The sequence below is a fragment of the Panicum virgatum genome, chromosome 9N, assembly GCF_016808335.1.
Source record: "Panicum virgatum strain AP13 chromosome 9N, P.virgatum_v5, whole genome shotgun sequence".
Taxonomy (NCBI): Eukaryota; Viridiplantae; Streptophyta; class Magnoliopsida; order Poales; family Poaceae; genus Panicum; species Panicum virgatum.
In genome coordinates this window covers 59,277,291-59,338,238 of record NC_053153.1, presented here as the reverse complement: position 1 = coordinate 59,338,238, position 60,948 = coordinate 59,277,291, and the positions used below count along the sequence as shown (strand labels likewise).

Here is a 60,948-nt window from a genome sequence, read left to right as displayed (position 1 = left end):
GAGGGATTTATCAAGTGAAGAAAAGAATTTCTAAAGTGGCCCCTCTCTACAAATCAAGACCTGCCTTGGGCCGTATTTGCAGCTAGGCTGAAACGACTTGTTGGACTGGACCGTGTTTAGTATTTTAGTTTTGGGCTAGAGCTTGAATTATTATTAGCTAGGATTCTTAACGTTTTTTTAGGCCCGTGATCGATGATGAAGCTATTTTAAAAATACCCAACTGGGCCTCGAACTTAGGGTGTGTCATCCCGATCCATAAATTTTGAAACTAGGAATCCGAATCCTTGAACTTGCATGTGTCATCCCAGTCCATCAACTTAGAAAATCAGGAATCTCAGTCTATGCAATGATTAAAAGTGATTTCGGACCATGTTTTTAGTTTAAATCAAAACCGACAAATAATATATATAGTTTTAAAACCATAAAAATATCTAAGCCCCCAAAATTCTTCAAAAATTCTAAAATAGATACTCGAGATACATCAGAGCCTAAATAAAATAATTGGAGTTCATAAAAATATCTTGTGAAAATATACTTTCACATTCTTCTAGAGTTAAATCTAATTATTTGTTGCAATTCAAATACTGATGAAATGTTGCTATAGGAAGTGATAGCTACCTCCACACAAAAGCACCTCTCAATGTGATATGCTGCTATAGGAAGTGATTCCTACAGCTAGATTTTCAGTGTTGATAACAAAATTGACATGGAACACTTAACCATCGTCTCTCTACCCTCTTCTCTTCTAGTGTGCTATATGGGCGCATGCCCCCTCCCCCCCCCCCCCCCTCCTCATTCTCATGAATAAAAGCTTACTTTGTATATTCTCTTATTTGTGTTAAGTATATGAGGTAGATAGTGTTAACAAATATGAGATAGTAACATAGATTTTTACTGAACATAGATTTGCAGTTAAGAAATTCTGCACAACTTTTTAGCAGACGCTGGATGGAGAGAGAAAATTATTAGCTACCTCTTTTTCTATTTTTCTTCCAAATAGTGTGAGATTTTTTCGATGTTTACCGGTGTCAATGTGACACGTTAAAGTGGGTAGAAGATAATGGACGGAATTATGGTAGAAGGATTTTTTTATTAATTTACATGATAATATACGGTTAGCTAATGTATTCATTTTCATATTATCTATAGAGCATAATTTATAGTTTGGCAAAATTAGCCCCCTCGACATGTTAAAGTGTGGCTTTTTCCACAGGCCACTACAAAAACTGTCTTTGCGGGTTCACACTGTAAATGTGTGATAATTAGCTATAGACACCACACGCATTATTTTACTCATTTTAATAGAAAGCCACATAAATAACAATTATACCCCTTATCCCTATCCTTTCCCTGGAACTGAATCGAATCACATCCTCCTCGGTGACGCCCTGCTCCTGCTCCTGATTGCGGCCGGGGGCGGCTCCACGCTCGGGATTGTGCCCAGACCTGTGGGCCATGCCGTACGAGGCGCTACGGGCCGGCGCTCAGCGGTTCCCAGGAATGCAATGAGCGGGGCGCAAGTGGCTCCTGGGGTTGTGGCGAGCGGGACGAGTTTTCTGTAGCGATGCAAATGGAGCCTCCATGATTCTTGAGCGAGATTTTTCCCGAGGACCACACTGATCTTTCACGGTTCCCGATGGGTAAGTTTTCTATAGACCTGATCATCCGTCAGGTCGGGTCGGGTTCAGGTCGGGTCACTTCGGATTTCGGGTCAAAAAATGTTAGCCCGGACCGAACCCATGACATGGTCGTGTTCGGGTTGGCTTGGGTTGGCCCACATTTTTGTGTGTAATTTTCGGGTTGAATTGGGTTTTTCTGAGTTTTGGGTTAAATATTTCAGCTGTACCCGACCCGTCACTTGGTCAAGCTGGTTTTTTTTCCAAGCAGATTGGGTCGGGTTTATCGGGTTGGGTGGCCCGTGATCAAGTTTAGTTCCTACCATTTTTTCCTAGGGTTAGAGCTAAAAGTAGGCTTGGTTATACTCGTGTTTGTAGATTGATATCTTTTTTTCATTGGCAAAATTGGTTGCTATTTGTGTAGGATGGCTCATAGTTCTTCCTATAGGCTGGCTGCCCGAGTAGGTGCTTATGTGAAATTTAATGATGATGATGGTCGTGAATACTGTAAAGCATGTAACATTAATTCCTAAAGATTTTAGACAAAGATAGTACAAATTGGAATGATTTGCTGCTTGAGAGTGTAGAGATTAAGCTTGGCTCTAAACACAAATTACGTGTCATATATTGGAATAAAATGAGTCGTACTTACCAAGCAATCACTTCTGACCAGAAATTGCTTCATGCAATTGACATATATTTGGAGTCATGGAGGCTCTCAGTACAATTCCGTGTTATGAGAAAGGATGATTCAAAAGTCATGCATGATGTTGGACAGCTAGAAAGCATGTCTTGCATGTTGCAAGGAAGCACTGATAGCCGAGCCCAACCAAATTATTGCACAACCCCCACTCAAAATAGCCTCATCCCTTGTAGAGCCTTCTATCCAGAACAACAATGAAGTGCCATGGGTGGATGATGAGGTAGAGTATGTTGGTCTGGATGATGAGGACCCGATTTCTGATTCATCCGACTCTAAACTAGATGATGATGTAGAGTATGTTGGTCTGGATGATGAGGACCCGGTTTCTGGTTCATCTGACTCTGAACTAGATGATGATGTAGAGTATATTGGCTTGGAAGATGAATTAGTTTTGGACGATGCATGGGGCTGTGATAATATTGTCCATGCATCTGACTTAGAGAATCTAAGAATAAAAGTTGGTATAACTTTTGGGGATGACGGTACTTTCAAAAAGGCTATAGGACAATATGCAATAAAAGGGAAATATGAAATTGCAGCTCCCTATCCTGAGGCAACACGATATAGAGCCTATTCCAAGGCTAAAAGGGTGCAAACTGGCAGATACATGCATCACAATTGCATCACGAGAGGACGTGGAAGGTAATATATTCTTTTTCTTTGGCTATTTTAACAGAATTTTTACTGAAATTTTGTAGCAGATTTGTTGGAATGATTATTTTTATTTTTGGTGCATATAAAGGAGATGCCTTAAGCTCACACCACCTATCCCTCCAAAGCCAAAGAGAAAGAGAGGCAAGAAAATATTAAAATAGTGCTATCTAGTGCTTTTTCTATACCATCTAGAGCCATCACTAGTGCTTCTACACCAACTGAGCCATCACTTGTTTTTCTACAGCGAGCCCTGTTACACGAAGGTGCAACTAAAATTTACATGTTTAAAATATGCAATTGTATCTTTCTTAAAATCTGCAATTTCACATTGTTCTTTTTACATGCAGCATGCCAAGGAGATTGAGGGAAAGGCAATAAAGTTGAAGGTTGTCATGTCCAAACAAAAAACAGGCTATGCGTTGTGTGTCATGTTCTTCAATAAAATCCATTCAGTTATGGACCTGTAATATATGGATTTGGAGTAAAACATATCATTTTGTGTTGCTGTACTTGATAGCCAAGGCCTTGTTTAGTTGCAAAATTCAAAATTCCAAAACTATTACATCGAAAGAGAATCTTGCATACATGGAGTATTAAATCTAGATGAAATAAAAAACGAATTGCATAGTTTGCTTGTAAATTGCGAGACAAATCTAATGAGCCTAATTAGGCTATGATTGCACACTAAATTGCTACAATAATTGCTACAATACACATGTGCTAATGATGGATTAATTAGTTTTAATAAATTCATCTCGTAGTTTACAGACGAGTTCTATAATTAGTTTTGTAATTAGTCCATGTTTAATACTTCAAATTTGCAAAGATTATATTTCAAAAACTTTATAGGCGCAACTAAACGAGGCCCAAATATGGCTGAAATCATGTTATTTTGTGTTGCTGCACTTGATAGCCAAATAGGGCTGAACCATGTGTTTTTATGTTGCTAGACGTGCTTTTCTAAGTGCAATATGACTTGTTTAATGGTCAGGGGTATTACTGTCCATATATAGGCATTCCGTGACTTGTTTGAGGTGGAAATGATATTATATGAGCTACTTCTAGCAAATGTCCATAGAATTGTAATGGTTCACAACAAAGATATAGTTTTTTAGTGACTTATGGCAAAAGTCACATTTTTACGTTGTCCAGGGGCTAATTTTGGCTTCTAGTTTCTTTCTTGAGAAAGGAGAGCTTACAGAGTCTGCCTCCACCTGACCTCCGCCTACACCTTGATAGAATTAGGGGTAGACGGAGCTGACTAAGCATTAGCGAATTCTATTCTATTCACAAAACTTAGAGTAAATGAATAAATGTTATGGACGCATAACAGAGGAAAGTGAACTTTTTAAATTTCATTTCACAAAATTTAAAATGGAAAATAGTAGGACACCTTTTGTGAGGCTTCTTTTCGTTTACCCTCTCTAAGACCGATCAAGGGTTTGTTTGGATCCAGGGCTAAAAACTAGCCTCTCCCTTTTAGCCCTAACAAATCCAAACATGTGGGGGCTATTTGGGACTAAAGTGAATTAGAGCATCTCCAAGAGTTTGGCAAATCGAGTTGCCATCTTTGATTTTTGGCAAAAACGTTAAAAATACTCCTCCAACAGTTTGGCAAAAGACTTGGCAATTTTTGGCAACTTGGGAAAAACCAGCCTCCAGCGCGTAAATATACGCGCGCGGCGCGCGGTTGGCATCGTGGTTTCTAGTCAGGTGGGAGGGTGAAAAAAGAAATAAATAACAGAGAAGGATTCCTGATTTAATTTTTTAAGAGGTGGAAGTGCATAAATATAATTTTATTTCTCTCTCAGGGTTCCTGATGTAAGTTAGATCTGGATTTGGCAAGTGAATTTATGCCAAACTGTTGGAGATAAGCTTTTTTTTACTTGGCATATCTTTTTAGAAGTTGGCAAAACACAAGATATGCCAAGTAAAATATGGCAAACTCTTGGAGATGCTCTTAGAGCAACTCCAATCGTTTGGCAAAAGGACTTGGCATCCTAGAATTTTGCCAAAAACTCTAAAAAGTAGTCTCCAATCGTTTGGCATCCCGGTTGGCAAATTTGGTAGAGTTGGCAAATTCTTCCCCTGCGAGCGTATATATGCGCTCGCCGCCGCTGCGCGCATCCGCTAACGCATCGAGGCAGAAAGGGTGGAAAAACAATTTTGTTTCTGTCTCAGGGTTCCTGATACAAGTTTTCTTTAGTTTGCCAAGTGAATTTTGCCAAACGATTGGAGATGACTGGTTTTTTCACTTGGCAAAACTTTTGGAGAGTTAGCAAAATCCTGTTTTTGCCAAGTGAATTTTGCTAAAAAATTGGAGTTGCTCTAGCCCCTCAAAAAATTAGCCCCTCCGAGGGGTACTTTTTGGGACTAATTCTAAGGTTGTGTTTAGTTTGTGAAATTTTTTGGATTTGGGTACTGTGGCATTTTCGTTGTTATTTGACAATTAATATCTAATTATAGACTAATTAGGCTTAAAATATTCATCTCATCATTTACAGTTGAGCTGTATAATTAATTATTTTTCTAACTGCATTTAATGCTCCATACATGTGTCCGAAGATTCGATGTGACGGGTACTGTAGGAAAAATTTTGGGAACTAAACAGGCCTAAGTGGGTTCCACCAAAAAGTCATTTTTCTCCTCACCCCCTATGCATGAAAAGTAAAACTAATGATTGGAATATATATTTTTAGTTCTCAAATTAGCCCATGAATTCAAACAACTCTAAGGGCTAAACTTTAGAGAGCTAATTTAATGGCTAAATTTTAGTCCTCAAATTAGTCAAGGACTAAAGATCCAAACATGACCAAAATTAATTGGTGACCATCAGGTAGATTTCCAAATATGGAGCCGTCGATGACGAAATCGGGGCCGAAGTAGCTGGGCGGGGCCGCGGGGAGACGGGGAGTCGCCCCTCTGGCTCTGGTGGTGCGGTACAGCCGTACAGGCACTGCGGAGCACGTGATGACCTTTGAGCAGCCACGCGAGACGAAACCACCCTTCGGCGTCGTCGTCGCTTCGCTCGCGTATATCTCCACCTCGGCTCCCGCTGTGCGAGCAGAGCAGAGGAGTACAGCTGGGGCGCGTGTGGGTTGGGTTCAGGAACAGGTTGGGGCGCGTGTGCGTTTCCCCGTTCGAGAAAAAGGGCAGAATCCTAGCCGCCTGGCCTTGGCCGCTACGGCGTCCGGCTGCTGCTGCTGCCCGTTGCCATTCCTGTGAAACCGTGGTGAGAGAGCGAAGGAGCGAGCCTGCTTCCCCTGCTGGGGGTTCTTGATTCTTTACAAGATTGGCTGCAATCATCGCCGCTATCATCAATCACCAAGCAAGCAAGCCATGGGTATGTGGAAACTTGGAACCAAAAGCCATCATCTTCTGTCGCCCACTCCGCGCTGCTCAAGTCGGCTGGGTGAGGCCGGCGGCGCGGGGGAGGGATTGATTTCTTCCCCTTCTTGGCCCGTGGCGCCCTTGCTTTCTTGCCTTGCCATCTGGTTTTGGCCCGCGGATTGTGCTCCCTATCCGGAATCCTTGCGGGCTCCAGACTTTTTGTTCCATCCATTGGGGTTATTGCCTTCTTGGAAACATCGATAAGCTCGATTGCCTCCCCTTTTGATGTCTTTCTTTTTGTTTATTGATTCAGTGAGTGTAGTTGTTTGATTGTCCGCATGAGGCACCTGACGCGTCAAACAGAATTCATGAATTTGACGCCCGGTTTCGGAAAATTTTCCTTTTCTTGTACTGTACCACAATCGTCGTGTGGATGCGGCCGGCCGTAGGTTTCTTGAATTTCTGGTCTTCAGTTGTAGTTCGATTGCAATTCTGAGCGCGTGTTTTTCATGTTGTGGCAGCATTCGCAGATGGGGACCCATCCTCTTCTTCGTCCTGCTCTTCGTGGGATAGCGACGATGAGTACCAGAAGTTCATCCAAAAGATGAACCCTCCAAGGTGCTAACCAGTTCCTCGCAATTTTTGATGAAAAGGAAATTCTATCTGCAGTATTGATCTTATTATCACCGTGAAAAGTTGTTTGCTGAGTTTTATTAACCAGACAATTCATATTCCCCCCCCCCCCCCAAATTCAGGGTCACGATTGACAACACCTCATGTGCAAATGCTACCACCATTCATGTAAGTCATGGAAAATGAAGGGATTTTTACTAAATGTAATTCTTATGTGTTGCTGAATATAAGGCGGTCTTTGTTTGAATGGCTCAGGTGGACAGCGCCAACAAGTATGGGATACTGCTGGAGGTTGTGCAGGTCCTCACTGACCTCAAGCTCATTGTCAAGAAAGCGTACATATCCTCTGACGGGGGGTGGTTCATGGATGGTACGACAAGAACTGCACAATGGTTCCTTTGAATTCCTTGCATCAAAATGGCACTGGAATTTCTAACTTGTTCAGTGTCTGCTGTCAGTGTTCAATGTGACGAATCAAAGTGGGCAGAAGATAATGGACGAATTTGTGCTGGAAGGGATAAAAGATTACATTTACAAGGTAATGGTTGCTTGCCCATTGCTTGGCTATATACCTGTTCTCTTCGGTTTGCTTAATCAACCAATCTTTCATGCAGTCTATCGCGACTAGTTCTTGCTTTCTTCCTTCACGGAGGGCCATTGGAGTCGAGCCTTCCTCTGACTACACCTTGATAGAGCTAACTGGAACTGACAGACCCGGTCTTCTCTCTGAAGTGAGCGCCGTGCTCACAAATCTGGACTGTAACGTGATGAATGCTGAGGTGTGGACACATAACAAAAGAGCAGCAGCAGTCATCCAGGTCACTGATAGGAAGTCTGGGTTGGCAATTTCGGATGTAGAAAGGCTTGGCAGAATCAAGGAGCGGCTTCGTAATGTGTTCAAGGGAAGGAGTAGAGATGCCAAGACAACAGTTGCAATGGGGATAACCCACACAGAGCGGCGCCTGCACCAAATGATGCTTGAGGATCGAGATTATGAAAGGTATGACAAGGATAGGGCGAATGCCAACCCCATGCCCATGGTCTCGGTTGTTAATTGGCTTCAGAAAGATTATTCTGTGGTGACAATGCGGTGCAAGGATCGACCAAAGCTTCTCTTCGACACAGTTTGCACTCTAACAGATATGCAATATGTGGTTTACCATGGGAGTGTGGATACTGAGGGACCTCAAGCTTACCAGGTACCTCACCACGATGACATTTCAACTTCTAATTCCTATTGCTAAAAATAGATGTGTAAACTTTTGTTTCCTATAACACCATGGTTCAACAACAGGAGTATTATATTAGGCACATTGATGGATCACCTGTCAACTCAGAGGCAGAGAGAAAACGAATCATCCAATGTCTTGAAGCAGCTATAGAACGGAGAGTATCCGAGGTAATTGGGAATATCGGCACCTGTGTGATTATTTTCCTTCTGTTTGATTTTCATAAGGACACTGATGCTACTTCTGCATTAAGTTGTTCAGATAGGGACTTGAATGGTGTGATGCATTGCTGGCTTACTGTAGGAAGTAAAATCGTGGTTGGAGACTGGAGTGGTGGTGTTTTGTATTGCCTGGTGCACTTTATTGTTGCGTTACTTTCAATGTTGGTCCTTTTCTTCTTGATGGAGCACATGCTGTTTTTCTCCAATGTACGAGTGTGTTGTTCACAATTAACGCGTCCAGCTTACATTTGTTTTGCTACTGTAATAGACTTTAATTTAAGTACAGTAATATTAAATTTTGCATCAGATCACATGATGAAATACTGATAGAAGTTTTTTTAGTACAAAAATTTCACCCGCAACTGTGTATCCCTTGCAGGGCCTGGAGTTAGAGTTGTCAACAGTCGACAGAGTGGGTCTGTTATCAGATGTAACGCGCATTTTCCGTGAGAACGGCTTGACAGTCACAAGAGCAGAAGTTTCAACTAAGGGTAACAAGGCGATCAACACTTTCTATGTCCGTGACACAGCAGGGAGCACGGTCGATTTGAAGACGCTAGAAGCCATAAGGCAGGAGATAGGGCAGACCGTGCTTCAAGTAAAAGGGCACCCTGATCACCTGAAATCTCCAGCACAAGAATCACCGACTAGGTTTCTCTTCAGCAGTCTCTTCAGACCAAGATCACTCTGAAACCTTGGATTGAAGCCTGAGCAGCCCCACAGTTGGTAAATACAGTAGCTTCTGTAGCACCATCCACCATTGTGTACAAATTTCCCTATCTCTAGTGTAGAGCTGTAATTATCTTTTTTTTTTAGATAGAGCTGTAAATATCAAACAGTCATGTCGGCATGGTTGCACCCGATTGCAAGTACCTAGCATGATTCATACTGCTGTAAATATTGTCCTTTGCCATCTCTAGCAGTTGTCTAAATCTCTTCCAGCTGCTTCTGATCTTCAAGCTGTGGGTGCTAATCAATCATGGTTGAATGTTGATTCATAGGGGACGAAGCCGGGTTACACCACGCTGCCATCACATCAGAATGGACAGTGAAGGCAGAATGGGCATTGCTCCCTTGGGGATATTCAGAGGGTGTGGTGAAGCGTGATACGGCGGCGGCGACATACTTGTCCAAGGAATCGGGCCGACGGCGACCCGGATGTCATTTGTGCCGGGCGCACATGTCAAAATGGCCGCCAGCTCGGCAGGGGCCTACCATGGCTGCAACTTGGCGTTGGGGCTTGGACTTCGCGAGGGGAATGGATGAATCCTGGCCTCAGAGGCAGGCAGTGAGGCAGAGGCGTCTAGGTATCTCCTCTCGTGGCACCAACTAGCTAAAGGCTAGCCGGGCATTTTTGGTAGGCTTGCAGCCTTTTGTTCTCAACCATGTTTCCTCATTTTCGGTTGTGCTGTCTCTTTGCCTACTAGTAGTACTATACTATCAAGTTACCATCCGGTTTGCTATAGTTTCAAGATCATCAGCATTTCAGTCCCTAGGCATCGTGTCAATTTTCTTCGCTACAGTTTGGGTAATTGGGTTTCGCCTACTTGGCTACTTCATCCTGCTCTTTGTAGTAGCCCACAAAAGATGCTGTTCTCCTGATGTAGTAAGCACACAAAGTTTGGTGATTTTGGAATAGAAAGCACAGATTTTGTGTGCTCAGAAATAAGGGAAATACACCGTGTCTCATGGTCTGTCAAGTCTTATGGAATACTATACCTTTTTTACTGATCCTTTTTCTGAATGTTTCCAATAGGTGATTTTAAGACCCTGTGCCGTAGTACCACTGTACCACCAGAATCTTTCATAACACCTAGAGGGCCCTACAGGCAGGGCCACAGTGCCCAGCTAAGTTCCTGCCTGCAGATATTTCTGGCGTCAGGTAAATAAGTTGTGGAATTCATCTTGCTGCCTGGTCTATTGGTTTTACAGTACTTTGAGCATGGTTTCACAATCACGTCACATGCATGTCAGTGTTTACTCATCCCTGTTAAAGTACATCTGAAGCAACTAATTGCCATCACCCACAGCACCAATCATCTCTGAAAGTGTGAGCTGTGATCATCTGCAGACTTGCAGCAACTTCTCAGTGAGACCTTATCTCTTGCACTGCTAGGGGCACAGAGGACTGCCAATCATCCCTGGGTATGAGCTGGGACAGATCTGGTGCTGCTACATGTTGGAGCTGGAGGAGGATCTCAACTCTTCAAGATCTGTGTGCATCATGCATCAACAATCGGTCATCAGGTAGTTGAAAGATTTCAATAATCTTCTATGCGCATTTCAATTAGTTGAAAGTTAAGCAGGCTTCACCATGTGACATTTTTTTTCTGTCATGCAAGTGAAGAGCTGGTCTTTTCATATGGTGGGTGGCTGCAAAACTTAACCAGAAAGGATTGGTGAGCATACATCTATCTTTAGGGACTTCAGCAGCTGCTGCTGAAACCAAGTGGATTCCAACAAACAAGTTGGAGCCTATCAGGTTCCGAGGGGCAGCAATGTGTTGTATCCCACACCTCCTGTACTATGTAGGGCAATCACAGCTTCACAATGCCCACCTATGCTGTCCAGAAAGCCCTCTTATGACACAATGGTTGCTAGGACCACTTCTGGTGGGCACTACCAGGCACATGTGGCATAGTCTTAGAACGTGTGTTTCTGTACAACTACAATCACTGCTCTTTTTTTTATTTGATACTTGTGTTTCACTGCTTCTAGATATGGAGTACTGAAATCCAAATCTTTACTCTATAGTATCTCCTCATCTCCTACACTAGGCGATTGTGCGTTGAGAATGGCACCATTGTGACCACCTTTTTCCAAAAAAAAAAACTTGCTCCACTCATCGGTTATGTTTGGAGCTTACGTTGCCAACACACTACAAGGAGCATAAACGGAAAACTGCCTTTTGGACAGCAAGTAGTGGTGATGATAATTGATCGTCGTGGAAGAAGCATTTTGTGAATCTATTTAAGACAATCCGTTAGTTACTATTGGTGGAGAGAAATAAAGCTAAAGAAGAGTTGTAACCAACTCTAGTATGTCCTGGGCGCCTCTTACATTTCCTAGTAAAGGCAAGTTATTCTAGAACATTATTACAGTGAGGGTTACGCAATCCAAACATATGACGCCGCACAAGAGGATTTTTTATATTTAACAGTAGATGATTCACAAACTAAATATTCCGTGTCATACGATCAATTGCGAGTATAGTTATTTACTGAGGAATCGTCGGAACATTTCGTAAAGGATTAAAAAAAAACATGGTGCTCCAAAACTTGATGGGATTTGATTAACTGTGCCTAAATGTTAACTGAGGGAATGCCTGAACAACTTTTAGATGAAAAAGAACGAATGGAGCTTGGTGGGAATCAATTGTGACTAACTGTTTTACTGAGAATTGCATTGCTCAACAGTCAACACCAAATGATCCATCCCAATCCCATCAAGATCGGAAAAGGATTATAGTTTCCAGAGCTAGTTTTCTAGCTAGCGTGGTCAATGAAACATTAGTATACTGAAATTTCATCTCTAGTTGACAGCATTTGGCAGATACATCCGATTGCTAGTGATTTAGGATGTTGAAACCCCCTCAAAAAGCAAAATAGGATGTTGAAATGATGGCGTGTATCAGATAAAAAAAACAGATCTCCTGTCAAATATGGTTGCCTGAATCCCATGGACACAACCAACTAACACGAGGCTGCTATTGTTATCAGATCCGAGTAGATCTCACAGTCCACGTGGGGATATATATTATAAAAAAGAAAAGGGGAAGACTGCTATCCTTGGAGCTGTTACAGGAGAACGACATCTTAGCGTTCGAGAGAAAAAAGGAGAACGACATCTTAACAAAACGCCGTTGGAAAAAAAATGGATTTAATGGAATATATTCTCCACAAAATAGTGTAGAAGCACACAAAAATAATCTAAATAATGATAGTAGTCGAAAAGCGATATGAGATTTGTTATTGTGTAAAGGAAACTGAACCAAAATTGTCCCGGGCATCTGAATACTTGATCGGTTACAGTTTTTTCTACCAACTAGTTACCACCTTGGTCGATCCCTATGTTCCATCCCACGTGATCATTGGATTTTTCATGCTCCTTAACCTTGATCTGGTCTTGACTCTGGACAGGCCGGCATGGCCCCCTCTTTCCTTTAGGACAGGTATATGGTCTGATGAAATAGTCCCGACTCCTGAGCAACATCTTTGTTGGCATTTGGCAATAGTAACAAGCCGCTGATGCGCTTGTCGAGCATCCTTGAGACGTGAAGCCGTCCCCTGGTGCAGAGCTGAGGCCATCCCCAGGCGCAGAGCTGTCCTCAGTGTCGCATGAGCAATCAGTAGTATGCAAGTAAGATAGCAACTTGCCACTCACATCATGGTCTCAGTTAACACGGAGACACCTGAAGGCGTCCCCAGGTGCAGAGCTGTCCTCGGTGTCGCATGAGACGTCTTGCCACTAACATCATGATGCCCGCATGAATTGCATTGCAGACAGCACATGAAAAGGGAGCTCTTTGCCCACTTCTTCTCTCTTCATTTCTTTAAGCTGCCCCACCGGTGTGCCCTCTTTTGAACTGGAGGAGGTCTGGGTCCACATCACCGGTGTGCCGCATACCTACAGACACTACCTCGTTTTCTGGGCGCTCGGGACAGTGATTGGCGCAACTATAGAGGTGGACATGCTCACTTATCGCAAGAAAGGCGTCATCAGGGTTAAGGTGGGGATGCTGGATAAAAGCCAACTGCCCCACACAACTGTTCTGGTTTTTGGCACACAAGGATATCCTGTTACTTTTACTCAGGAGGCTGAGCTCTTTCTACCAGCCACAATCCCACCATCGGATGATGACCCCATGGATCATGATGATCTAGGGGATGCGGATCATAGAGCAGAGAAAAGAGAAAGGGATGCACCTGCCAAGAAATTGAGAAGCACTGGACAGTCAGAGAGCAGCTTTCCTCACACTAGTAATGGGGGATCCGGCCAGGCTCCAATGCAACATTCATTTGTAGTCACACCTTTGGGGAATCGGCGACCATGTCCGCCGATTAAGCCGATTGTGTTAGATGGTACTAAGAAGCCGCCTTTGATTGCGGTCACACCTCCCAAAGGGGGCTTTAGACCGCATACCACAAATGCGTTAAGTAAGTATCATCCCTTTTTTGATTCAGTTTCCGGTGGTACGGCTGTGACTAACCATTCTGCTATGGCATCTGAAACAGGTAATCAGCAGGTTTTGGAGGGTGGTGCACTAGATGAAGTCACATCCACGAGCTCAAAAGATTGTGATTCAACACCTGGTCTGGACTCGGAGGAGGCAGGAGCTGAGGGCAGGCCGGCTGCGGTCGGCGAGAAACCACTTTGCCCGTCGCTCAGTCTGCCACCGGTAACATTACAGACCTGTACAACGCGGCTTGGAGAGGCCTCCACGCCTCTGCGCGAAGACAGGCAGCACAGCCCGCTGATGCGTGAGGAGCAACAGCGGTCGCCTCTGGCTGACAGTGCTGGGGCTGCGCTACTAGCGAGCCATTCGGACGGAGTCAGAAGTAAGTCGTCTATTCCTCTGCTATTTTCAGAACGATGTGATGATGAACACTCACCTGACACTCGTTTGGCAGAATATCAGGGGAAATTTACAACAAATATGGTACCTGCTCAATCAGGAAACTCGGGGTCTGGACAGCTGGAGAACACTTCGTCAGCTGGTTTTTCGACACCAAATATTTATGACGCAGGTACCGATCTGGTTTTTGATGTTGAGGTGGGATCGGTTTTTGTCAATGGCAAGCGCAGAAGCGCTCGCGCTAATCACGTATTATCTGCTGACGGTACATCTGCAGCAGATGAATTGGTGATGGACAAGGCTATGCGACGGGCGGCTTCCAGGAACTTGGATAGTCCCCTGGCTAGTTGCATCCCTACAGATACACCATTCGCATCGCATCAGGTATGGTCGCTCAGAGCGCTCCTGCTAAATTACCAATGGAATCCTGTGTTGCAAATTTAAATTCGATTGGTATATTTTTGGGTACCTGTTCAAACTCTATAAAAGTTTCCTATAATGCTCTAAAACATATTCAAATAGATAGAGAGAAGGTACAACCAAAAGCTGGGAGTGCTGTCTGTGAGCTTAATCCGTTCGATGTAAGTGATGAGGAAGACCCAGAAATTGAGAACGGGCTTCTTTCTCACTTAGTCAGAGACTTAACTGACGTTGACTTGGATGATCTGGACCTGGACACAAGGATCTGTGACCTTAAGGTATCCGGACGGAAATCTAAGTCGTCGTCTAGGAAACACAAGGCACGGAGAAAATCCCAAAAAAACAGTAGCGTTTCTCCATGAAAGGTTTCTTCTAGAATAGCAGTCTTTCAGACTTGGCTAAATACCGTTACATTTCAGAAGCAATCAGTGAAAATAAACTTGATTTCATTGCCGTCATGGTCATGGAAACTGGGAAGAAAGACATGTCTAGAGCGAATCTTAATCGCCTATCAGGAGGTGCGGACTTCATCTGGCATTGTCTTCCTCCAAAGGGACGGTCCGGGGGAATCTTTTTGGGCATCAACAACACAATCATGGATTTATCTTTTATTGTGGAAGGGGAATTCTTTTTTTAAATTCCATCTTCGCAATAAATCGGATGACTTTAAATGGATTCTAATGGCAATTTATGGCCTGGCACAAGATGAGTTTAAAACGGCCTTCTTGTCTGAAATGGTTCGAACTTGCCAACAAAATCCATTGCCAAACTTAATCGGGGGTGATTTTAACATTATGAGGCATAGCGGAGAAAAAATAAAGACAACTTCAACCACCGATGGCCTTTCCTATTCAATGCTGTCATTGATAGTTTTGATCTTCGGGAAATTGATTTGACAGGGAGACAATTTACCTGGGCAAATTCTTTACCGGATCCAACTTATGAGAAACTCGATAGAGTTTTAATGACAACTGAATGGGAATTCAAGTATCCAATGGTGACGGTGCACGCGCTGGACAGAGGTGTTTCAGACCACACTCCACTACTATTGGACACTGGAGATCCAGCCTACACGGGGCATACCAAACAGTTCAAAATGGAACTAAGCTGGCTTGCCCACGAGGACTTCAAGGATCGTGTGACGGAAATTTGGAACAAACCAGTTGGTGGCCAAAACTCAGTACAGCGCTGGAATAGGAAAATGGGGGCTCTAAGAAAACACCTACGGGGGTGGGCTCGCCATCACCATGGGGTGTATAAATCGCAGAAACAGAGACTCCAATCAGTAGTATCATTGTTAGACACCACGGCCGAAACAAGAAGACTTACTGAGGAGGAACGAGAGCAGCTTGAAGCGGCCAAGGATGACCTGATAAAAATCCTTCGTGAGGAAGAACTCAGGTATTATCAAAGGGCTAAAACTTCAAATGTTCTCTTGGGAGACAACAATACTAGGTATTTTCAGATGATTGCCAATGGCAAACATAGGAAAAAAAAAGGATCTTCTCTCTTGAACAAGACGGGATAAAAATAGAAGGGCAGGATAACCTTAAGAGTTATATCACCCAATTCTACAAAGATTTATTTGGTCCCCCGGAGGATAATCACTTTTCGCTAAGCGACATGATTGATGATATTCCTCAAGTCAGCTAGGAAGAAAACGAATTCCTTACGGCTCCTTTTAATGAAAAGGAAGTTCGGGATGCAGTTTTTGACATGGAACATAATAAAGCACCAGGACCTGATGGTTTCCCAGCTGAATTCTATCAACAGTTTTGGGATGTGATCAAGGGTGACTTGATGTGCATGTTTCAAGACCTACACAAAGGCGACATTCCTCTCTTCAGTCTGAACTTTGGTGTCATAACGCTACTACCAAAAATAAACGATGCCACTAGAATTCAGCAATTTAGACCCATCTGTCTACTGAATGTGAGCTTCAAGATCTTTACGAAAGTAGCAACACTACGCATAAACTCAGTAGCAGATCACATAATTAGCCCAACCCAGACAGCCTTCATGAGAGGTCGCAATATTTTAGAAGGTGTTGTGATTCTACATGAAACAATTCATGAGCTACATCGAAAAAATCAGAGTGGGATTATCCTTAAGATAGACTTTGAAAAAGCCTATGACAAGGTCAATTGGAATTTCTTATTGCAGTCGCTTCGGATGAAAGGCTTCTCATCCAAATGGATAGAGTGGATCAAGTCTTTCATCTCAGGTGGCAGTGTAGCAGTAAACATTAATGATGAAGTGGGACCTTATTTCCAGACTAAAAAGGGAGTGAGGCAAGGAGATCCCCTTTCACCTATCCTCTTCAACATTGTGGCCGATATGCTCACACTTTTTATAAATAGAGCGAAAGCAGAAGACCAGCTAAGTGATGTGGTGCCGCATCTCATTGAGGGCGGGTTATCTATACTACAATACGTTGATGACACAATCTTATTCTTAGACCATAATTTGGAACAGGCTCAGAACATGAAGAACATCCTTTGTGCTTTCGAGCAACTATCCGGTCTCAAGGTTAATTTCCATAAGAGCGAAATTTTCTGCTTTGGCCAAGAAAAGAACTTTGAAAATCAGTACATGGAACTGTTCGGGGTGTAACCTTGGTACTTTCCCAATTAAATATCTAGGCATTCCTATTCATTATAGGAGATTGTCTAACAATGATTGGACGAAGGTACTAGAAAGAATTGAAAAGCGGTTAAGCAGTTGGAAAGGGAAAAACCTCTCAACTGGTGTCCGACTGACTTTAATCAATTCGGTCCTCAGCAGTATACCGTTGTACATGATGTCCTTCTTCGAGATCCCGAAAGGGGTCCGTAAGAAGTTGGATTATTTCCGTTCTAGATTTTTCTGGCAATGTGACGAGCATAAGAAAAAATATAGATTAGCCAAGTGGGATATCCTGTGCCAACCTAAGGACCAAGGGGGCTTAGGGATACACAACTTAGAGCTAAAAAATATAGCCTTGCTCAGTAAATGGTTATATCGTCTGCTAACGACAGACGGTACATGGCAGCAACTCATCCGCAATAAGTACATTGGGACAAAGCCACTTGTGCAAGTCCAATGGAAAAATGGAGATTCTCATTTCTGGGCAAGCCTAATGAAAACGAAACAGGAATTCCTAAAATTTGGAACCTTCATAGTTAAAGACGGGTCACAAGTACGTATTTGGGAGGATAGATGGCTAGGCAATATAACTCTCCAGGAACAATACCCTCAGCTTTACAATATAGTTAGGAAAAAACATGATACGGTGGCTAATGTATTAAGTATACAGATCCCAAACATATCTTGGCAGAGAGACCTAATTGGCAACAAGCTGATATTGTGGAACAATCTTCTATCTCGGCTAGAGGGAATAGAACTAAGACAGGAGAGAGATGAATTTAGATGGAATTTAGACCAGTCTGGTGTTTTCTCTGTGAAATCACATTATCTGGGATTAATCCATCAAGATACCCCAAACCTGATTAAGAAACTCTAGAAACTGAAGATCCCACTGAAAATCAAAATCTTCTTATGGTATCTCAGGAGGGGTGTCATTCTCACAAAAGACAACCTAGTGAGACGAAACTAGCAAGGAAATCAATAGTGTTGTTTCTGTCATGAAAATGAAACAATACAACATCTGTTTTTTGACTGCAGGTTCACTAGAATGTTATGGGCTACAGTATATGCGGCCTGGGGATTACCCAAACCTCGCAATATGTCTAATATGTTCGAAAGTTGGCTAAATGGAATACCCCCGGGAACATTTCGAGTTGATGTATCACCTTGAAATCAATAAAGTTTCCCCTTTCCAAAAAAAAATTCTTTAAGCTGCCGGCCAGATCTGCGGATCTACCGATCTACCTACTTGCACTTCCCCTGGGAATTTCATGACTTTTCTGATTTCTGAACATCCTTTCATGACTTCTCTAATAATTCGTAGAAACATGCACTAGTACCCATGTTTTTCCGGAACACAGAAGGATGACAAGTGCTCAAATGCTACCCTATCTTCCTTACAGATTTACCTTTTCCAATTTGTAGTCACTAAGAGCAAGTATTATAGGTAAGTTGGCTAAATGCTGAGGTGGAGGAGAAAGGAGGGAAAAGAGAAAGGAGGCGGACTATAAGCTTACAGCCCACTTATGTACAAGAACCAAGAAAACTTGTGAAAGTGATAAGTGGGTCATGCATTAATAGTAGAGAGCTCAACTACTATGGCCATGTTTGTTTCCGCTTAAAAGCTGATTCTGGATGAAAATAAGCGAGAATCCCACACAAATGCTTCGCTTATTTTTCGCTTATTTCAACCACCGCTTCTCTGGGAATCACCGGTTCAACATAAAACACGATTCTGGGAAAAGCGTATCCAACCTCGCGCACGGGAGAAGCGAGGCTTTTTTCCACCCGATACCCCTCCCTCCTCCCGTTACCCCTCTCCTCCCGATACTCCCCTGCGCCGCCGCCCCTCATCCCTGCGCCGGCGGCCCTCTGCAGCGCTCCTTCCCGCCCTCCTTCTCGTCGTCTGCTCGTCCCTCCCGCCCCTCGCCGCCGCCTACCGCCCCGGCGACATTCGCCCCGATGCTCCGCTCCGGCCAGTACCACGGTGTAATCCAATCAACCTCAACCCTTACTCAAGAGCAGGCATCCTGCAGCTATTCCTCGTCGTGTGTGTCTGATCTGTGCGGTTGTTTCATTTGTTTTGCAATCGAGATCGGTGTGGTTCAATGTGGTCGGCCGCCACTGCCCGGCCTTCACGCTTAACCGGGAGGTGAGGCTTTATTGGAAGGCTCGTTCGTTCCATCTCCACGCTTTCTTCTTTTTGGGTGGTTTAGTGATTTGGTTGAGGTTTCTTGTGCAGGTGCTGATGCCGATGCCTCAAGTACTGCAGTATTCAACATGTCTGAGCCTACATTATTTGATTTATGCATAAGCTTCATGGGACATTAGAGAATGTGACTTAGAAGATCCGCTATGGTTTCGTGATTTAGTTGTATCCATCATTTATGTACTCGTAGTTTAGAAATTAGTGCTGGAACAATGTATTGATATATTGTGATATTAATGTATTTGATCTAATAGTAATACTATGTAGTCAAGATACTTAGAAAATATAAGAATTATTGAATTCTACTCATATTCAGCAAAAAAATGAGATGTCATCAGCCTCAAGGGCATTTCAAACATTTTACCACTCAACTCAGAGAATCGACTCAAAATAATCAGAATTGGCAAACACTCTGCTTATTCAGACAGCCGATTCTCCAGGCAGCAGACTCAAAATGAATCCTGATTCTCAGAAAAGCGAGGTTCAGAAAAGCGGAAACAAACATGGCCTATAACAATAGACTGAGAGAAAGCTAAAAAAAATCATTATAGCCAGCAGCTGGCAGTATTATTAGCCTTGCTCTAAGATAGGAAGAAGAAGGAAGCTATCTGTACAAGTTTTTTCAGCTCACTCCTTAGTAGGGACGCAAATAGTGACGGACACCAACGGTTAGTGCTAAACAGTATATTTGGCATATCTCTACTACTCAGTCCTCGCAGATCAAGCTCAATCGTTAGCTCTTTGGAACTCAAAATTCATACCTATGTTAAGATCGTCATCACAATAAAATCCCCAGCGCATTTCCACTAAAGGCCCAGATTATGTAGCAAACTTTCCAGAAACAACAAATGGAACAGACTATGACATTTGCAGTGGTCATACAGAAAATGAACGAATTCAAACATGGAAGCTAGTCAGCCTAAGAAAAACACCACCTCATGTTCAGCACATCAAAATGATTTCAAATTCCTTTCTCCAGTTTCAACCGAGTTCATACTGTCTAAGGAGTATAAAGCTGCTATTTATACAGAGGAAAGAAGCTTCTTCACCAGTATAAAATGAGATACTATGAAAAGAATGCAACACCAGTGATCCTGCACAGCTTAACTGGCAATTGACATTTCCTAACATCTCAAAAAATTGGCCCATTGATCCAACAACCGTATCTCTTTTACAATATCTATCCAGATGTATCTGGTTAGACTGCTAAAATTTCCAGTCCAAATCGTATGTAATAATCTGCAAATGAATTATTTTAATCTCAAAATGAATCTTCCCCCAACCCAAAAAGAAAACTTTAGCAGTTGACTTCTTTGATGCTGTCCCTTGAGTATATATTCTACCTCTGAAACATCCCTCACATAAGGTGCTCAACAGCAAGCCTCATGTGAAGAAACTGAAGCGTAGGGCTTCAATGGCATGCAAGAACATACAGAGATTTGCAGGCTTTCTAATGTAACATACACTCTCTAACATACGGATGCGAGAAATTCACATACCGCTCCCATATATACTTGTAACGGCGAATAGCCAACTTCAGCCAGGGTTTCATGTTTCCATTATAGTGCACAACAGCAGAACTCTCAATCAACCGATCATCTATGTCTACATCATACCCCAGACCCAAGACATGCCATCTGCGGTCTAGGGGCTCCATCAGGCCATAAAATGTTAAAAGACCAGCAGGGAGCGTCCCGGTCCTCCAGAGCAATAGATCAGAATTTTGCTCTTGCCAATAATGGTAAAGTGATGTGGCGTTTGCCTTCCTCCAAGCTATCAAGTCAAAGATGTTCATTCCAAAAGCCCATCCACAAGTATGTGGATCAATCTTGGAGCTGATAGTTGGGTGCGAAAAATTGAGATACTTGTGATACCGATGAAATGACTCTAAACAAGTTTCCACTGCTCCAATAACATTACCATGCAACTCTATGGAGAACAGCTGTGTCAGGTCCTTCTGCACCACAACATCATCATCAAGAAACACCACCTTCTCCAAGTTGGGGAGTATCTGAGGAATGTAGAACCGTAAATGGTTCAGCAGAGAAACAAACTTTGGATTATGGAATTTTATTTCTCTTTCAGGGTGTTTTGAACCAGCTGAGTAGTAGTAACCCTGAGTTTCCACCTCAGATAGCTGCCTGACCAGAGGAGATGAAGAAGCATTCAACCACGAGAACTCATCTATGCAGCGGACTTCAACAGTGCAACCTTTGAAGTCATTTATGAGGAACCAAGTAGACATTGCGCCAAAATGGATCCTGTCAGTGACCACATGGAACACAAGCTGTTGAGGGTGATTCGCATTGGAGACTGTAGAATTGACAACTACTGAAGTGGCCAGCACATTATCAGAGAATATACAGAAATGATACAGATTATTGTCCACCAATCTTGTGGAATTCCGCTGCTCCTCTGAGCGACTCCTATGCTTCGGGTTCCGAAGCCACTCTTCTGTCAGTTTCACAGTTAAGCAGTGCAGACTTTTTGGGAAGGATTCAGCTGCTAACTGACCAAACTCAGCACTCTGAACAATTGCTGCCTTTGCACGCTCCTCTAGTGCAAGGGCATGACTCTTCAATGTCACTATCGTTGTGCTGATATCATAGTGAGCGTCCTGTGCCTTATATATTAACCGTGCAAGCCGGCTTATTATAGGATGGGCTTCGTCTGGAGTAATTGCTCGCCCACTAACTGCCCCTTCAGATAGCAATCTTTGGCAGTTCCTTATCTGCGAACTAAGCTCCCATGCAAGCTGAAGATTGCCATGCTCTTTTGCAAGGATGACATATGCCTTTGCTAAAGTCATCTGATCCGCTAATTGGCGAGCAAATGATGTGCTGCTCAAAAGCTCTTCTGTGAAATTCACCTTCTCATGAGGGACTTCCTCGATTTCTGAACCATTATCCTGAAATAAGTCAAAAGAAAAACATGAGAAAACATGCACAGGAACAGGATTTCATAAATTGAACAGTGACTTTGCTTACAGCAGCAGTAGCCAATCAATAACTGTATAAAATGTATTGGATGTAATAGCATTCAAGGAGGAAAAAAGAAGTAAAGAGCTCAATCTTTCAACTACAATCCAATGGTGTGAAGTTTACAGCAGTCCATACTCATAGCAGCATTACTGTACTTCTTTAACAGAGTGAACTGATGAGGTTAATTTAAAGTAAAATCCCCTCCAACATCACAGCATTACTTTCCAGCAAAGAAAGGTTTAACTCCGTGTGAAGCTGCCGCTATAGAAGTGGAATTCAAATTAATCCAAGATGAACTAGCTACATGTTTGCAAATCTTTGATAACATTCAAGCTGGGTCTTATCTTCTACAAACTATTCAAGTAACTGTAAGGAAAAATTTCTAGTCATGCCCCCAAAAGATTTTATCTCTATTTCATTTGCAGTAAATGTGAATTACCCGAGGAACTACTGTCATGAAATATGCTTATATATTTCACGTGTCAGCTTGTGAATTATGGAATTGAATTGCCAATTCTCAATATTGTCTTAAGAATGCAAAAGTACTTTTCTATAAATAGAATAACAGGAATTGTCATAATTTGATATCAGTACAACAACAACAACAACAACAACAACAACAACAAAGCCTTTTGTCCCAAGCGAGTTGGGGTAGGCTAGAGATGAAACCCAAAAGACACAAAGGTCATGGTTCAGGTACGTTGATAGCTAGTCTCCAAGCGCTCCTATCCAAAGCTAGCTCCTCAGAGATATCCCAATCTTTAAGGTCTCCCTTAACCGACTCGTCCCAAGTCAGTTTATCAGTACATAATTCCTATTTTTCATATAATGCAACAAGTAGTTCTCAAGATATTAGCTGAAAACAGACTTGATAAGTAAAAGGCAATAAATGACAGAAACTTAGTTAGATTGATTAACATCAATCTACAGAAACTAGATTCAAACTAGTAAAGGAATTATATCAGTTTTTTTTTTCAGGGCGACACTCAATACCTCATCAGATGATGAGATGATTATATCTATATTTAGATGGTCCTAAAGTGAACAGAGCTATCTAAGCTAATTCTTTTTTAATGGTACATTCCATTAACAGCATTTTCCATTTATTCACATACCACAGAGGATATAAAACCTTTCCTACATTTATAATCATAATATATGATGACCAGTAAATTCACGTCCAAGATTCATTTTGCTCTTCATACATCAACTGAATTCTCTGTTATGATTATCATGCATTAGGTGACAATAAGAGAACAAATACAGAAACCTTCCTTACAAGGGCCATCCTAAAATATAGGGGTGTCAATAGGTGACCCTTAGGTGCACCTCCAACCCTCTTTATTTCAAAATTTTGTACTACTTCTCCAAAATAAGAACTCATCTTGGTGAAGTAGTATAAAATTTTGAACTAAATAAGGTTGGAGGTGCACCTAAGGGTCACCTATTGACACCCCCTACTAAAATACCCCCTTGGCTAGGCAACTCCCAGTAAACATTGGCAGTGCCATAGAATTCAATACTTACTTGAAGCTAAAAATAACTACAGATTGGATCAACAAAATAACGAATGAATTTTATTGTTTTCAAGTATCCCTTAAATCATTCTGCTAAGAGAAACCACATTCTGATTATCAATTTTAATGGTACAAAACCTGACATAAGGCCACCTGAAAGAAAACATATACCAACAAGCTTGAATCACAAACAGCCTCATATACATCAACAGTATCCTGTTCCACTAATGATTTCATATATCTCTCTTCGGCATCTTCGGATCTCAACTAAAGAAAAGAGTACTTTTCATTGTGTAGTTCCAAGGAACTGTATTAAACAGGTATCACAGGCAGCACATGTTCGTACCATAGGCAATTCATTGAAGTGATTTGAATCCGTGCAACTTAATTTAAATATTACAAACAAATGCCATGAGACTTGCATTTCAAGATAACATACAAGAATATAACCAGGAGAGAGGCTTAAGCGTTACTGAAAGTTGCTTGACGCCAAAAGAAAATAAAAATAATTATAAATATCATGGTGATCGCCAAATGCCATACTTTTAGAAGTATACATAAACGACAAGGAGACCATGAATAATCAATTGCATTTATCAAAGTATGGCATCACATTTAGTCATGAATATTGGCGTACAATACAGATTAGATCTTCTCCGCTACACGTTGTCCACCAAGCTGAGAAGAAAGCAGTCATCTTCCTAGTACGTGGACTATTTTTTTAATAATTATTAACAGGGAGGATGGGAAGCCACCTTGTGAGAGCGACACCCTACCTAAGTACTTGAACAGATCACCAAAACAGTCCAGGGACAGCCTATCTATCATGCCACACCAACTCCAAAAATCGCATACCATGTTTGACATTTCTAACAACCCATCATGATTAACAAAAAACACTTTCTACCATCAACGAAGTGGTACGTGGCAGCTAATATTTCCATAAAATGGCAAAGTGGCTGACTTGATAATGTTAACCTTCAAAGGATCTAATAATGAAATATGGCAATAAGGATATAGGCTGAAAATTCCATTGTACAGCTTACACCCAGCCATACTTGCATACTAATGTAGAAACCTTGTTCTCTACAAACGTGTAACATCCGGTTCGTATAACTAAAAGTCTACAACATGAACACATGAACATTCTATGCATACATTCAAAAGATCTCAGATTGATGTGCTAATCAAGATCCACCAAGCAGAAGCACGTGGCAAAAACATAAAACACTTAAAGAGCATGAAATTCTCCACAATTCTTCAGCAGTAACAATAAAGCAGTGATCTTCCGGAAGATCTCGCAGAACTAAGCAATTCGAAAGCTACACGAAGCCAGGTTTGCGACACTCACCACGACGGGCGGCCGGAACTGCTCCTTCTGGTTGTGGTGCAGGACGAATAGCATGAGCCCAACGAGGAGGAAGATCCCGAGGAGCCACCAGATCCACCCCGGCAGCCGCCGGCGCGCCGAGCGGCGGTGCTCCAGTGCCCGCCTCCGCGCATCGCCACCCACGTGCCCTGTTCCTCGAAGCATCTCCGGACTAGTCCAACGCAAGAACTAAACCAGAGGCCCGGCCCGCCTCACCGCCGACGCCCCAAACCCTCCTGCATGGCGCGGACAACCCACAAAAGCCGCCGCCTTTGCGGCGGATCCGGGGTCCGGATGGATCAGGAAGCGACAACCATCCGGCAAACCCACCCACCGGAGGCGGCGGGCTCGACTCCCGCCGTGGATGACCCGGCAGCCGCTTCCGGGACCGCGGACGCAGGGAGGCAAGAACACCGGCGACGAATGGGCGGTGGGATCCGCGAGGGCGAGCGGCGGAATGCGAGAACGGCGAGGCGGGCAGGATTCAAAGAGAGGAAGGGAAGGAGGGGGGAGAGAGAGATCTGAAAATGATGAGAGAGGGAGCCGGGGAGAAGGGAGGAAGTAGCTCTTCGCCGCTGACGTGAAAGGAAAGACAGCAAAAGGCATCCTTTCCAGTCATGCGTCTCCATTTCTTTTTTTTGGGAAAATTCGATTTATGTCACCACAACTCCGTGAAATTGGATTTCACGTTGAAAATCATGCCACTCAATGGCATAGATTTCAACATGAAATCCAATTTCAAGAAGTTGTAGTGGCATGGATCCAACTGACCCTTCTTTTTTTGCCCGCCCTCTCGTACATCCGGGTCTCCGGTTTTTGGTTTTACAGCTCCAAACCACAGCACTTCTTTTCAAAAAAAAAAACACAGCACTACAGCTAAACTAAGAGTACTAAAATTTTAACGGTGATACAATATCAGATAAGAAGAATATAAAAATGTAATAAAGTTTGTATCCAAACTAACAATCTCCTCTATATTGCTAAGATTTTCTACAAGTAACATATCTTTGAGTTCATCTTCTCCATCGATCCATATAGGATTTGATAATTGAGATAATGCTCTCAGTTTCATATAAGAATATTTTTTTATAAAAGTAACTTTATTTTATTAGATAATATTATCCTCATTTCCAATTATGGAGAGGGAAAATAGGTTGTTAGAGCGTCTCCAGCAGTTTGGCAAATCGAGTTGCCATCTTTGATTTTTGGTAAAAATGTTAAAAATACTCCTCCAACAGTTTGGCAAAAGACTTGACAATTTTTGGCAACTTGGTAAAAACCAGCCTCCAGCGCGTAAATATACGCGCGCGGCGCGCGGTTGGCATCGTGGTTTCTAGTCAGGTGGGAGGGTGAAAAAAGAAATAAATAACAGAGAAGGGTTACTGATTTAAGTTTTCAAGAGATGGAAGGACATAAATATAATTTTGTTTCTCTCTCAGGATTCCTGATGTAAGTTAGATATGAATTTGGCAAGTGAATTATGCCAAACTGTTCGAGATAAACTCTTTTTTTACTTGGCATATCTTTTTAGAAGTTGGCAAAATACAAGATATTCCAAGTAAAATATGGTAAACTCTTGGAGATGCTCTTAGCACGAACCTGATAAAATTATAATTATAAACTAAATATATATCTTAAATTTCCAATCAAAATACCAAAATGAACCACATGCTATACGCCCTTTCTTATATTTAATTTTTAATAGGTCACAAGTTCACAAAACCACCCTTGGCATTTTCAGCTGGCTCTCCTCTATATGCGTTTTCCTCCTTGGTGGGTGATGGGCCTCTCTCCACCTAGCCTTCTTAGTCTTTACTTTCTTCTTGTTGTCTATTTGAACACCCAACTTTAGATACCTCATTTGAAGACTCCTGTTAGGCTAACATGCCTCTAGATTTCAATAGAGAGGGGGAGGAGGGATCCATCTTATATCATATAAACACTAATAAACCATTAAAAAACTGCCACTTTCATCTAGCAAGACTTCATTAAGCTTCTCAGAACAAGTTAGTTAATTAATAGATGTCTAAAAATCTACATGTCTACATGAATATTGTTTTGCCAAGCTAAGATTGATACTTGATTATCTTCAAAGCACGCATGCATCCTAGTACTCTCTAGTCACAAACAAGTGAAGTTTTTACCCAAGAGGTTGACAGTTAATTTTTGTATTAGAATATAATGTAAATATATACATATGGTAAAGATATTTATAAACCGATTTCTAATACAAAGTACTCTTATAAATTTCAAAATATACAAACGGGTGCAAAGTTATTTGTGATCTTAGTTTGAAATACTTGACTTCACTAGCGCCATGGTGTAACTTTCTATATCTAACACCCCCCCTCACTCTAATATGATCCTAACTTTTGTGCTTGGAAACATTTCACATGAAAACAATATTTACACAAATCTCATGAACATAAAATTTGTGAAAGTTAAGCATTAATTAACACGTCTGTTCATAATAAGCCTAGGCCGCTATAGGTTTATGGTGAGCACAATTGCTGGAGCCGGCATCATATCCTACCAATTGGAGAACCCACTCGCAGCCTAATAATTTTTTAATCATTAAATTCAATATTCGACGTAGTCTAGCAGCTCATTTCTATTTGAGAGGGCTCTTCTTCTTTTTTTTTTTGAAGAAATGGCCTGGGCTCATCTGATCGGGGCAACCCGAGCTATTGAAAGAACACGGTGAGCGTAGTCGCTTGCAACCGCTGCTGCGGTTGTGGGGTTGATTCACCCAAGACTTGGCACTGGAGTGGGGAGAAAATTTATAGGTTAATTGCAGAGTTGGTTGTCCCTGGAGATCACAATGCAACCACTTATACTTAATGATAATGCTGGTACGTTAATTGCCATATGCGTTGGCCTGTTGCTCATTCATTGGGTTGTTCATCATACTCTCCAAGTCATAGATGTTGCCATGGGATTCAGATGGGTGCACGTACACTGGGAGGAGAAGCGATCGAGTTGGTTGGTTGGGCCAAAGGGAGCTCTAGCTAGCTCTATAGTTATGGCTATGTTGACGTCCACCTTTGTCTGCATGCAACTCTCTCGCCATCTGATAAGCTGCAGCAGGCTTGAGAGTAGGGAGACGCTGCAGGGTCAGAGTAGTGCGTTGTGTTGTATGTGCAATGCATGTGTGCAAGAGGCGAAGTGATCATGCGCTGATTTCAATGACGCACACATCACATGGGGTTTTGACGGCTGCTGTTGGCTGTGCAGGACAAATTGTATGTTGTCCTCCTGTGTCTTGGCCTTGGACGAAGAACCGAAGAAGCACATGCATGCAACCATTGCGTGTAACACAGCTAACAAGTCCGTTACTCGCTTCGATGCTCAGCTGCTGTGTGCTATGATGAATCGGCCGCCAAGTTTCGTCGGTGAATGCTGGAGATTTATTTGTTGAAGACCTAGTACTTTACTGCCGCTTATTAGTTCAGAATTTTCACATGACATTATATATAGTGTTCATCCGTGCTAGCAAATCCGCAGCTGTAAAAAATATTTACGTCATCATTTAACATATATAAAAGTTTATATATTTGGAGACATACATCTTTAATTTCTAGATAGTAGAAGCTTTACTCAAATATTGAAATATATGCATACCGAATACTCGGAAAATATTACTTTTTGCACAAGTATTAATTAATTATATTGAAACTTGATCTCAGTATCGAATTTTTATTTTAGACAAGATAGCAAAGTCTAACAAAAATTTTGACGATTTTTTTTTTAAAATTTCATGACGGTGGATTCATGCTTCTCTCACGAAATCTCCGTTTTCTGGTTACGTAACATTAGCCAGCTCTCATAGGTTAATTAAGCGTTGAAAAGTATATGAACTGTTGCAATCATATCTGTCGGTAGTATGTACTATGTAGGGCCTGCTCGCAAGATTCTACCTACCCAACACTTGGCATGTAGTAGTACTATTACACATACAGCTACACATTACACGTACGTCTAGGGCTCATGCATCAGACAAATGAGCGAGTTGACTAGCCATCCACATGAACACAAACAATGCAGCGGCAGTGGCACACACACCATCTATAGCAGAGCAAATATACACACGCGAGATTCCTGTGTGCTGGGCTGGACCAATCAGCAGCAGGTCGTCTTCCTCAGCTAGTCACCTTTCGTTAGGCTTTCCCAATCACAGCCAAAGCAGCAGGGCAGGGCAGCGGCGCTGTCAAGGCGAGGCATTTTTTCCAGGCCGTCCTTGTCGCCATTGACCCGGAACAGTTACGCCTTACCTCTTCTCCCTTCGCTAGCTTCGGATCGATCGTCTTGTCCAAACGGCCGGGACGGTCGGAGTCACTGACAGCCTAGAGCCATGCGCGTGTTGATTAATCTGGATCTTGATAGCAGATCAGGCAGCCTAACCATATCTTGAAAATTCAGTTAGAGGAGGAACTGGAGGTTGTAGCTGAACCCTTGACCATGATCTTCTCAGCTGCTTGTTGATTAATTACTGTTTGAGCTGTCTGTCTTGAAGAGACATGCATGGACTCTGCATATGACTACAAAAATAGAAGACTAAAAGGATTGGAGCAGATAGTCTCTCTCCGATTACATGCATGCCAGTCATAATAAGTTAGGCACAACAAAATCATGCACAGTTTGTTGACCATCAAAATTGGCACTGGTCGAACAGACCGGTCTGACCGGTGTCTGCGAGCGGTCTGACCAGTCTGGACTATGTAGCCGGTCTGGCAACACCGACCGGTCTGACCGGTCTACCTGGAATCCGAGTACAACTAGGGCTCTTTGTAGATTTAAATCTGTAATAGGATTTCTTGCGGGATAAATCCACCCCACCCTATAAATATAAAGGGTCACGACCGATTGAGAGAATCGAATCGATCAAATCAATACAACTTTTATCTTTTTATTTTCTTTTGCTCTAGCTTTTTCAATCTATTACTTGCTGTTCCTCCGTCGTCTCTACGTCGATTGAGGGCCCGACCCTAGAACAATCCTACGTGCGCCTACCCCGACGAGTCTTCCCAGACTAACGTTCGTAGGCTTCGTCACCGTTCTGCCGGCGGCGACCGGTCTGACCGCTCCAAGGAACCGGTTTGACTGATATACGCAGGAGGCGCTACAACGCGCTCCTCCTCGCGCCGCACGTTCAAGTGCGTTCGTGTGTTGATCCAGAAAGTCGTCAACATACTTTTTGGCGACTCCGCTGGGGATAGAATCAATCGGCTGCCATGGCCGGTAAAATTCCTAAACCTAGTGATATTGATGCCGCCAACATCAAAAGGCCGACTGTTGAGCAACTTTCGGCCGAACATCAGAAGGCTCTTGATGACATCCAAAAGAATATCAGAGAGAAGAAGGAGAAGGAGATCCAGAAGCTAGAGGAAGAAGCCATGAAGCAGTACATCTCGCACTTCTCCATCGACCGTCAAGGGAAGGTCACACCGGATGCCGCCTTCGATGCTTCCCAGTTTGAGGTACAATTTGATGAGAACGAACAGCATGCTCTTACTTCAGAAATAGCTAATGCTATAGATGATGTTGTTTCTTCTCATGTTAATAATAAGTTGAAATTTATTGGTCAAAATATTCATAATATATTTGATGATCGCTTTAACTGAATAGAATCACATCTTGGTATGAAGTCTATCGATAGTGATAATAATGCATCTACATATAATACCGATAAGGCAATGAATGATTCGGCTAATTGCAAAAGTCCAACTAATAATGCTTTAGTAATTAATTCGGCTAACCAGCATAACCGAATTAATTATAATTCAGTACCTCATGTAAATGTACCACATGAGGTAGCAAGTTCGTTGCAGCATTCTACGCCACCTAATTTTGCTCAACATTATGGCACACCTAATCGGCCTATGGCCGATGATTTTGGATCCGGCAGCATTAAAGATGAAGTGATTAAAATTTTTAGATAAACTTTTGGTATAGATCCAAAAGGAGGATGCCGATCCTATAAGAGACCATACCCCGAAGAATATGCGCATGTTGCATATCCACATGGTTTTAAAATTTTAAAATTCCTGAATTTGTTAAATTCACTGGTGATGATAGTAGAACTACATTAGAGCATATCGGCCAATTTATTATACAATGTGGTAAAGCTAGTACTAGTGATATTTACAAATTGAGATTATTTCCTTTGTCTCTATCGGGTGCTGCATTTACTTGGTTTATTTCATTGCCACCCAATTCAGTTCGCACATGGGCCGATTTAGAACAAAAATTCCATGATTATTTCTTTAATGGTGAAACTGAATTAAAATTATCACATCTTACATCGGTTAAGCAAAAGATACATGAAGGTGTCGCTGAATATATTAGAAGATTTAGAGATATTGGAAACCGATGTTATAGTTTGACAATTTCTGATAGAGATTTGGCTGATCTAGTTTTTGCTGGTTTACTCGATTTTCATAAAGAAAAGCTAGATGGACAAGAATTTCTAGATATTAGTCAAGTTTTGCAAAAGGCTCTGGCTAATGAAAGCCGAACCAAAGAAGCTTTGCAAAAATCCAATGGAAAGTCTAATCATCATATTTATGTTCTTGGTTGTGAATCAAACTGTTCGGACAATGAAGACAATAATGTTTATGCTGCTGAATTTGCTTGGCCTTCTAATAATAAATCTTGCACTTGCGGTTCTCTCAAGACGATTCAGAAGAACTGGCAAGATAATATTAAATTTACTTTTGATGTGTCCAAATGTGATCGCATATTTGATGAGTTAAATAAATTAGGACACATCAAATTGTCTCATGCTATTCCGCCGCTTGAGGAATTAAAGCGGCGTGCTTATTGCAAGTGGCACAATTCATTTTCTCATGCAACCAATGATTGCAATGTGTTTAGAAGGCAAATTCAATCGGCCGTTAATGAAGGACGATTGGTTGTTCCACAAATGTAAATTGATAACAATACTTTCCCTGTGCATACTGTTGAATTTCAGAATCCTAAGATTTTAATTCGGCCAAATCAAGCCGAATCAACAAAGGAAAAGAATGTGGTCATTGGTGAACCAAGATCTGAAAAGGTCAAGAAAGTCGCAGAGAAGAAGTCCCCTGAAGCTTCATCAGAAAATCCAACGCTCGAAGGGCAAGAACAGAAGGAAGGCGCTAGGTCTGTACAGACCGGTCTGACCGGTCCCTCTGGGAGTTCTAGAAAAAATTCCAAAAACAACAAGAAGAAAAGAAGGCCGAGTTTTAAGCAACTCTTGGCCAAATATGAGGAGAAATGGGCTACCCAGAGGCAGAAGGAGCAATCAAATCAAGCTAAGGATGCAAAATCATCATCAAAGTCTCGTGAGCAATCGGCTTCTCCTTTGCAACAAGGTAATGATGTTTTTTCGCCATATTCATTTGGTGGGCCGGTTGCTCCATGGTTTTGATCGTATCCTTACTATTACACACATTTGGATTATAGTAGAATGTATATGCATCCATACTTTATTCAATATTCTTCTATATATCCAAGTCATAGTGCTTCTCAAAGACTGATTGTTGCTAGCAATAATCTGGTCAAAAGCAAACATAAATGCAGTCAAGATGGTGAAAAGGATGTGAAGCAAGATAATCAATATTTACAGCCGAGGTAGTGTCCCTCAGGCTTGTCTCACACTCAAAAGAGGAGACTGCAACGGATGCGCAAGGAGTCCATGGAACAGCAAGCGAAGGTTGTACCAGCGAGGTCGGCGACTATGAAGCAGGTATGGAGGCCTAAGCAAGTTGTTTCATCATCAGCTTGAAGAAAAAGCAAGATACGGCCGATAGAATTTATCGCCCTTAGAACAAAATATGGCCGATGCATGTTTATCATCATCCTTAGACAATTTTGGTCCAGATGCTTGTTTTTTGGCATGCTAGCATTACCAAAAAATAGGGGGGCATATGTTGACGATCAAAATTGGCACTGGTCGAACAAACCGGTCTGACCGGTGACTGCGAGCGGTCTGACCGGTCTAGACCATGTAGCCGGTCTGGCAACACCGACCGGTCTGACCGGTGGGTCTGACCGGTCAGGCCGGTCTACCTGGAATCCGAGTACAACTAGGGCTCTTTGTAGATTTAGATCTGTAATAGGATTCCTTGCGGGATAAATCCACCCCACCCTATAAATATAAAGGGTCACGGCCGATTGAGGGAATCGAATCGATCAAATCAGTACAACTTTATCTTTTTATTTTCTCTTGCCCTAGCTTTTTCAGTCTACTACTTGATGTTCCTCCGTCGTCTCTACGTCGATTGAGGGCGTTCTAGGTGGCCTGCCAACCCTAGAACAATTCTACGTGCGCCTGCCCCGATGGGTCTTCCCGGGCTAACGTTCGTAGGCTTTGTCACCGTTCTGCCGGCGGCGACCGGTCTGACCGCTCCAAGGAACCGGTCTGACCGGTATACACAGGAGGCGCTGCAGCGAGCTCCTCCTCGCGCCGCACGTTCGAGTGTGTTCGTATGTTGATCCAGAAAGGCGTCAACACAGTTACTCAGGAATCACCAGGACATGACAGGTTGGATGCTGAACTTTAACGTTGAGTGGCTAAAAGTCTCCTCATCAGGTTTCCTGACACTAGTAGGCATAGTTAATTTAGGAGCTGGCAAAGGAGCCAATGAGGTTAGCAGATCTCCTGATCAGCCCATCACTGGCCAATAAGGAGCCGATCTGCGCTGAAACTAACAGGGATTAGGTACCTGCTGCAAACATGGAGGGGGGATGCATACACATGTCCATTCCTGTTTCGCAGTGCATGTCTATGCCCGTGTTTAGATGCAAACTTCCAAATTCCAAAAATTTTTTCCGGCACATGTATGGAGACTTAAATCTAGACGAAATAAAAAACGGATTGCGACTGCTGCCTGTAAATCGCGAGACGAATCTAATGAACCTAATTAGGCTGTAATTAGATGCTAAATTGCTACAGTAATGCTACAGTAAACAAAATCTAATGCCAAATTAATTAGGCTCATTAGATTCGTCTCGCGATTTACAGACGAGTTATGTAATTATTTTTGTGATTAGTCTATATTTAGTACTTCAAATGTAGAAAGATGCATTTTCAAAAATTTTACACCGCGCAACCAAACGGGCCCTATGTGAAAAAGTGACATGCACATGACTGGAAAGCATGCAAACTTGGGATGGGGGTTGGTGAGCCATGCTGGAGACACAGCTCCACATGCATGTGCCATGGTGTCTTAGGAAAATTTTAAAGCATGTGGTTATAAAGCTGAAGATCAGGCCCATGATGATGGTTGTGGAGTTTCTTTTTTGTTAGGTTGGGTGTTTGCTTCAAGATTAAGGCCTGTGAGAAAAGCAGGAAAAAGACTTGATTAAATGAGCAAATGGAAAAGCCTACATCTTACTTACCAAATGAGCATATACTCCTTAAATAATAATAGCATAGAAGGCCAATGTTGGCAGTTTTATTATTATTAAATTTTAATCTTGTTTTCTCTTCCTGAGAAAGTTAATAAGAGCGCCATGAGAAAAGTTCGTCCTATTGCGTACTTACAAGAGTGCAAGCGCATGCAACTTATTCTATCAAATGTCAAGACGACTTTACGATTCATTCGCAATGATATATTGATATGAAAGATCCCATCTGGCCCTCGCATCGCCCTCCTCCTAGGCGCGACACGGGCGGCCCCCAGGCCAACACCGCCGCCGCCCCTCCCCAACCTCGTCCACACCTCGCCGCTGCCTGAGCAGGGGTCTGGAAGTCCGCGTCCCTCCTAGGACGGCGGCGGCAGAGTCCTTTCCTCGCGTATGGGCGTGGCTCGCGAGGATCTGGGAGGTCTCGTGAGTGGCCCGTGATGGCTGCCGGCTTTAGGTGGGTCTGCCGGATTCGGTGGCCACGGACTCGGAGGTCCCTCATTCGGCACCCGCAGCGGGCAAGACGGCGCCGCCGCATCGCCGGGCCACCCGTGCGCGACTGAGAACGTCGGCGGTGGCGGCGGCCACGGGCTACAGCGGTCGGGCCCCTCGGGGTCTTCCCGCATGGGAGTCCCACGGTCGGCGGCAGGCGTGCGACTCCAGCGGGTCTGCGGCGCGGCTGATCCGGATCTGGCATCACCGAATCTGCGGTCCCGTTTTCGTGGGATCCCATCAGAGAGGGTCTTCGCTGCAGCCACGGTCGGCTGCCATCGGTGCGGTGGCCCGGGCAGCGCCGCGTTCGCATCCGGATCCGGCAGCCCCGGGGCAGGGGATGGTGCCCTAGGTGGGGGGCTTGCACGGAAGGCATTGAGGCGTGGTGGCGCTGGCTTCACGGAGTTGGAGGTGACCTCTTGGGTGATCTCAGCGGCGTTCTGACGCAGCATGGAGGTCTCGTTCTTCCCAGTGCCCTACCGCTTTGGCAGTTCCATGTGGTTCATGATGGGTGGCTTCGGGGCCCCCGGATGCAGATCTGACATCGGCTTTGCCTCTAGTGGTGACTCCTCTCCGGCAGTTGAGACTTCGGCTTTGGTGTTGGAAGGGATAGATCCGGACTTTACAACTACTTCTGGTGATGATATCTTCAACTTCGCCTTTATTTTTCATATAGACCAAGAGACATGAGTCACCTTGGCTTCATTCGCGGATTCTCTTACTCGGAGACGGATTTTATCTGCACTTTGTTCCGTGGATTATGCACGGGTACCCAGTGGCTACTTTGCAGCATGGTATCTCAGGTTACGAGTTCAGATGGTCTGCCGGACTTGGAGTTCATGGCCGTTCAAAGTGGGTCAAGTCTGGTCTATATGGAAGCATTGGCCTGGTAAGAAGGGGGAAGCAACACGGTGTGACTTTGTTGTGGTGGTACTTGTTACTAATTCACCGGTTCCGGAAAGAAATTCCTAGGTCTGACTGGCAGTGATCTTGTTGAAGGCATTGTTTGGATTAAGATGAATTACTCCCTCAGGTGAAAACTTTTGATCTGGCCTTAATTGGTTGGGTCACTACAATGTCGACACGTGCGCGTGCCGTTTCCTCGTTGGAGGCGTTGTCTCGGGAGCCTACTTCATAGTCCAAGAGCTGCTTTGGTTTGTGAAGCGGATGAAGGTGAAGTCGCTTGTGGTAGTTTGCTTGCGGCATGATCTTTAGGTCATGGCGTTCTCTTTTTTTATTTCTTTTTCATAGGTTGTGTGCATCTTAGTTATGCAGAGGTCGGGATGGATCTTAAAGGTCGGGATGGATCTAATATAATTGTATCACCTTGATATAATTATCTAAGATCAATAAAACTTCTCTTTTCCAAAAAAAGTTAATCACTCAATATGATCTCTCACGAGTTGCTACACAGCTTCGCGATACGTCCTCCACTAAATTAAACGAAAAACTGATTCTTTATGGTCTGATTTGACTATAATATTAGGACTCGGCTATCCTACGGCCGGTTGTAAAAGTTGCATCCGGTACGTCCTTTCTATTTTTGGTAAAACTATTAATCCTATCGTTTGTACTTTCCTAATCAGGTCTAGCCCATGTGGTCCCAGCGACCCTTAGCTGCTTTTGGATCATGTGGTCCAAGCGACCCGCCACCACCGCGGGGACAGTGACACGTGCAAGCAACTTCAAATTTTAATTCAAATTCCGATTGCACAGTTGTATCTATTTCAAGGAGATCTTCAAACAAGATCCACTTGAATATATTTCGACGATACTTTTCAAAACACATAAAATGCTTTATATACAATGAAAAAAATACCAAAATCAATTAGTCAAAATGCTCAGTCGATCTATTAAAGTTGCCTATCATTGATCATGCGATCAACATTCACCTACCCAACAAAATTGTTTACCCGTATCCACTATTGACACTAAACATTCTATCTTCACAATATGACCATCAATATCCACTTAACTGAACTTGGGCATGCAAAAGTAATATGATGTAAACCCATAAGCAATTTCTGCAAACATTATAAGCAAATTAGAATGCGCGAAAAAATATTTTCTCTCAAAAAATTATATCGTTAAAACGTAGTGGTGTGAGATCTTATTTTAAAGCTTTTATTGAAACAAACACACCTGTGCAATCGGATTTTGATTCCGATGCTCGGTGTTGAAACTATGATATTTTCTATTTCGAAATTATGTGCATGCATGCGCTATTGATTCTGTCATTATCCCTCACATGCATGTAATAACCACTGACTGGAGCGGCCGTACCACCGGCCCAATTTACGGCCGGCCTAAAATAAGTCTTTACCATAATATTTTAGCAACTTTTTTCTGAATAGCATAGTGCAGTTTTTTAGATCATTGTGCTGTTAGTTGTTTTTTTTTTAGAGAGAGGATTGCTCTGTTAGTTACTTCCACGGGTGGAATACTTTTTTTTAGACACAGAAGAGAAGAGAAGAGAGGTCAGCTTGTCAGAATGGGCAACCGGCCTGATGTGAATTGCTGCAACCCGCGGCCCGTGGCCACAAATTGTTCTCTCGGTGGTGGTTTGAAGATGGACCGGGCCAGCAGCTGTGTGGAAGCAGGGTCTGCCGAAGCCCAATTATATTAGGCAAAATTTGCTTTCAGACACCGTTAAAAAATGGTCTTTGCCACAAATCACTAAAAAAATATGTTTTTGCCACAAACCATTGTAAATATACACCCATTTGCTGAAGGACACTATGACTAATATAATAACATTTCTACCTCAAACAAGCCAAAGACACGTAAATCTGGACAAATATATCCATGCCCCTTCAAACAGACTGTTGCTGGAGCTCGCTGCACGGGCGATGGCGGTCCCATGTGCGGCTGGGCGGTGCCGCGGTGGAGGCCTAGCGGAGCATTGGCAGCAGCTCGCCGCGCGGGCGGTGGCGGTCCCATGCGCGGCTGGGCTGGAGGAGCGGGCGGTCGCGCTCCCACGTGCGGCTGGGCGTACCAGCGGTAGGAGCGGGCGGCGGCAGGAGCTCCCCGCACGGGCTACGGACAGGCGGAGCGGCGCTGGAGCTTACCGCGCGGCTGGCGAACATTGCTCGGGGGCTCTCACCCGCACGCAGCGGCGCCGTGGCAGAGCTCCCGCGCGGTGGTGGGACGCGCCGGGGCGGCGGAGCTCGCGGCTCACGCTCCCGTCGCAGTGGAGCGCGCAGCTACGGCGCCATGGAGCGCCGGCGGCAGTGTGGGGCGCTCCCAGCTCCCAGTGGTTTCCCCCTCGCCGGTGGCTGGCGGAGCTCGCTTGCGGCAGCGCCCGCTTGCCCGCAGCTTGCAGAGCTGCACGGGTGGCCGCACGCATTGGTGAGATTCAATTGAAAGTGATCGGGTGCTCTAACTTAAGAGGAGAAGGGGGTGAATTAGACACTAATAAAAACTTAGACATATGGCTCTAACTAGTTTGCACAAAACTTAAACTAAAATAGGCTATTTAGATGTGCAACTAGGTTGTTCTATTGTGAAAACCCTATCCCAAAAGAGTTTAGCAATTTATAGCCTTTTCCTACCAAAAAACTATTCTATGAAATTAAAGTCACACAAATTACTAGTATGAAATGCGAAAGCTTAAAGAGCGGGATAGGAGATAGCAAACTCTTGACGCGAGTGTTTATCCCGTGGTTCGGTTAGCCACAAAGGCACACCTACATCCACGTTGTTGTAGCACTCACTAAGAGTATTGTTACTCGGCCACCAAGTCTCTTCTGTGAACACAATCACGGTCACCTTGGCCCCGGGTTCCACTAAAGAGCTTCTCCACAAAGGATGAGGTCTCCACGTCCCCCGCACAAAGATGTCGTCGCCGCTCCACACCAAGTCGGAGGGTCGATGACGTTGCCGGCGAGCTTCAAGCTCCAAGGTGCCGGCGCACCAAGCTCTTGTTTTGGTTTACTAGAGAACCACAGCACAAAGGCTCAAAGCCTTGCAATCACACTCACTACGAGCTAACCTTTACACAACACTCTCAAAGTGTGCTAAGGGCTAAGGATATGATTTTGATGCTTTTGTATGATTTGGAGATGTTTATGGGTGTGTGTGGGATGTCCAGCAACTCTAGCAATCTTCAAATGGCCGGGGTGAGGCGTATATATAGGCCACCAAGTCTTGTAGCCGTTGCTCCAACGGTCAGCAAAATTCTGCGTATCACCGGAAGAACCGATGCCTCTGGCTGAGGTAGCGTCGGTTCTTCCGGTCACTCATAACCCGAAGTAGCCGTTGAACTCCTGACAGCTGACGCAGTGATCACCGGTTGAACCGATGCTTTGTACCGATGCATCATCGATTCATCCGGTGCTTAAGAATCTTCTCCTGGGTGCTAACGTCATTGCACCGACGCAATACTCCGATGCACCGTCGGTTAAACCGGTGCTGAAGAATCTTCTTCTGGGCTCTTGACATCGTCTCTGGAACATAGGACGCCCAATGCACCGATGCCCCTTTTTGACCCGTCGGTTCATCCGGTGCCCATAAGTTGACCGATGCTTCATGCGTCGGTTCTTCCGGTGCTTCAGACCGGTAGCGAAACCCCCGTAGGGGCGGCCCTTCGGGCCTTGCTACGCCTATCTTTTCTTTTTCTTTGTCATCACTTGAACCTAAAAGCCTGGGAATAGTCATCTTAACAATCATATTAGTCCAAGTGTTGTGTTGTCATTCGATCACCAAAATCATTCGAAATGGCATAAATAATACCATGTTCCTTGCACCAATGCCGCACGAGACCTCAATTCGGCCGCGTGGGACTCTGATTCGATCACGCTGGACCTCGATTCAGTTGGTTGGGCCTTGATTTTGGGTGCAGGACATTGATTCAATCGCCGGGAGGGGGCACCGCCAGCACTCCCTGTGCGTGCGTGCCCTGAGCCGCCGTCAGGAGGGGTCGGCCCCGACAGAAGTGTGCGTGCGTTGGTTCGGTGGGAGGAAAGGATAAGGCAGTAAGGGTAATATTGTCATTTCCCGTCACTCTCCAATTAAATTGAATAAAATAGTGTCTGCAGTGTCTCTGAGCAAATGTACCTGTTTTTTCCGTGTCCTCCTGCAAAGACACGGTTTTTTAATGGTCTCCAGCAAAAAGCATGGTTTTAACAATGTCTTGTGGCAAATTTTCCCATTATATTTTTTTCAAGTAATCGAAGTACTACTGGAACACAAGAAATCTGATGAAATCATTAGGTCTGAATTGTTGTATTTTGCACGCATCCGATACTTTAATTTAGGCAGAAGGCTAATAATCCCATAGTGAGTCTAGCTACATATCAAGCCTCCCATGATAGAGGTCATCAAACATTATTTCTATAGTGTCATGCTTTACAATACCCCAACATGACTGATAGAATTCAACTGGTATGCAATCCGGGCCAGCGGCCTTATTATGTTCCATCTGCAAGAGTGCTTCTTTAATTTCAAGCTCCGAAAATGGAGTACACAGACTCAGTTTATCATTTTCATCCAGTCTTCCCTCCCCCTCCCAAATGTTTCTGTCAATGGGTATAGCGTTACCCATTGGCCATTGCAGGGCGAAAGAGATTTTTATAATAATCGGTAGCATATTCTAGCAATATAATTTGCTCACCCCCCTCTATATACCGGGCGCCACGACGAGCATCCTCAGGCAGTGTGCGTCACCGATCGATGATGCCAGGACCGTTGCAGGACCAAGGAAAAAGCTGCGGGTCCACGTACAGGCGAAAGAATCCGAAGTTGTTAACCACCGTCCGTAGGTAAAGAATGCTTCACTGACAGAGTGAGAGTACTGAGTACGACTGCTAACACAGAAGAATTCTTTTCTTTGATTTCCGGAAAAGAAAAAGGAGATGGACTGCTTCTACTTTTCCTTTGCTTGCAGTGCAAGAACTATCTTGCATGTTAGAGCTGAATATTAAGAAGATGCACATGCACTGACAAGCACTGAAGCAGTGACAATAATGCTCTTCCTTGAGGATTCTTTCAGGCAGCTCTCCATGGGCCATTTTCAAGAAGAAAAAAAATAGAGTCTGAATGACACAACACATGAAGTAGGAGAAAGGGGCGCGTCTGTCTCCTTGAGACAATCATTCACCACTTACAGGAGGAGCTCCAACGCACCCTTAGCAGCAACCAGCAGTGGCATTTCGTCGAGTAACTTGCATGCGTGCTCCTGACCACCGTTCTCCAGCATCATCTACTGGACTAAGGGGGAGCTTAGCTAGATGGAACAACTGTGGTGGCGGACAATGTGGGGGAGGTTGAGCGCATGGTGTGTAGGCGCCACGAGCAAGCGCGCTCTCATCCCAAGTCCATGGCTGGGTCGGTGGAATCGAGGAGGTCACTGCTCGGCGGAAAAATTTTCGAAGCCGGGCCACCGGATGGGTGACGGGCAAGCAGTGCTGCGCCATCATGGACTCTCTAGCAGGAGAGCGCCCTGGCAGCCACCTGCTTGCCGGCCCTCGGGCAGACAGAGCAGCCTCGCCTCTCTCGTAGCCTCTGAGCGCATTCGTTTGCATCGCCGACGCCACTCGAAGATTCCGCGGCGGCCGCAGCAGCAGATGCCGCCGGGATGGAGGCCGTGGTGGTCGGCGGGGGCGGGGACGGCCGGAGCAAGCGGGGCCGGGTGAAGGGCGCGGTCCAAGCGCGCGGCGGAGGAGGAGGACGACGGCCGGGGCGGGTTCCCCTCGCGGCGGCCAGCGAGCCCCCTCGTGGTGGGTCCCCCTTGCGGCGGCCGGCGAGCCTCCTCGCGGCGGAGCAGCGGCCGGCGAGCCCCCTCGCGGCTGGTGGAGGAGCGCGCCGTGGAGGGCACGAGGCGTCGGGCGGAGGAGGAGCGAGACAGGCTAGAGCCAGGAGGGGAAAGAGACTGATTGGGGAATGGAGAGGCCGAATGAGGCGAGCTAGCGGCGGTGGCGCCGCGCCCGAGCGGTGGCGGGCAGCGGACCATGAGATTCCAGACACTTCGCGAGAACACGTTCCTACCGTCGATCAGAATCGCACGGGTGAAAAATAAAGGTGACGTGGCCGAACGAGCGCCCAATTTTAGCCCGATCCAGGGTCAGCTTTCGTCTCATAGAGATAGAGATACCTTGGAGTAGTAGTACCTCACTAACAATCGCTGGGCCAACATTTTTTTTATATAGAGGTCAATGCAATATAAGGTAGAGCTGAGGTAGCTACATATATATTTCCATGCATTGATCTATCTAGTTTAATCTTTAGATCAGCAAGAGAATGCATGAGATGGATCGGATGACAGGAGGAGAAGTGGGGCTAGTGGGGATTTGGAGATCTTGGGGCATCCAAGCCCTGGTGATGCTGAGCTTCACGCTCCAGGTGGCCCTCCTCGTTCTGGCGGAGTTCCGCCGGTGGATCGACTCCGGCGTGCTAAGGTTCTTCATCTGGTCCGTGTACATGCTGGCCAACTCGACGGCCATCTAGGCTCCAGGTGTCTGTGACCGGGGGCGGCGGCGGGTCGTCGGAGCTGGTGGCGCTGTGGGCGCCGTTCCTACTGATGCACCTCGGCGGGCAGGACAACATCACCGCCTACGCCGTCGAGGACAACAGGCTGTGGCTGCCTGCAGACTGTTAGATTTATGGGCTTGGTCCATATAAATAATCATAATAAATCTCAAAAGCCCATTAACGCTAAGAGGAAGTATACCATCTATTAGTCCCATATTGCTAATGGACGAGGGTGTAGGGGGGTTTTTCTCCCTTTAAATACGGACCACCTCCCTCATGGAAAAAGTGCACCATAGATCGCTATACGTGGAGTCCCCAAGATTTGGGAATTCATAAGAAGATCTAATCTGAGTTAGGGTTTTGGCTCCTCTCGTTGCTGCGCCGTCACCGTAGTCTTCTCCATCCCGAGCGCCGGCGTGCACCGGCGAATGGGAGAGCAGGTCTCCGGAACCGCTCGCTCTTGTGATTCTGCACAGGGAGAGGGCGAATAAGGTTTTTGGGAAGCGCTAAGCGCGACTGCTCATCTTCTTCGCCACGGCTTGTCCTCCGTCCAAGTCAGGAGCTGTGGCGTACCGTCGTCTGCAACGCCGGTTGCTGCGCTCCGTTCGAAGGACCGTCTTCGTCTCATCTGCGCCTTTCGTCTTCCCGGCGGCTCCCGCACCGTACGTATTTTGTGATCAGATCTGTTTCATAATCATGTTTTCTGAGATCATGTTTATGATATACGTACTGTCTAGTATGTTAGAGTCATGCATGCTAGGTTTAATTCTCGTCATGATAAATCTAGTTCGGAATTAAAACTTACAGTTGTCTATTTTTCCAACACAGACTCTCGCCGTGCAGACGGCTGCAGCTGCCTACGTCCTCTCCGAGTCTTCCATCCTCAGCGGCAGCAGCAGCCACCGGCGGTCCGGCATGTTGGTCCGACGGCCGGCTACCATCACCCAGCTCATACGTGGTCGGCGTCCTCAAGTACGTCGAGAGAGTGTGGGCTCTCCGGTGTGCCTGGAGCAGCACATCCGGCCACAACTACCGGTCTTTCACCAAGGACACGATGACTCTTGGTAAATGGAGCGACATTGACCGTCGTCGTCTTAACCCCATAGTTTCTTCAACCGGGTCTTCGTCTCGTCTGCGCCTTTCGTCTTCCCGGCGGCTCCCGCACAGTACGTATTTTGTGATCAGATCTGTTTCATAATTATGTTTTCTGAGATCATGTTTATGATATACGTACTGTCTAGTATGTTAGAGTCATGCATGCTAGGTTTAATTCTCGTCATGATAAATCTAGTTCGGAATTTAAACTTACAGTTGTCTATTTTTCCAACAATCCAAAAACCTTATTATAGGCAATCTGTTGATTTAACAATGGTTGGTTTCGCTGAGTCACTGAGGCCAGAAAAGTTTACTGGCGTGAACTTTAAGATCTGGAAGTCCAAGGTTCGCCTCTGGTTTACTGCTATGCACATCTGGGACATGAGACTTGGCAAGCCTGAGGGCGTACTTACTGCTGAAGAACAGAAGAAGTACGATGAGGCCAATAATCTCTTTGTCGGATGTATCATTAGCAATCTGTCAGACGGATTAGTCCGTGTGTACATTGATGAACAGAGGCGAAGACGCTGTGGGATGTTCTGGTTGCAAAGTATGATGCAATAGATGTGGGCAATGAACTGTACCTCATGGAGAGTTTCCATGACTACAGGATGGTGAATAACCGTTCTGTGGTGGAACAGGCGCATGAGGTGCAGTGCATTGTCAAGGATCTTGATCTCCTTAAGTGTCCTATTCCCGACAAGTTTGTGGCTGGATGCATTATTGCAAAGTTGCCTTCACAGTGGAGGAACTTCGCCACAACTCTGAAACACAAGAGACAGGAGATATCAGTTGAAAATCTGATAGCGACTCTTGATGTTGAGGAGAAGGCTCGGAAGAAGGACGTGCCTGAGAAAGGAGATCAAGGCCAATCCAGCACCAACCAGGTCCAAAAGTTCCCACACGGCAAGAACAAAGGGAACAACAAGCCTAACAAGACCACTACCTTCAAGAAGAAGAAGAACAAGACTTTGGAAAAATGCTATGCATGTGGTAAGCTTGGACACTTCTCCAAGGAGTGCCCAGATCGGGTAGACCGCAGGGCCAAGAAAGCAAATAGGTCCAAGGATGTCAACTTGGTGACCATAAGCAACACTGGAGATGGGTACGGTAATTTACCTACAGTTCCTTTAGTTTTTCAATCCACGAGTTGGTGGCTTGATACGGGTGCTAATGTTCATGTGTGTGCTGACATCTCTATGTTTTCTTCTTACCAGACCGTCTAGGACTTCTCCGTGCTGATGGGGAATGGTTCACATGCTTCTGTTCATGGTGTTGGCACGGTAAATCTGAAGTTTACTTCGAGGAAGATCGTGCAGCTAAGGAACGTGCAGCATGTGCCCACTATCAACAAGAATCTGGTCAGCGGGTCAGTCCTATGCAAGGACGTGTTTAAGGTAGTGTTAGAGTCCAATAAATTTGTCGTGTCGAAACATGGACAATTCGTTGGTAAAGGCTATGATTGCGGAGGCTTGTTTTCGCTTTTCTCTTGCTGAATTTTGTAATAAGTCGGTGAACCATATTTGTGGCAACGTTAGCGAAGATGCGAGTGTTTGGCATTCACGTTTATGTCATGTTAATTTTGGTTTGATGTCTCGGCTTTCCAACATGTGTTTAATTTCGAAATTCACCATTGCTAAAGGTTCTAAGTGCCATAGTTGTGTGCAATCAAAGCAACCTCAGAAGCCTCACAAGGCTGCTGAGGAGAGACACTTGGCACCTCTAGAACTCATACATTCTAATCTATGTGAGATGAATGGTGTGTTGGCAAAAGGTGGGAAAATATACTTCATGACGTTAATTGACGATGCGACTAGATTTTGCTATGTTTATTTGTTGCGAACTAAGGACGAAGCGTTAGACTACTTTAAAATCTATAAAGCTGAAGTTGAGAATCAACTAGAGAGAAAGATCAAGCGTCTAAGATCAGATCGTGGTGGCGAGTATTTTCCCAAAATATTTGATGAATTCTGTGAGGAGCATGAAATTAATCATGAGAGGACGCCTCCCTATTCTCCCGAATCAAACGGGATTGCCGAGAAGAAAAACCGCACGGTGACTGACTTGGTTAACTCCATGTTAGTGTTATCGCCATAAATTAACAGGGTTAATTACTGGGCCGCGAGTGAGTTGGGCTTCATGAAGAAATTAAAGAAGGCTTACGAATCGGCTCCTGCGTGAGCATTTGGGCCATATGGGCCATGTATCCTTAGATTTAGTTCAGATTGAGTTAGAGATAGAGTCCAATATGGATACATTAGTTTAGATTGTTTCCCAAGTCTCCGGACTATAAATATGTACCCTATGATATTCGTAGAGGGGAGAACGTCATCATGTTTTGCAAACAACTCTCGGCGCACTGCCACCCCTAATTCTAGGGTTTCATCCAAGTAAGCGCCATGCTGCCCTGATCGCTTCTCGCGATCAGGGCAGTGTTGTTCTTGCTTTTCCTTGGTATTACTCGTACTGAAGCATTTTTGATGGCGAGTAGTACTAGTTATCTTGATGTTCGTAGCATGGCATTTAGTAGATTCATTATGCTTTTGTCGTTTACCATCTACGAATATCATGTTGTTTCTGTGCAGTCATGCTCTAATCTTATGCTAATTCTTGTTGCATAGAATTAGTCGCATGGAGGCAATACTTTGTTTCTTTTCTATCTAGTAGATCTAATCTGTTACGGTTTGTTCTTATTTTATAAGGATTAGCTCAATATCTGCTAGGTTATGCCCTGCAAACGGATTGGATGTTCCGGTGATGTAATAAATGCTTTATCTTAGCCTTGATAGGGATTGTTCCGGGAATCGGCTCTTGCTAGTTCTTAGGCCTCGGTTTTTGGTTATGGTTTAGTTATCTGTTATGTTCGCTAGGCCTAGTTACGTGTAGGATGTTCCGATCTACCAGTGAAGTTTTTACTATCGTGGATCGAATCAGCTAGATTTAATTGAAGCAAGTTTTCCATAATTATTTGCTTTATTCACCAATATCTGGATAGATGCAGATCCAATCTGACACTGGGACTCGATCGGCTTTTTAAAGCCGATGCAAGAGTCGTCCTGGGGTGCCGACCACGGCTCGGACTTACGTTTCCACGTGTTTGTGCATGCAGGCAAATCGTTGCAAGCACGTTCCTACCTTCCTGATCGGGTATAGGTCATGTGGCACGCCTTACATTCTCCGGAATCCTCGGCGTGTGCCGGATTGCGGGCCGTTGACGAGGAAGCAGTATCTGCCAGTGCCCCGGCGACCTCCCGGCTCTTCGTGTTGCCTGTCGCTGCTCGCCGGTGGGTTTTGACCGACAACACATTCTGGCACGCCCGGTGGGACCTTCATCAACAACAACGCCCGCTGCAGAGATGACTGGACCTCAAGACCAAGTTCCTGTTCCGCCGGTCACCAAACTTGTCACGTATGAAGAGCTGACTCCAGAACATAAGCAAAAATACGATGAGGTCAAAGCTCAGTTCGAAGCCGATCTCATCGGATCTTTTGAGAGGACCCGCAACCATGGCATCAGGTGGAAGGGGTTCTCACCAGAGGGCGTTCTCGACAACGTTGATCTGTCCGTGCCGTCAGATGAGCGAACCAGGGCCCTATGCCAGGAGATGAACTATATGGTGGCTCATACGCTCCATCGGCACTCAGAAAGCCTGGTGAACGAGCTTGAGCGCGTGGCACATCGCGTTGTCCAGGAGGTGATCAAGAACCAGTACTTCCCATCGGGACCAATTCTGGGGAGTCACAGGGGGGAAGCCTCGCTCCACTCTAGGCCGCCATTGCCATATTCACTCGCGGCAGCAGGACAGCAAAGCTCGCCGATCTACGTCGTGTACAAGATCGGCGGTGATCCTGGAGAGGTCCAGTTCCTGAACGAGCCGCCTAAGGAGATCCCGCATGGCTACACGTGCGTGTACATACCTGACAACATCAGCGCAACACGCACGGGGTAGCTGGTGGGTACAGGAGCCTCAGGAGCAGACGCAGAGAAACAGGCATGGCTGGCAAAGTATGGTATCGGGCCGAGTGCTGAGCCCTCGGCCCCAGGAGTTCTTAGTGTGGAGTAGGTCAGTGCAATACTAAGGTACCAGTTTGGCATCCTGCCTAAGAGAAAGGCGATCGGCTATTCCAAGCCGTATCCAAGTGATTATGACTTGATCCCGTTGCCACCCAAGTATCGGCTCCCAGAGTTCACGAAGTTCAGCGGATCAGAGGGGGCCAGCTCTATTGAGCACGTGAGCCGATACCTAACGCAGCTTGGGATGATCTCAGTATCAGATCCTCTGAGGGTCCGTTTCTTCTCCCAGTCTCTCACGGGTTCAGCTTTTGGATGGTACACATCACTGCCTCCAGATTCGATCCGGACTTGGAGGCAGCTGGAAGATCAGTTTCACACCCAGTATCATTCAGAGGCTGCTGAAGCTGGGATTGCCGACCTCGCTCAAGTTAGGCAGAAGCGAGGGGAAAGTGTTTCAGAGTACGTGCAGCGCTTCCGAGAGGTCAAGAACCGATGCTACACGTCGCGCATAACAGAAAAGGAAGCGGTTGATTTGGCAGTTCGGGACTCGCTAAGCCAATCAAGGATCTGGCTTTTCAGTTGGAATTTACCTCTCTGGCACATATGGTGCAGAAGCTTATGGCGTATGAACACTACCACCCCGAGCTGTACCAGGAAAAATTCAAGTGCCATGTCAATGTGGCCCAAGCAAGTGATTCCAATGATTCTTGTGAGGAACAGGAAGTGGCAGTAGCAGAATGGACCCGGGGGGCAAACCCCGTCCCGTGCAAATGGGTCAAATAGAAGGGGCTTGTGAAGGGCTTTGACTTTGATGTGGCCAAGGCAGAGCAGATATTCGATCTACTGCTGAAGGAAAAGCAGTTGAAGCTCCCAGAGAGTCACAAGCTACTGACGGCACAAGAGTTGCAGGGAAGGCTGTACTACAAGTGGAACCACTCGTTCACCCATGCCACGAATGACTGCAAGGAGCTACGTCGGCAGATCCAATCGGCTATCGAGCAAGGCCGATTAATTCTGGCCCAACACACGATGAAAGTGGACAGTCAACCATTCCCACAAGCTAATGTGGTAGAGCTGTCAGATCTTGGACCTGAGGGCCAGAATTTGGCATTTTAGATCAACATGGCGGGACCCATGCGCCGCCGTGACGAGCAGAGGAGAGAGGCCGCTTCTGGCAAACGGCTCCAGGATGAAGACAAGCCAGAGCAGCAACATGTCACTGAAGAACAAGTGCGTCACATCCGCAACCAGCTCCCAGCTTCCAATTGGCTTCTGGAAAAATACCAGTACCAGTACAAGTTGCGCCGCCGATATGAATCGGAGGAGGAGGTGTACGAGCACCGCACAGGGAGGACGCTAGGGAGGCGCCAGGCTATACGCGATCACTGGCATTGCCCGTTCTTCAGGTACTGTTGGAACTCCGGCATGAGCCGATTGCCTACTATAGATGATTGCTTGGAGTGCAGGCCTCGGGAACGCCAGCAAGGCGAGACATCGGTGTTCCAGTGCTTGGGGCCCAGAACACGTCGCGATGACCGTGTGAGGCGGCCATCCAGGGATGATCTTGAGCCAGAAGAAGAAGATAAGTATCATCGTCCACGATGGTGTCCTGATGGGCTCAGCCGATCACAGAAGCGCAGAGTGCAGCGCCTGTGCAATCTCGAAGAGGCGGAAGCAAAGTACCTCGATGTGCTGAGGAAAGCGCGTCCGGATCTCGCGGAGCAAGTCAGGCGACCGCGAAGGGAAGAGAGGCGTCTTCCAAGGAGGGAGTGGCACCCCAAGCAGCCAAGAGCCGATGAGAAGCCATCGGCTGATGTGAACATGGTGTTCGTGCTCCCATCGGAGTTTCGGGCACCCCAACCGGAAGAATTAGCCATCGCGCAGCTGGATCTCGGCCCACAGCCGATCATCTTCGAAAAGCCCAAGGAGATAAGCTACAAGCACCTGAAGGGATTGTATCTCAAGGGCTTCATAGATGGCAAACCTGTGAACAGAATGTTGGTCGACACTGGCGCCGCAGTCAATCTGATGCCGTACTCAGTGCTGCGCCGATTGGGTCATTCTACTGCTGATCTCATCAAGACCAACGTTATGCTCAATGATTTCAACGGTCAACCGTTAGAGGCGCAGGGCGTCCTCAATGTAGAGTTGATAGTTGGCCGCAAGACCATCCCAACCTCGTTCTTCATCGTCAACAGCAAGAGTACGTACACAGTGCTGCTTGGGAGGGATTGGATTAACGCCAATTGTTGTGTCCCTTCCACGATGCACCAGTGTTTGGTCTAGTGGGATGACGATGAAGTGGAGGTGGTCCGTGCAGATGATTCCAGTGAGGTTTCGCTTGCAGACATGAATGCCTGGGATGCGGAAGGGCAAGAGCCGATCTCAGGGATCGCGCTGGAGGACTGTGATCGGATTGAAGCGACAAAAAACGGACTGAGGCTGGTCTTATCCACTGGCCTCACAGAGTAGACACATCCTGGCAAGCTACAGAATCCAGCAAGGTTAAAGAAGCCGGTCCCAGCGACCGGACCTAAAAAATGAGTAATATATATTTGGGGTTACATTTGTCACATCGTGTACAAACAATGGCCTTTGCTGAGCATTCAATTTTGAATAATAATGGGAATATGGGAACGGCCAGCCCATGCGGTTGGACGGAAAAATTTTCTTGTTATCTCCCTGTGTTTGCTGTCGATGTCGATCTTTCAGACGGCGGTAAGTTAGGGTACGGGTTTATGTCTGCTGACGATTTGGAGGAAGTCGATATCGGTCCCGGGGATAAGACGCGACCGACATTTATCAGCAAAAAGTTAGACCCGATCTTGCGTGAACAAATGATAGCACTGTTGAAGGAGTACCGGGACTCTTTTGCATGGGATTATACTGAGATGCCCGGTCTGGATAGAAACATCGTTGAGCATCGGCTCCCGATTAAGAAAGGGTATCAGCCGTTTCAGCAACCAGCACGGCAAATGAAGGCCGAAGTCCTGGAGGAGGTTAAGAAAGAGGTGCAAAAGATGCTGGATGCAGGGTTCATCAGGCCATGTCAGTATGTGGAATGGATCTCCATCGTGGTCCCTGTACAAAAGAAAGATGGCCGATGGCGAGTCTGCGTGGATTTCAGAGACCTCAACAGAGCAACGCCAAAAGATGAATATCCGATGCCTGTTGCGGAAATATTGATCAACGCAGCGGCTGGTCATAAGATGATGAGTTTCATGGATGGTAATGCCGGCTACAACCAAATTTTTATGGCCCCAGAAGATGTACACAAAACCGCGTTCAGAGTACCAGGTGCGGTCGGGTTGTTCGAGTACTTGGTCATGACCTTTGGATTGAAAAATGCCGGTGCAACGTATCAACGTGCCATGAATTATATTTTTCATGATCTCATCGGCAAGTTGGTAGAGATCTACATTGATGATGTCATGGTCAAATCCACATCGGCTGGGGGACACCTGGAAAATTTGCGTCAGGTCCTGGAGCGGACTCGGAAGTTTGGGCTCAAAATGAACCCAAAGAAATGTGCCTTTGGTGTATCAGCCCGTCAGTTCTTAGGATTCCTATTGCACGAGAGGGGAATCGAGATCGGCTTGAAAAGTCAAGAAGCCATAAGGATGATGAGACCGCCTGCTATGAAGAAGGAGTTACAAAAGCTCATCGGCAAAATTTACTTTGTCAGACGATTTATCTCCAATCTGTCTGGGCGCATCGAGCCGTTCATGGGTCTGGTGAAAATCAAGTCCGATGCTGAGTTTCGCTGGGGGGCAGAACAACAGAAGGCTTTTGATGAAATCAAGGAATATCTATCGAAGCCTCCAGTGTTGGTTCCACCCCAGCAAGATAGGCCTTTCTACGTGTACCTGTCCGTGGGTGACACTTCCATTGCTTCAGTATTGGTTCACAAGCACGATGGCCAGGAGAGAGTGGTTTTCTACCTCAGCAGGCGCATGTTAGACGCCGAGGCCAGGTACCTTGAGATCGAGAAGATTTGCCTCTGTTTATTCTTTACATGCACAAAGCTTCGTCATATTTTGCTCTCGGCGGAAACGATTGTCATATGGAAATCGGATATCATTAAGTATATGTTGTCGGCTCCGGTTCTGAAAGGCCGACTCGAAAAATGGATGTTTGCATTATCGTAGTTCGATATCCGATATCAGCCTGCGAAGGCAGTCAAAGGATAGGCACTGGCTGATCTCGTGGCAGACAGGGTCAGGATCGATATAGCTGCACTGTTTATACGTGCCTGGGCCATGTTTTTTGACGGATCGGCATGTAATGATGGATGCGGCGTGGGAATTCTGTTGGTATCACCGCAAGGGGTGACTTATTCTTTTTCCATCAGAATGACTGCTCCATGCACCAATAATTTAGTAGAATATGAAGCTGTGCACAGAGGGATGGAATTACTCTTGGAAGGTGGTGCAGAGGCAGTGAAAATATTTGGGGATTCAAAATTGGTGATTTCTCAGCTCACGGAAGAATATAAATGTGAGAGCGAGGCTCTTTTCCCATTATGGATGCAATGCCGTGAGTTGATGTCACAGTTCAGGTACATTAATTTCCATTGTATACGCAGAACTCTGAACAATGAAGCCAATGATTTGGCACATATGGCTTCTGGATACAAGGAAACAGCCGATGGAGTCGATGTAGAGGTTCAGTTTCTAGAACCCGGAGACTGGAGAGCCGGTATCTTCAATTATTTGAAGGATTTGGCTCGGGGGCACCCAGAAGGATAAGACTCAAAGCCATGAAGTATGTTCTGATTGGGGACGACATGTTCTACAGGACTTTGGAAGGGCTGCTGCTTAAATGTCTGGGACCTACAGAGTCGAATCGGCTTTTGCATGAGATTCATGAAGGAGCCTGCGTCACTCATCAATCGGCTCATAAGATGAAATAGCTAATTAGGCGATCGGGATATTACTGGCCTACCATGCTTGAAGATTGCTTCAAATATTGCAAGGGGTGTCAGGCGTGTCAGAGATTCGGCAAGATTCAGATAGTGCCGGCGTCAGTAATGAATCCTATTATTAAGCCGTGGCCGTTCAGGGGTTGGGCCATGCATATGATCGGCCAGATTAACCCGCCGTCTAGTAAAGGTCACCTATGGGTGTTAGCTGTTACATATTATTTCACAAAATGGGTAGTGGCGATACCCATGAGGTCGGTGGCATCAAAAGATGTGATCAGTTTCGTCAAAGAGCACATCATTCATAGGTTTGGGATCCCTCAGACCATCACGGCCGATGGAGGGTCGGTCTTTATTTCGGAAGAATTTAGGAAATTCGCTGATGACACGGGGTTCAAGCTGATCAGATCATCCCAATATTATGCCCAGGCTAATGGACAAGCTGAAGCATCCAACCAGAGCCTTATCAAGTTGATCAAGAGAAAGATTGATGAATATCCTAGGCGCTGGCATGAGGTGTTGTCAGAAGCTTTGTGGGCATATCGAATTTCGTGTCACGGATCCATCAAGACGTCACCATACCATTTGGTCTACGACCAAGATGCTGTGTTACCATGGGAGATTACGGCCGGATCGAGACGTGTTGAGTTTCAGAATGATCTATCGGCTGAACAGTATGCAGCCTTGATGAACGATAATGTGGAGGATCTTACAGAGCTAAGACTTTGGTCGCTTGAGAAAATTAAGGAAAACAAGGCTAAAGTTGCTCGTGCATACAATAAAAGGGTCAAGCCGAAAGAATTCCAGGTTGGAGATCTAGTTTGGAAGGCAGTTTTACCATTGGGAACTAAAGATAGAAAATATGGCAAGTGGTCTCCAACTTGGCACGGGCCGTACAAGGTTGATCAGGTTTTGCCTGGAAATGCCTACATGCTTGAGGAGTTGGATGGTGTCAAGTTTCCTGTGGCTGTCAATGGCCAGCACCTCAAGAAATATTTCCCGAGCATGTGGGAGGGTGAATGACAAAAGCCGATGAAATCCATCTGGCTGAATCATGAGAGGCCAACACATTGAGTTGGCCAGTACAAAAAAAATCATGAGAGGCCAACACGTTGAGTTGGCCAGTAAAAAAAAATCATGAGAGGCCATCACGTTGAGTTGGCCAGTAAAAAAAAAGAGAGATAATATATGAGAAGCGAGACAGCCGATGTGCGACCATCGACTTAAGATGTTTTAAATAGTTACAAGTTTCAAATTAACAGGCAATACTATATGTTTCTTGAGCCTATCTATTAGTTCAGGAATTCTTCTATGGCATGGATGGCTTCTGTGCGGACGGCGTCTGCTCGTGCTATGATTGCTTCGTCATCCTTGTCATCGCCTGTTACTATCTGCCAACTCAAGGTGCTTATCTCTGCAAACTCTGCTTGTATCTGCTCGGCTATTTCCTGGGTTTCTTGCTTGGAGTTTGCAATAGAAGCTTCCTCGGCCTGGATGAGTTTCTTGGTGGTGCGGACCTTTTCTTCGAGTTCCGCCAATTCTTTCTTCAGGAGGTCGAGTCGGTTCATGTTGGCAGACACGTCAGCTTTGATATCTAGAGTTGTCTTCTTCTGGTTGAGGGCCTTGCACTTTTGGGCAATGTCAACTTTCAGAGAAGTTTGAGAACGACGTGCTTCTATTCTTTGTTGTGCTCTATTCACTTCTACCCGGAAGAATGGAAGATTGCTGGCTGGCCAGAGCTTGATTTGCAATGGCTCCGGGAGTTGGGATTCTATTTGCTCGAAGATGTTCTTTATTTCGCTGGAATCACCAACTAGAGTAGTAATTGGAGCAGAGAGCAGACGCTTGATATTCTGAAGCTGATTTGTAACTGTAATCGGCTGCTGTGGTGACTGCACCTCTGCATTCGGTGCTTTCAGTCCCATTGATACTGGGTCAAAGGAGAGCAGGTCTGAAATATTGAAGCCCTGCCGATATGATAAAGATTATTTGAGCAAAGTACATTAATGGAGTGATCAGCTGATTTAAATCGGCTCGTAGAGTTAACTGTTCTGAACAAGGAGTGATGATCGGTTCAAGTGTGGCCGATCCAGTTGGATTAGAGGTGACAATAGGGGCTTCGATTATGTCAGGCTGTTCATCATGCACAACCGTCAGAGCATTGGGAGTTTCAGTTGCTCCAGTATCAGCTTCGTGAATGATGGCTTCGTGTTGTACTGAGCTGCTAGTGTTAAGGTTGTCTTCAGTTGCGTTCTGGAAATAAAATTACAATCAACCAGAGTATATATGTATGCAATAAGGGAGAGGTTTCGGTAAGATGGATTACCTAGTTGGTGTTAGACTCTGATGGACTCGGGGAAGCTTGTGCTGATTTCTTGATGACTCGTCTCGTGATCATCTTCCTTTTCTTAGTTGGCACTCGGGGGGCAGCACTTGCAGAAGTTTGTCTTCGTTTAGAAGCCGACTGGAGTAAGTCTGGCTGAACAGCCATTATTACTTTTTTCATTGATGGTGATCCCTTACAAAAGAGGACATCAAGAGCAGTTGGAAGAAAGTGGAATGGTTCCCCATTACTGGTCACAGGTGCTGGACCATCATGTTGCTGTAAGAGAGGTGAGCAAGGATTAGACAAGTAAAAGGATAGAGGACTCAGAAGGGATAATGTTCATAGATTCAGTACCTCTTCCTTGGGGACTACATACTCAGGATCAATTTGCTGTAGTCGAGGACCTAGAGCTTTTCTGAAAACATGAGTTTTCCACATTCCCCACCATGTGCAGAAGTCGATTGATGAGGAAGTAAAGGACAGATCGGCTGGTATTGGAATGTGAAGTTTGTCAAACATGCTGTAGCATCTTGAGCTGGTGAGACCATCAGACAGATCGGCTCTACTCTCCACCAAGTGGTGAATATGGAAGTGGGGAGGGACTTGTCCTAAGCCAAATTGCCGAGCTGCTACTACTGGTTGATAGGTTTTATAGTCTGGTTTGATAATTCTATTGGAAGTACTCATGCCAACAGGAAGGAAGCCAGGTCGAATCATCAGGGAGTATAGATGCCGAGTGCTGTTGTCATCGGCAAAACTATCCAGTCTGAAGGCAGTTGGGTTCTCAAATGCTTCAGATTCAGTGAATGGGAAATAAAGGGGATTTTCTAAGTCTTTATAGAAAACTCTGAACCAGTTTGCTGCATCTGTTGGATTCAGTTTGCTGCCAGGAAGGCTGAATAAGGCTTGGCCATAGCTAGTGCATCTAATTGGCTTGCCGTTTTCGTCGGGAAAGGAGTTCTTGGTTAGGCTTTGAAGGTTCGGGATCTGATGCTGAAAGTAAAGTTGTGCCCATAACTGAATGAACCACCAAGAGCCTCCAGTTCTGAGTTTCCTTTGGTTGAGTAAATTGGTTGTCATCAAGTGGAGACATTTGTATGTTTCTCCAAGAAAAAGTTTGTCTAGGCCGGTGCGGTTGCCATGGGCCAGGTGATAGGCTAAAGGGAGGTAATTCTTAGTTGGAGCTAAAGAAGGACCACAGAAGATGAAATGTTCTAACCAAAGATTTAAGAAGGTTGTGTGTTCCTTTTCAGTCACTGAACCTTTTGTTTTCATGTGCTGGTTTATGTAAGTGCCCCAGTTTGTGCAATTTGCCTTGGATGAAAGTTTAAAGGAGACTTCTGCCATTTTGTGGGCAGCTGGATTAGGAGATCCAATGTCTAGGCCAGTGATCATGGTGACATCTAGCAGAGTAGGGGTCATGGGACTGTGGCCAAAGAAGAAACAATTCAGGGCATCAGACCAAAAATAGCCGATGGTTTTCAGAAGATTTTCATCTTTGTCAAGAGGAGATAATGATAAGCTAAGTGCATCGGCTATGTTCAATTCCTGCCACAAGGGCATATAAGCTTTTTCTACTCTGCTGTACCATGTAGTCCAGCTCTCAGGGGGGTTAGGCCAGGCTCTTAAGCAGTCGGCCCAGAGGTTCAAATCAATGTTTTGACTTACGAAAGGGATCCTATTTGCTTCACAAGAGATCAAATCTATGGGATTTTCGTAAGCTCGTGGGCCAAGACAGAAAGATTTTGGATTGGAAGGATGCGGCAGAAGGATGTCTGACACCTGAAGTTCAGAGATTCAGAAATTTACATATGGTGTCATGTTTCAGAGTTTAATTTGTTCAGAGGCTTAATAAGCTGAAGAAAGTTAAAAGGGATTAGGCTGGATGTTACCTTCAGGCCGCAGATTGCCGCATCATCGATTGCAGAATTTGTTGTCTGAGCTGCAGAGTCTGCCATGGTTCAGATCTGTTGACTTAGGGTTTGGTTGCTGTGGGCTCTGATTCGAATTTCGGATGCTTAGAGAGTTCCTGCTCGAATTTGTAGAGCGGGATTTTTGAATTACGCTCGGATTTGGAAGTGTATTTTGAGTTGGGTTCGAAGTGGAAGTGATGTTCTACTCTTATGCGGGTTGCTTCCAGTTTGAATTTCGTCGGCTCTTAGATATTAATGGAAGCCAGATGCGTTGCCATCGGCTCTTAGAATTGAAAGACAATGAATTTCATTAAAAGATGGTTTTTTACAAGCGAGAAGCCGATTTGATAAAGGATAATTCCTTCGGATTTACAGTCTTAATTCTACTCTACCACCTACACCTACTGCTCGTAGGTACCTAGTACCTACGGTGCTTGGGGCTTTGGGCCGGCGCATCCCCACCGTCGCTGTCATCGTCATCGTCGCTGGCGCCGTCGAAGGCGCTGCTGCCGCTGTCCGTCTCGACTTCGTCGCTCCAGCCGCCGCCGCCGCCGCTCTCTTCCTCGCTGTCCTCCTCGGAGGACCCGAGGAAACGGAAGGACTTTCCGCCCATCGGTTCGTCGCTGGTGGAGGAGCCGATATCCTCTTCCGAGGAAGAATCAGCTCCATCCGAGGAGGAGTCTTCTTCATCGCTGCTCTCCAACTCCTCCTGGAATAGGAGTTGGAGGTCTTCTCCTTCGGTCTCGGGCTAGTCGTCTTCGGAGACGATCCCGAAGTCGAACTCCTCTGCATCCCAATGCAGAGGAGCCAGCGCCTCATGTGCCGCCACCGGGTTGTGCTCCGGCGTCGGCTCCCGACTCTCTGGAATGGAGTCGAGGGAGGAGGCAGAAAGGTCCGAAGAAGAAGGGGAAGAAGGAGGGGAAGAAGAAGAGTGGCCGATGGTGTTGGAGCCGGAAGAGGAGGAGGTCGCCATGGCTACTGGTTGCTGGAGGATTGGGGTTTTCTGTGCTACTTGGCTTTGGAGGAAGATGAGTTTGCCGTGAAGAGAGCCTATTCGGGGTGAGATTAAATAGTAAAAAGATGGAAGACGGATCTGCAGTTTCACATTCTACGAGGAGCCAGTTGCAGAGACGTTGCGTCTTCCTTGGTGGTTGCAGCGGTTTTTAATGAGCATTAACGGGAAAATGAAGCGACGAAGTTGTTTTGGAATTATCATTGCCAAAACCAGGGGGCCATGTGTTATCGCCATAAATTAACAGGGTTAATTACTGGGCCGCGAGTGAGTTGGGCTTCATGAAGAAATTAAAGAAGGCTTACGAATCGGCTCCTGCGTGAGCATTTGGGCCATATGGGCCATGTATCCTTAGATTTTGTTCAGATTGAGTTAGAGATAGAGTCCGATATGGACACATTAGTTTAGATTGTTTCCCAAGTCTCCGGACTATAAATATGTACCCTATGATATTCGTAGAGGGGAGAATGTCATCACGTTTTGCAAACAACAACTCTCGGCGCACCGCCACCCCTAATTCTAGGGTTTCATCCAAGTAAGCGTCATGCTGCCCTGATCGCTTCTCGCGATCAGGCAGTGTTGTTCTTGCTTTTACCTTGGTATTACTCGTACTGAAGCGTTTTTTATGGCGAGTAGTACTAGTTATCTTGATGTTCGTAGCATGGCCTTTAGTAGATTCATTATGCTTTCATCATTTACCACCTACGAATATCATGTTGTTTCTGTGTAGTCATGCTCTAATCTTATGCTAATTCTTGTTGCATAGAATTAGTCGCATGGAGGCAACACTTTGTTTCTTTTCTATCTAGTAGATCCAATCTGTTACGGTTTGTTCTTATTTTATAAGGATTAGCTCAATATCTGCTAGGTTAGGCCCTGCAAACGGATTGGATGTTCCGGTGATGTAATAGATGCTTTATCTTAGCCTTGATAGGGATTGTTCCGGGAATCGGCTCTTACTAGTTCTTAGGCCTCTATTTTTTGTTATGGTTTAGTTATATATTATGTTCGCTAGGCCTAGTTACGTGTAGGATGTTCCGATCTAGCAGTGAAGCTTTTACTGTCGTGGATCGAATCAGCTAGATTTAATTGAAGCAAGTTTTCCATAATTATTTGCTTTATTCACCAATATCCAGATAGATGCAGATCCAATCTGACATTGGGACTCGATCGGCTCTTTAAAGCCGATGCAAGAGTCGTCCCTGGGAGCCGACCACGGCTCGGACTTACGTTTCCACGTGTTTGTGTATGCAGGCAAATCGTTGCAAGCACGTTCGCACCTTCCTGATCGGGTATAGGTTAGGTGGCACACCTTACATTCTCTGGAATCCTCGGCGTGTGCCGGATTGCGGGCCGTTGACGAGGAAGCAGTGCCTGCCAGTGCCCCGGCGACCTCCCGGCTCTTCGTGTTGCCTGTCGCTGCTCGCCGGTGGGTTTTGACCGACAACAGTTAGACACTGCTAGTCTTTCTAAGGCATGGTGGGGGGAGGCTGTATTGATTTTGTGTCATGTCTTGAATAAAGTTCCAAAGAAGAATCAAGATCAAACTCCATATGAGATGTGGAATGGGAGAAAACCATCACTTTCTTATCTGCGCACATGGGGGTGCTTAGCAAAAGTTAATGTGCCTATTCCAAAGAAGCGCAAGTTGGGACCTAAGACAGTGGATTGTGTCTTTCTAGGATATGCTCAGAGGAGCATTGCTTATAGATTCTTAGTGGTTAAATCTAGATACCAGATGTGCATGTTGATACTATTATGGAATCTCGTGATGCAACATTTTTTGATAATATTTTTCCTATGAAAGATATGCATAGCAATTCTAGATTTTCGACTGAGATAACTCCTCAACCTGCAGTACCTATCGAGTTTTCTGAACAATCTGATGAACATGAGCATGTCCTAGAGAAGGATGACAATGAAGCTCCTAGAAGGAGCTAGAGACAAAGGATTGTAAAATCCTTTGGTGACGATTTCACTGTGTACCTTGTGGACAATACTCCCACGTCCATTGCAGAGGCATATGCATCTTCAGATGCAGATGATTGGAAAGAAGCAGTCCAAAGTGAGATAGGACTCAATTCTTTCTAATGGAGCATGGGAGCTCACCGAACGACCCTATGGTTGCAAGCCAGTAGGATGTAAGTGGATATTCAAGAAGAAGCTTAAGCCTAATGGTACTGTTGACAAGTACAAGGCTCGGCTTGTTGCTAAAGGGAACACACAAAAGGAAGGCGAAGACTTCTTTGATACTTATTCATTTGTCGCTAGATTGACCACTATTCGAGCATTAATTTCCTTGGCTGCCTCATATGGTCTTATCATTCATCAGATGGATGTTAAGACAACTTTCCTAAATGGAGAGTTGGATGAGGAGATCTACATGGATCAGCCTGATGGATTTGTAATGAAAGGTCAAGAAAACAAGGTGTGTAAGCTTTTGAAGTCTTTGTATGGGTTGAAACAAGCACCTAAGCAATGGCATGAGAAGTTCGACATAACTTTAACTTCTGCGGGCTTTGTCATTAATGAGGCTGATAGATGTGTATACTATCTCTATGGTGGGGGTGGAGGAGTGATATTATGCTTGTATGTGGACGACATACTGATCTTTGGCACAAACATTGATGTGATCGATGAAGGTCAAGTCCTTTCTTTCAAAGAGCTTTGATATGAAGGATCTAGGAGAAGTTGATGTTATCCTTAACATCAAGCTTATTAAGGTTGAGAATGGGATTACTCTTTCACAATCCCATTATGTGGAAAAAGTCTTGAGCCGTTTTGACTATATCGACAGCAAGCCTTCTCCAACACCTTATGACCCTAGTGTGATGTTGAGAAAGAACATAAAAATTGCCAAAGATCAACTGAGATATTCGCAGATTATTGGTTCACTCATGTACTTATCTAGCACAACGAGACCCGACATATCTTTTGCTATGAGCAAATTGAGCAGGTTCATGTCAAACCCGGGTACTGATCATTGGCATGCACTTGAAAGGGTTATGCGCTATCTAGCAGGTACTATGAGTTATGGGATTCACTATTCTGGGCACCCTGCTATGCTTGAGGGATATAGTGATTCAAACTGGATATCTGACGCTGATGAGCTATATGCCATGAGTGGGTATGTGTTTACCCTTGGAGGTGGTGCGATATTATGGAGGTCTTGCAAACAGACCATTTTAACGCGGTCAACCATGGAAGCAGAACTTACTGCTTTGGACACAGTCACTAT

The 60,948-nt window shown here is 45.0% G+C and overlaps 3 protein-coding genes across 14 annotated transcripts; 2 read left to right on the top strand and 1 right to left on the bottom strand.

Moving 5' to 3' along the window:
* The first annotated feature begins 6,015 nt into the window (after positions 1 to 6,015).
* On the top strand, positions 6,016 to 11,103 carry LOC120690582 (ACT domain-containing protein ACR4-like). Of its 12 annotated transcripts, none has more exons than XR_005681835.1 (12): positions 6,025 to 6,316; positions 6,825 to 6,921; positions 7,059 to 7,104; positions 7,192 to 7,306; positions 7,395 to 7,474; positions 7,551 to 8,135; positions 8,231 to 8,335; positions 8,766 to 9,112; positions 9,388 to 9,693; positions 10,143 to 10,268; positions 10,458 to 10,633; positions 10,729 to 11,103. XR_005681835.1 is itself a non-coding variant. In XM_039973283.1 (8 exons), the coding sequence occupies exons 1-8, from the start codon at positions 6,313 to 6,315 to the stop codon at positions 9,075 to 9,077; spliced, it is 1,344 nt and encodes a 447-aa protein (XP_039829217.1). In that variant the 5' UTR covers positions 6,026 to 6,312; the 3' UTR covers positions 9,078 to 9,333. The 12 variants fall into 12 exon arrangements, 3 of the variants coding, with proteins under 3 accessions (XP_039829216.1, XP_039829217.1, XP_039829218.1); XR_005681834.1 differs by having other exon boundaries at positions 9,388 to 9,743; XR_005681833.1 differs by having other exon boundaries at positions 9,388 to 9,914; positions 10,734 to 11,103.
* A 1,973-nt stretch (positions 11,104 to 13,076) lies between these two features.
* On the top strand, positions 13,077 to 16,994 carry LOC120689183. Its single transcript, XM_039971505.1, has 5 exons — positions 13,077 to 13,542; positions 13,621 to 13,944; positions 14,017 to 14,133; positions 14,239 to 14,345; positions 16,857 to 16,994. The coding sequence occupies exons 1-5, from the start codon at positions 13,077 to 13,079 to the stop codon at positions 16,992 to 16,994; spliced, it is 1,152 nt and encodes a 383-aa protein (XP_039827439.1).
* A 3,160-nt stretch (positions 16,995 to 20,154) lies between these two features.
* On the bottom strand, positions 20,155 to 25,648 carry LOC120689533 (hexosyltransferase GAUT11-like). Its single transcript, XM_039971822.1, has 2 exons — positions 25,065 to 25,648; positions 20,155 to 22,123 (listed from the first exon to the last, which is right to left on the bottom strand). The coding sequence occupies exons 1-2, from the start codon at positions 25,245 to 25,247 to the stop codon at positions 20,666 to 20,668; spliced, it is 1,641 nt and encodes a 546-aa protein (XP_039827756.1). The 5' UTR covers positions 25,248 to 25,648; the 3' UTR covers positions 20,155 to 20,665.
* Between the last annotated feature and the right edge of the window lie 35,300 nt (positions 25,649 to 60,948).

Excerpts from the sequence above, each read along its gene's own strand:
- LOC120690582 (XM_039973282.1), top strand. Across the intron at positions 6,922-7,058 it reads CAAAAGATGAACCCTCCAAG|GGTCACGATTGACAACACCT; the intron begins GTGCTAACCAGT and ends CCCCAAATTCAG. Across the intron at positions 7,475-7,550 it reads TAAAAGATTACATTTACAAG|TCTATCGCGACTAGTTCTTG; the intron begins GTAATGGTTGCT and ends TCTTTCATGCAG.
- LOC120689183 (XM_039971505.1), top strand. The coding sequence starts at position 13,077 with ATGCTCACTTATCGCAAGAAAGGCGTCATCAGGGTTAAGGTGGGGATG. Across the intron at positions 13,945-14,016 it reads CCATTCGGACGGAGTCAGAA|AATATCAGGGGAAATTTACA; the intron begins GTAAGTCGTCTA and ends CTCGTTTGGCAG. Across the intron at positions 14,346-16,856 it reads CACCATTCGCATCGCATCAG|GCTCAGAACATGAAGAACAT; the intron begins GTATGGTCGCTC and ends AATTTGGAACAG.
- LOC120689533 (XM_039971822.1), bottom strand. The coding sequence starts at position 25,247 with ATGCTTCGAGGAACAGGGCACGTGGGTGGCGATGCGCGGAGGCGGGCA. Across the intron at positions 22,124-25,064 it reads AGTTCCGGCCGCCCGTCGTG|GATAATGGTTCAGAAATCGA; the intron begins GTGAGTGTCGCA and ends GACTTATTTCAG.